General features: G+C 59.1%; 1 long non-coding RNA gene across 5 annotated transcripts; it reads left to right on the forward strand.

Annotated features, from left to right (window-relative positions):
• Positions 1-11,066: 11,066 nt before the first annotated feature.
• On the forward strand, positions 11,067-26,453 carry LOC101433840 (uncharacterized). Of its 5 annotated transcripts, XR_002796327.2 has the most exons (6): positions 12,107-13,403; positions 17,336-17,486; positions 20,434-20,683; positions 20,844-20,952; positions 21,167-21,223; positions 21,488-26,453. It is a non-coding gene; the product is annotated as an uncharacterized lncRNA (long non-coding RNA). The 5 variants fall into 5 exon arrangements; XR_011647104.1 differs by lacking the exon at positions 12,107-13,403 and adding an exon at positions 11,067-11,186 and having other exon boundaries at positions 21,167-26,453; XR_011647105.1 differs by having other exon boundaries at positions 11,198-13,580; positions 21,167-26,453.
• Positions 26,454-69,903: the final 43,450 nt, after the last annotated feature.

The following is a 69,903-nucleotide window of genomic DNA, read 5'->3' on the forward strand; positions in this document are numbered from 1 at the left end:
CTGGGGTCACCACTGTAGAGGGCTGGGGTCATCGCCATGGAGGGCTGGGGTGTCCACTGTGGAGGGCTGGGGTCGACACTGTGGAGGGCTGGGGTGTCCACTGTGGAGGGCTGGGGTGTCCACTGTGGAGGGCTGGGGTTGCCACTGTGGAGGGCTGGGGTGTCCACTGTGGAGGGCTGGGGTCTCCACTGTGGAGGGCTCACCACTGTAGAGGGCTGGGGTCTCCACTGTGGAGGGCTGGGAGCCCATGGTGGAGGGCTGGGGTCACCACTGTGGAGGGCTGGGGTCATCACTGTGGAGGGCTCACCACTGTAGAGGGCTGGGCTCTCCACCGTGGAGGGCTGGGGTCATCGCCATGGAGGGCTGGGGTCATCACTGTGGAGGGCTGGGGTCACCACTGTAGAGGGCTGGGCTCACCACTGTAGAGGGCTGTAGAGGGCTGGGCTCACCACTGTAGAGGGCTGGGGTCTCCACCGTGGAGGGCTGGGGTCATCGCTGTGGAGGGCTCACCACTGTAGAGGGCTGGGGTCGCCACTGCGGAGGGCTGGGGTCATCGCCATGGAGGGCTGGGGTGTCCACTGCGGAGGGCTGGGGTCGCCGCTGTGGAGGGCTCACCACTGTAGAGGGCTGGGCTCACCACTGTAGAGGGCTGGGGTCTCCACCGTGGAGGGCTGGGGTCATTGCTGTGGGGGGCTCACCACTGTAGAGGGCTGGGCTCTCCATCGTGGAGGGCTGGGGTCACCGCTGTGGAGGGCTCACCACTGTAGAGGGCTGGGCTCACCACTGTAGAGGGCTGGGCTCTCCACCGTGGAGGGCTGGGGTCGCCGCTGTGGAGGGCTCACCACTGTAGAGGGCTGGGCTCACCACTGTAGAGGGCTGGGCTCTCCACCGTGGAGGGCTGGGGTCATCTCCATGGAGGGCTGGGGTCTCCACCGTGGAGGGCTGGGGTCATCGCTGTGGAGGGCTGGGGTCACCACTGTGGAGGGCTGGGGTCATCGCTGTGGAGAGCTCACCACTGTAGAGGGCTGGGGTCACCACTGTGGAGGGCTGGGGTCACCACTGTGGAGGGCTGGGGTCATCGCCGTGGAGGGCTGGGCTCACCACTGTAGAGGGCTGGGGTCTCCACCGTGGAGGGCTGGGGTCATTGCCGTGGAGGGCTGGGGTCACCACTGCTGACGGCGACAGGCCTGGTAACTGGCCCGTCCGCGGCTCAGGAGAGCGCCTGCCGCTGGTCTGCTCTGACCGTGACCTGGTGCTGTCGCTGCAGGTGGGGTCCACACCGCCCTCCCCTCCACCCCAGCGTGGCTGGACTGCAGATGAGGAAATGAAAACCTTAACAACAAAACCTAAGAACAAAACCAACAAGATCTAAAGAGCACTGCGTCCTCCACGCAGCTCCCAGGGCGCACAGCGGAGCGAGAGTCCAGGTGGCTCCTGACAGGGTCCTCTCCTGTCCCCCCTGAAACACCACGTCAGCACACGGCCGTTTTATCTCCTCTCCTGGCGTTCCTGATGGCGAGTGTGCCTGGTGTCCTGGTGTCCTGCTGTCCTGCTGTCCTGCTGTCCTGGGTGTCCCTGGTGTCCTGCTGTCCTGGTGTCCTGGGTGTCCCTGGTGTCCTGCTGTCCTGGTGTCCTGGGTGTCCTGGTGTCCTGGTGTCCTGGGTGTCCTGGTGTCCCTGGTGTCCCTGCTGTCCTGGTGTCCTGGGTGTCCTGCTGTCCTGGTGTCCTGGGTGTCCCTGCTGTCCTGGTGTCCTGGGTGTCCTGGTGTCCCTGCTGTCCTGGTGTCCTGGTGTCCTGGGTGTCCCTGCTGTCCTGGTGTCCTGGTGTCCCGGTGTCCCGGGTGTCCCTGCTGTCCTGGTGTCCTGGTGTCCTGGTGTCCTAGGTGTCCTGCTGTCCCTGGTGTCCTGCTGTCCTGGTGTCCTGGGTGTCCCTGGTGTCCTGGTGTCCTGGGTGTCTCTGGTGTCCTGCTGTCCTGGTGTCCTGGGTGTCCTGGTGTCCTGGTGTCCTGGGTGTCCCTGGTGTCCTGCTGTCCTGGTGTCCTGGGTGTCCTGGTGTCCTGGTATCCTGGGTGTCCTGCTGTCCTGGTGTCCTGCTGTCCTGGTGTCCTGGGTGTCCTGCTGTCCTGGTGTCCTGGGTGTCCTGGTGTCCTGGTATCCTGGGTGTCCCTGCTGTCCTGGTGTCCTGGGTGTCCTGGTGTCCCTGGTGTCCCTGCTGTCCTGGTGTCCTGGTGTCCCGGCGTCCTGGGTGTCCCTGCTGTCCTGGTGTCCTGGTGTCCCGGTGTCCCGGGTGTCCCTGCTGTCCTGCTGTCCTGGTGTCCTGGGTGTCCTGCTGTCCCTGGTGTCCTGCTGTCCTGGTGTCCTGGGTGTCCCTGGTGTCCTGGTGTCCTGGGTGTCTCTGGTGTCCTGCTGTCCTGGTGTCCTGGGTGTCCTGGTGTCCTGGTGTCCTGGTGTCCTGGGTGTCCCTGGTGTCCTGCTGTCCTGGTGTCCTGGGTGTCCTGCTGTCCTGGTGTCCTGGGTGTCCTGGTGTCCCTGGTGTCCCTGCTGCCTTGCTGTCCTGGTGTCCTGGTGTCCTGGGTGTCCCGGGTGTCCCTGCTGTCCTGGTGTCCTGGTGTCCTGGGTGTCCTGCTGTCCCTGGTGTCCTGCTGTCCTGGTGTCCTGGGTGTCCCTGCTGTCCTGCTGTCCTGGTGTCCTGGATGTCCTGCTGTCCTGGTGTCCTGGGTGTCCTGGTGTCCCTGGTGTCCCTGCTGTCCTGCTGTCCTGGTGTCCTGGTGTCCTGGGTGTCCCTGCTGTCCTGGTGTCCTGGTGTCCTGGGTGTCCTGCTGTCCCTGGTGTCCTGCTGTCCTGGTGTCCTGGGTGTCCCTGGTGTCCTGGTGTCCTGGGTGTCTCTGGTGTCCTGCTGTCCTGGTGTCCTGGGTGTCCTGGTGTCCCTGCTGTCCTGGTGTCCTGGTGTCCTGGGTGTCCCTGCTGTCCTGGTGTCCTGGTGTCCCGGTGTCCCGGGTGTCCCTGCTGTCCTGGTGTCCTGGTGTCCTGGTGTCCTGGGTGTCCTGCTGTCCCTGGTGTCCTGCTGTCCTGCTGTCCTGGGTGTCCCTGGTGTCCTGGTGTCCTGGGTGTCTCTGGTGTCCTGCTGTCCTGGTGTCCTGGGTGTCCTGGTGTCCTGGTGTCCTGGGTGTCCCTGGTGTCCTGCTGTCCTGGTGTCCTGGGTGTCCTGGTGTCCTGGTGTCCTGGGTGTCCTGCTGTCCTGGTGTCCTGGGTGTCCTGGTGTCCCTGGTGTCCCTGCTGTCCTGGTGTCCTGGTGTCCTGGTGTCCTGGTGTCCCTGGTGTCCCTGCTGTCCTGGTGTCCTGGTGTCCTGGGTGTCCCTGGTGTCCTGCTGTCCTGGTGTCCTGGGTGTCCTGGTGTCCTGGTGTCCTGGGTGTCCTGCTGTCCTGGTGTCCTGGGTGTCCTGCTGTCCTGCTGTCCTGGGTGTCCCTGGTGTCCTGCTGTCCTGGTGTCCTGGGTGTCCCTGGTGTCCTGCTGTCCTGGTGTCCTGGGTGTCCTGGTGTCCTGGTGTCCTGGTGTCCCTGCTGTCCTGGTGTCCTGGTGTCCTGGGTGTCCTGCTGTCCTGGTGTCCTGGGTGTCCCTGCTGTCCTGGTGTCCTGGGTGTCCTGGTGTCCCTGCTGTCCTGGTGTCCTGGTGTCCTGGTGTCCTAGGTGTCCTGCTGTCCCTGGTGTCCTGCTGTCCTGGTGTCCTGGGTGTCCCTGGTGTCCTGGTGTCCTGGGTGTCTCTGGTGTCCTGCTGTCCTGGTGTCCTGGGTGTCCTGGTGTCCTGGTGTCCTGGGTGTCCCTGGTGTCCTGCTGTCCTGGTGTCCTGGGTGTCCTGGTGTCCTGGTGTCCTAGGTGTCCTGCTGTCCCTGGTGTCCTGCTGTCCTGCTGTCCTGGGTGTCCTGGTGTCCTGGTGTCCTGGGTGTCCCTGGTGTCCTGCTGTCCTGGTGTCCTGGGTGTCCTGGTGTCCTGGTGTCCTGGTGTCCCTGCTGTCCTGGTGTCCCGGTGTCCCGGGTGTCCCTGCTGTCCTGGTGTCCTGGTGTCCTGGTGTCCTAGGTGTCCTGCTGTCCCTGGTGTCCTGCTGTCCTGGGTGTCTCTGGTGTCCTGCTGTCCTGGTGTCCTGGGTGTCCTGGTGTCCTGGGTGTCCTGCTGTCCCTGGTGTCCTGCTGTCCTGGTGTCCTGGGTGTCCCTGGTGTCCTGGGTGTCCCTGGTGTCCTGGTGTCCTGGGTGTCCCTGCTGTCCTGGTGTCCTGGGTGTCCTGGTGTCCCTGGTGTCCCTGCTGTTCTGGTGTCCTGGTGTCCCGGTGTCCCGGGTTTCCCTGCTGTCCTGGTGTCCTGGTGTCCTGGGTGTCCTGCTGTCCCTGGTGTCCTGCTGTCCTGGTGTCCTGGGTGTCCCTGGTGTCCTGGTGTCCTGGGTGTCTCTGGTGTCCTGCTGTCCTGGTGTCCTGGGTGTCCTGGTGTCCTGGTGTCCTGGTGTCCTGGGTGTCCCTGGTGTCCTGCTGTCCTGGTGTCCTGGTGTCCTGGGTGTTCTGCTGTCCTGGTGTCCCTGGTGTCCTGCTGTCCTGGTGTCCTGGTGTCCCGGGTATCCCTGGTGTCCTGCTGTCCTGGTGTCCTGCTGTCCTGGGTGTGCCTGAGCAGCCGAGGGGGCTGGGTGGGGGAGGGGTGCTGACCACGGGGGGAGAGGGTGATGCTGACAGTGGGAGGCCCGGCCAGGGTGGCCCCTCCTTGGCCGAGGGCTGTAGGTCGGGCACGGGTTCCAGGAGAAGCTGCGGGCCATGGGCCAGAGTCGGCGTAGATGAGGGAGGGAGCGCCATGGAGCGCCGTGCACCTGTGCGTACCTGTGGCGTGCGCACCTCCATATGCACAGGTGTTCCTAGAGAGACGAGGAACTGGACAGCTGTGGGCTCAGGTAGTGAGATGGTCCACCTGCTCAGCAGTCCGAGCTTCATTAAAAAACCGCTGAGCTGTGACTTTCGTAATAAGAGTGACCTCAGAGGGGTCAGTGGCAGCAAGGGCGCACCCGCGGGTGCTCTTCCTTATTCTGAAAACTGCGGGGCACCCTTCCTGCCAGGAGGGTGACCCCGGGGCCGGCCGGCCGTGAGCAGGTCAGCACTGCTTCTGGCCCGGCAGGGGGGACACCGCGGCCTGGGCCGAGCTGGGCGGCGCTCGGGGCTCCCCCTGCCTGGCGGGTCTGCAGGGGCCCGGGGCAGCCGGCGAGAGGACGGGGCGGGAGGCGGGCGGCCCGGCGGGCGGGCGGGCGCTGCGCCGTGCCCAGGACGCCGCCCCTGAGCCCTTCAGGATCTGCTCTGTGGGTTTGAGAGGTGGGGGGCTTTTAATAATAAAAAAAATTCAAATCACCTCCAGTGAAACAGGTCTAGAATCATAACGCACGGAAAGACCCGTGTAATCACCACCATCAGGACACGGAACTGCCCGCACGCCCCCCCCGGGCTGACCGCGTGCCACAGGCAGCCTCGGAAACATCCCGCGGTGAAATCATGCAGGATGCAGCCCTCGGCGCGGTGACGCCGGGACAGCCCCGGCCGTGGGAGTGGTGGTCGCTCCCTTCACTGCGGAGGCGTGCTTCGAGGTCATGCCTTCACCCGTTTTAACCCAGGTGCTGGTGTCACCAAGAAAGCTGTATGAACATTCACTTCTCCAGGATAAATAACCAGGCACCGCTGAATCTACAGCGATTCGTATTTCCTCTTGCAGTCGTCCTAATAGTTGTGTAATGGAATCCGTCAGGGTTTTACTTTGCATTTCCCTAAAGTGAATACTATTGAGTCTATTCTCTGTGCTGCTTTCCCTTCCTGGTATCTTTGGTGAAGTTTCTACTGGCTGCGTTTGCTCCTTTTTCAATGTCTTTTTCTTGCTGATGAGCTTTGAGAGTTCTTTCTGTGTTCTGGATACGTAGTCTTCGTCGGGTATGTGGTTTGCATGTATTTTCTCCCGCTGCGTAGCTTGTCTTTTCTTTCTTTTAACAGGGTTTTTTGCCCAGCAGCCCTTTTAAATTTTGGAGACGTTTGCTTCACTCTCATTTCTTCTCATTGAGGTGTAGCTGGCGTAAAGCAAAGTGCACGCTTCCTCTGGGTTTTTACGTGTGTACTCGCCCATCAAACCCCAAGACCAAGCCGTCCCCCGAAGCTGCCCCCCGGCAGAGCCACAGCTGCTCCTGCCCGGGAGGTTCCCCGTGGCCGCCCCAGGCCTGCAGCGTGCCCGGGAGCCCACCGTGTGCGGGAGCCCCCTCCTCGCTGGGCGGCCTCAGAGGCCGGTGAGCAGCGCTGCGCTGCCCCCTCCCGCGCCCGGGCCCACCCGGCCCCCACACGAGGGCGCAGAGCGCGGGTGGGAAACGGCGGCCGGGGCCTCGGCGCATCGGGGATGGGAAGGCGCAGCCCCGGAATCGCGGGGCGCTCGGCGCCTCCTGACAGCCGCTGGATGTCCTTTCCTATTTCTTTTCTTGTAAAGATTTATTTATTTATTTCTCTCCCCTCCCCCCTCCCCTACCCCCAGTCATCTGTTCTCTGTGTCCATTCGCTGCATGTTCTTCTTTGTCCGCTTCTGTTGTTGTCAGCAGCACAGGAATCTGTGTTTCTTTTTGTTGTGTCATCTTGTGTCAGCTCTCCGCGTGTGCGGCGCCACTCCTGGGCAGGCTGCACTACTTTCGCGCTGGGCGGCTCTCCTTACGGGGTGCACTCCTCGTGCATGGGGCTCCCCCCTACATGGGGGACACCCCTGTGTGGCACGGCACTCCTTGCGCGCATCAGCACTGCGCATGGGCCAGCTCCACACTGGTCAAGGAGGCCCGGGGCTTGAACCGCGGACCTCCCATGTGGTAGACGTGGAGAGAGCACAAGCGCAAGAGCACAGGAAAGAGGTCCAGAGGATACTTGAGACGCAGGCAGAGGGACGCCAAGGAAAACAGAACGAGAGGCCAGCGGAAACCCTCTGGGAGCGTCACTCAACCCCTCTCAGTTTATCACAGGCCTTGGCTAACATAGCTCCCGGCATCCAGCTGCCAGTCTTTGCCCCCAGTGTTTGCTGAGCACCTACTATGTGCCTGGGGCTGTGATGTTGGCTGTCCAAAGACCAGCTGGGAAATTCTCCCTCAATGCTAGGATCACTTCCCCTTTTAAGGCACTCAGCTGATTGGATAAAGCGTCACTCCCTGCTGATGGCAGTCTCCTGATGGATGTCATTATAACCAGCTATCTAGGATTTACCACTGCAGTAAAGTGAATGGTGACTGAAGTCCGTAAATGCCCTTGTGTTTCAGTTAGCCCAGGGCTTGCTGGACCAGGCAGCCGGGCAGTTACCTGGCTGGGTTGACTCACAAACAGTGGGCTTCCTGGAAGAGGTGAGTCAGAGTCCGGAAGGAGCTAGGAGCTGGCTGGGCGCGTGGGTGTGGGGGAGAAGAGGGCAACCTGAGCCACGCGGTGGCTAGCACTGGGCGAGAGGAGCAGGCCTCAAGACACGGCTGGACAAGACGCAGCCGCTTCCCGCGGGGCCGTTTGCCTCGCGTGCAGTGGGCCGGGCTCGGCTCGGCTGTGGAGCAGGGCAGTGTCGGGGCCGGCGTCGGCTGTGCGGACATTGGGGGCAGGACCTGCTCGTGAGGCCTCTCGGGACCGGGCAGAAAGGCCAGAGGCCGGCCGGTGGGTGCGCGGGCGCTGGACCAGAGCGGCCAGGGCCTCCGCCTGGCCCGCCTCCCCTCTGACTGCCCGCGGCCTGGCGGAGGAGAGCGCGCGCCGGCCGGGAGTCAGTGTCCAGGCCTGCCCGGCCGCCCCAGGCTGCGGGAAGGTGGCAGGGGCCGCACTGCTGGCACCGGTCCTCCGCGTTGGGCAACGGCTTCCGCCCTCCGCAGCGGCTGACGCCAGCCGCCGGGGCCGCTGCCAGCTCCCCGGGCCAGGAAGCCGGCTTCCGGTCGGGCCCCTGGGCGGTGGGCCTTGGCCGGCCCGGGCAGGGGCTGAAACCCGCCTCTTGGGAAGGGGCTTCGGGGCTGCGGGGGGCGGCAGGGGGACCTCGCCGGGGGCCCGGCCCTCCGTGACACCAGCCTGGGGGGTTTAGGGCCTGGTGGGTAATAGGCAGCAAATGGGGTGGGGGGAGAAAGGTTACAGAGCAAGCCGGAAAAGCTGCCCGTAAACAAACAGGAAGAGCGACTGGGCCGTTTGGAACGTTTCATCACCCCAGAAGGAAAGGCCTCCCCCCGCACTCGCTCCCCGGGCCCCGCGAGCACGCATCCCCTTCCTGCCCTGCAGCTTTCCTGCGGGAGGGCCCTGGGTGCCAGCTGCTTTCACTCAGCCTGACGCCTCCAAGGCGCGTCGCCGCTGCAGCACGCATCAGAGCTGCATTCCTTTCTGATGCGGAAAGCTTTCCAAATCCGCGTGCACGCATCATGTTTTATTTACGCATTCACCAGCTGATGGGCGTTCGTCGGTTTTCACCTTTTGGCTCTTTGGAAGAAGGCCGCCACGAGCGCTTGTGTACACGTTTTCTCCCGTGGACGCCGTTTCTCTTGGATGTGTAACTAGGGGCGGGACTTGAGGAAGGGCCAGACGGCTTTCCAAAGTGGCGGCAGCGTCTGGCAGCCCTCCGGCAGTGTGGGAGGGTTCCGAGTTCCCCAGCCTCCTTTCTTTCTTCCTTTTTTTTAAGGAGGCCGTGAGGATTGAACCCAGGACCTCGTGCATGGGAAGCAGGCGCTCAGCCACTGAGCCGCACCTGATCCCCATGACCGTTCTTATTCCAGTCATTCCAGCGTGTGCCGACAGGTTTCTCACTGTGGCTTAGATTTGCATTTCCCCAATGGCTGATGACGTTGGGCATCTCTTCACGTGACTATAGGCATTTTGTATACTGTCTTTGGAAAAATTCAGATCCTTTGCCCATTTTAAAAATTGGATTATTTGTCATTTGAGTTACAAGAGTTCTTCATGTATGCTAAACGTAAGTCCCTTATCAGCCGTACAATTTGGAAATGTTTTATTCCATTCTGTGGGTCATCTTTTCAGTTCCTTCATGGTGTCCTTTGAAACACAAAAGTTTAAAAATTTTTTTTAGCTTTTTAATTTTGAAATACTTTAAAACTTACACAACAGTCATAAAAACAATACAAACCACACGAGAACTACAGCATTCCCTACCCCCACCCCGGATCCACCAATTTTAACTTTTGCCACATGTGCCATATCATTCTGTTTGTCCATCCACCCATCCATTTGTCTGTCCATCTCTTTATCAATCCATTTTCTGAACATTTAATATTGCCATGCATATTTCCTAAGTATGAGGATATTCACTTATGTAACCACTTTAAGTGCAGTTATCAAGTTCAAGAAATTTAATATTGATATAAAGCTTACTGTCTACGTGTCATTTTTTTCCTGTGTCCCAACAATGTCTCGCTGAGCTTTGCTAGATTCCAGCCAGTGTCATGTATTGCATTGACTTGTCATTGCCTCTTTAATGGCTTGATTTTTTAAAATTGTGGAAACAGATACACAACATAACTTTTTTGTCTCCACCATTCCCGAACATACCGTTCATCGGGATCAGGGACATGCGCAGAGTTGGGGTGCCCTCACCGCCTGCTACAGCGAGAACCTTCCCGTCTCCCTAAACACAGCGACACTCACTGAGTGTTACTCCCCACTCTTCCTGCTTTGCCCAAATCTGTATTCTAATTTTTGTCTCTCTGAGCTTGCATATTCTCCCCTATTTTCTCTGGAGTGACTTTGGGGCTTAAATTCAACCAAAATCTGTAATGCTCTTGTTTGCACTGAAACCAGCTTAGCTTCAGTTGTGTACACACAGCTCTGTGCTACCCCCGGCCCCCATGTAGCTCTTGTCACAGTCACATGCTCGTACGTTGTGCCTCACCACCTTTGACTCATCACCACATTTTATGCACGTGCCTGCAGGTCCTGGAGCACTAAGAAGTGGAGGTATGGCGTCACCCTCACCGGAGCGCTTTGTTCCTTCACGCTCACTTTGCAGGTTGTCTGCTGTGCTTTCCTTTCAAGCTGCGAACTCCCTTTAGCATCTCCCCTGGGCAGTCTAGAGGCGACAACTCCCTCAGCTTTTGTTTCTCTGGGAATGTTGTAATCTCGCCCTCCCTTTTGAAAGACAGTTTCGCCAGATGTGGAATTCTTGTTTGGCAATTTCAACTCTCCGATGTGTCGTCCACTGCCTGCTTGCCACCCTGGTGTCTGATGAGAAGTGGACACGCTCTTCTTGAGGTTCTGTTGTGCACGACATGTTGCTTCTCTCTTGCAGCTGCCAGAACCCTCTCTTCATTTTGGCATTCAATGGTTTGCTTATAACATGCCACGGAGTGGGTGCATCTGGGTTTACCCTCTTTGGAGTCGGATGACTGTCTTTGACATGTATATTCACGTCTTTCATTAAATTTGGAAAGTTTTCGGCCTTTATTTCTTTGACTAGTGACTCTACGTCTTTCTCTCTCTTCTCCTTTGAGGACTCTATCGTGCCTGTACCGGTGGGCTTGGTGGAGCCCCCAGGGCCCCAGGCTCTGTTCGCTGGTCTTCCTTCTTCCTTCTCCCTGTCCTTCAGGCTGGAGTCTCTCTTGCCTCACCTCTGAACTCATGTTGCTCCTCTGTCAGCTCCAACCTGCTTCCAACCCCTCCTTTCTTATCTCACTGTGGTCTTCAGCACTGCTTTGCTCTTTCTCTAATTTCCATCTCTCGGTTGATACTTGTGTGTTTTCCTGGTTTCCTTTAGTTTTTGCCCACGTTGTCCTTCAGAAGTCATTTCTTTAAGTCTTTCCGGTAGGTTCCAGGTCTGCTCCTCCCCGTGGAGGGTTTCTAGTGCTTGGCTGTTCTCTTTTGCTTGGGCCATCGCTTCCTGTTTTTATATTTTTAACCTTTCCTTGACACCGGGACATTTGACATTTGGATCACCGGAATTCAGACTCTGAGGCATCTGTTCCTTAAACCTGTTATGACAAGTTTAGAGTTACGACAGAGCTTTCCTTGAATGCCAGGAGCCAACAAAGCAGAGAAACATAAACACCTCTCCCAGTCCTTGCAGACTGACCTGTGCAAATGCTCCCCTTCCCGGCTTTTCCACACAGTGAATTAGAGAAAAGCTTCGGGACAAAGGCCCGAGGCTGCCCGTCCTTCCCGCGGTCCTGGGCAGGCCCACGCCAGTTTACCAGGTTCGGAACACGCCTCTTCCCGGGGACACTTCCCTCTCGGGCCTGGGCGCTGCGCTCCATGTCCAGAAGGCGGCCCTCGTCCCTGCAGCCGCTCGGCCCCGGTGCTCTGTCGGAGAGCTCCTGGGCTGCCTTCTCCACCGTGCCTGGGGAGGACGCCCCTCGGGCCACCCAGACGACAGCGGCAGGTGCAGAGGTGGCTCAGCTCCCCCAGAGCCAGGACCAGGGACCCACGGGGGGGGGGGGGGCGGCTCCTGGCCGGACTGGTGGGGGGAGGGCAGCCCTTCAGCTGTCTTCTGAGCTTTGAGGAAGGCGCTTCTGCCAGGTTTTGCTGGTTGCTCAAAGCTTCTGTGGGGAGAGGGAGCCCTGAAGCGTCTCCTTCCGCCATCTTTTAAAATTTTGATGCAGCCCAATTTGTCTGTGCTTTTTTCTTTTGCTGATTATGCTTTTGGTGTCGTATCTAGGAAACTTGTCTTATCCAAGGTCACGAAGACTTCCACCTATGTTTTCTTGCAAGAGTTTATTAGGTTTAACTCTCATGTTTAGGTCCTTGATCCATTTTTGAGCTAATTTTTGTATACGGTGTGAGGTAGGGGTCCAGCTTCCTGCTTTGTGGTGTGACCTCCAATCGTCCCAGCATCATGCCTTGTGAGTACAAGGACTGTGCCTGGCACATGTAGATGGTCTACTAACAAAGACGGATGGATGAAAATATGAGCGCCTGAGACTCAGAAAGGTTAAAAACTTTTACAGCTGGGGCAGTTTGGATTATTTTATGAATCCCCAAAGGAGAAAGATTGTTCGTAAACTAGTCTATTCCTCCAGGTATGATAACCTTTGATTGCGTTAAACTCAGATGAGGGGCCTTTGATTAGATTGCTTGTTAAGATTGCTGTAGGGCTTTGTATTGGACTACAGCAGTGAGGTGAGACTCAGGTTGAGTCCCCACCCCCTTGATGGACACCTGGAAGCTTGGACAGACAGAAGGAAGAGGGAACTGTCATATTGGATCCTGCCGTGTAATAGAGAGAGCATGGAGTCCGAGAGGCTGGCCCATGGAGTGGCTCAAGAGGAGACCAGCTCTGCTGTATTCCTGATAGCTCCCAGCTGAACTTGGGAAGACAGCAGGATAGCTGAGACTGGTACAGGAGACCCTAAGAGTCGAGCCCTGTGCCAACTTGCAGCAGAAGTCAGGGAGAGAGTGGAGCAGCTGAGCCTGGGGGGAGCCCAGAGTGGAGGAGAGACGGGCACAGATCGCCCGCCGTCTGGCTTCAACACATGGCCGCTGACTTTGGCAAGAACGCTTCCTCTTACAGTGCCTCTTGTCGTGGCCTTGGAGCTGTGAGCTTTTACCCCACATAACCCCCCTTTACAAAAGCCAGCACATTTCTGGTACTTTGCATCGACACTCCTGGCAAACCAACACAGTAGATCAGTCAGCTGGAAAGTGGCTGGACCCGGTTCAGTACCAGGCCTTTTCAGTTTCTGATTAATAGTGCTCTACTTCCAAGTTTCTAACACCTTCTTCCGTTGGCACCATCTCTGCTACAAGAAACCAGATTTCTTCGAATTTTACTGGCTTTTCCACGTATCACCCATTTATTCCATTGCTTTTGAGCAGTGAACTTTCTCAAATCTAGTGAGCTTCGTGTCCTTTCTCCCTTGACTTCCCCACCCCAGCCACAGACACAAAGACTTCACTTCCTTCTGTGGAGGTTTTATAGATGGAAAGTTCTAGATATCTGACCACATTCTCCTGCTGCACAATTTTACCATAAATCTCATAGTAAATGAGTGTGGCCATTTATTACGGGGCCTGGTTCCATGTGGGAGGCAGTGTGGGTAAGAGCAAGCCGTCCATGCGTGTGTGACGTGTGCCCTTGCTCTGACCTTGACGTATTCCGGGTGTGTTTCGCCATCTCAGAGCAGGAAGAAGCCAGCTGGCCTAAACCCCAGTTGTGGAGAATTCTGATGGAGTGATTCCCTGCCTTGGGCTGAGAACACAGCAAGCCCTGGATGCCCCTCCCAGGGGACGGAAGGGGCCGAGGCTGAGTGACCCCCCGCGGGGCTGCATGTGGGCGCCCCCTGTCGGACCCTCTGGGGAATAATTATTGGAACTGCAGGATAATTCAGACAAGGGCGAATTCATCGAGCACTTGCTACAGGGATGTGTTAGGCATTATTTAGGTGCAGCATTTCCTCCTCAAACTGATCCTACAGGTAGGTTTTCTCAACTCCATTTTGTAACTACAGAAGCTGAAACTGGCCTGAAGTCATTCGGGATTTGAGCCCAGAGCCTCCCTGGCTCCCCAGAGCCGTGCTCTGTGCAGTGCCCTGAGCGGAGGGAGCCCGCTGGAGGAGTGGGGGTGAGCCCCTCTTCGTGCGGTCTCCTTCATTGTAAGTCCCGGGTCCTGAGTGCTGGAGCCAGCTCCGCAGGGGAGAGCAGGGTTGAGGCTCTGGAGTCTGGCGGTCTGGCTCGTTAAAATGCTTATCTGCTGGAAAATGAGGAACTGTGTGCTTGGGGCAGGAAGAGCAGGCTGTGGAATCTCAGCTATTCACAGTTAAAGCACAGAGCTTTCAAGCACCAGGCTTGGGGGGGATGTGGGGGGGTTAGTTCATCCTTAGAGCAGAGAGGGGAGCTCCAGCTCAAAAGGGGCCTGGACTGGGGTGAGGGCTGGGGATGTGGGCTGCTTGTGGAAGGGAAACAGCTCTGCATTTCACCTCGAGCTCAAGCGCTTGGGGTGGGAAGCAGTTAGAGCACCTTATCCCCCTGGACTGCCAGTGGGGACATCCTCGCTGGGGTGGGGTCCTCCCTGGCTGGGGACAGCCTCGGTGGGGTGGGGACATCCTCGGTGGGGTGGGGTCCTCCATGGCTGGAGTGGGGACATCCTCGGTGGGGTGGGGTCCTCCCTGGGTGGGGACAGCCTCGCTGGGGTGGGGTCCTCCCTGGCTGGGGTAGGGTCCTCCCTGGCTGGGGACAGCCTCGCTGGGGTGGGGTCCTCCCCTGGCTGGGGTGGGGTCCTCCCTGGCTGGGGACAGCCTCCCTGGGGTGGGGTCCTCCCTGGCTGGGGTGGGGTCCTCCCTGGGTGGGGACAGCCTCGGTGGGGTGGGGTCCTCCCTGGCTGGGGTGGGGTCCTCCCTGGGTGGGGACAGCCTCGGTGGGGTGGGGTCCTCCCTGGCTGGGGACAGCCTCGGTGGGGTGGGGTCCTCCCTGGCTGGGGACAGCCTCGGTGGGGTGGGGTCCTCCCTGGCTGGGGACAGCCTCGGTGGGGTGGGGTCCTCCCTGGCTGGGGTGGGGTCCTTCCTGGCTGGGGACAGCCTCGGTGGGGTGGGGTCCTCCCTGGCTGGGGACAGCCTCGGTGGGGTGGGGTCCTCCCTGGGTGGGGACAGCCTCGCTGGGGTGGGGTCCTCCCTGGCTGGGGTGGGGTTCCTCCCTGGCTGGGGACAGCCTCGCTGGGGTGGGGTCCTCCCTGGGTGGGGACAGCCTCGGGTGGGGTGGGGTCCTCCCTTGGTGGGGACAGCCTCGCTGGGGTGGGGTCCTCCCTGGCTGGGGTGGGGTCCTCCCTGGGTGGGGACAACCTCGGTGGGGTGGGGTCCTCCCTGGGTGGGGACAGCCTCCCTGGGGTGGGGTCCTCCCTGGCTGGGGTGGGGTCCTCCCTGGCTGGGGACAGCCTCGCTGGGGTGGGGTCCTCCCTGGGTGGGGACAGCCTCGGTGGGGTGGGGTCCTCCCTGGCTGGGGACAGCCTCGGTGGGGGACATCCTCGGTGGGGTGGGGTCCCTCCATGGCTGGAGTGGGGACATCCTCGGTGGGGTGGGGTCCTCCCTGGGTGGGGTGGGGTCCTCCCTGGCTGGGGACAGCCTCCCTGGGGTGGGGTCCTCCCTGGCTGGGGTGGGGTCCTCCCTGGCTGGGGACAGCCTCCCTGGGGTGGGGTCCTCCCTGGCTGGGGTGGGGTCCTCCCTGGGTGGGGACAGCCTCGGTGGGGTGGGGTCCTCCCTGGCTGGGGACAGCCTCGCTGGGTTGGGGTCCTCCCTGGCTGGGGTGGGGACATCCTCGGTGGGATGGGGTCCTCCCTGGGTGGGGACAGCCTCGGTGGGTGGGGTCCTCCCGGGCTGGGGTGGGGTCCTCCCTGGGTGGGGACAGCCCTCGGTGGGGTGGGGTCCTCCCTGGCTGGGGACAGCCTCGGTGGGGTGGGGTCCTCCCTGGCTGGGGACAGCCTCGGTGGGGTGGGGTCCTCCCTGGCTGGGGACAGCCTCGGTGGGGTGGGGTCCTCCCTGGCTGGACAGCCTCAGTGGGGTGGGGTCCTCCCTGGCTGGGGTGGGGTCCTCCCTGGCTGGGGACAGCCTCCCTGGGGTGGGGTCCTCCCTGGCTGGGGTGGGGTCCTCCCTGGCTGGGGACAGCCTCGCTGGGGTGGGGTCCTCCCTGGCTGGGGACAGCCTCGGTGGGGTGGGGTCCTCCCTTGGTGGGGACAGCCTCGCTGGGGTGGGATCCTCCCTGGCTGGGGTGGGGTCCTCCCTGGGTGGGGACAGCCTCGGTGGGGTGGGGTCCTCCCTGGCTGGGGTGGGGTCCTCCCTGGCTGGGGTGGGGTCCTCCCTGGCTGGGTCCTCCTCTGGCTTCCAGATCAGCCGGGGGCTTTGGGGCAGTGAAGGGCAGAGGGACTCCTGGGGGCCCTGAGCCTGAAGCTGGGGAAGCCTGGGATTCCTCGAGGTTCTTGGCTATATGCCGCATAAAATCATTTAAAAAGTAAAAATAACTTATTGGGAAATGGGGGACAAGAACTGAGCTTGCTGAGAAATGGGAGAAGGAAGGAAGTAGGAACTGAGACTTTGTGGGGGCTGCTCTAGGCAGAGAGGGGCGTGGGCCTGTGTGGTCGCCTTTTAAGCTATTATTTTTCCTCCCCTGCTAATGGCAAGGGGAGGGCCCGGTGCGCCTGGTTACCCCCAGGGGTGGGGACAACGGGGAGGCCTGCCTGGAATATCTGGGGCCTCCCCTCAGCCCCGAAGGAGTCCCAGCGGGGACGTCAAGGTCAAGGGCTGCCGGAGGTGCGTCTGTCCATCATGCTGTCTGTCAGCCCTGCTGTCTGGGGGCCATCGGTTGTGCTGTCTTTGGCCCTGTGGTCTGTCAGTCGTGCTGTCCATCATGTTGTGGGTTAGCTGTGCTGTCAGCCCCGTTGTCTGTCACTCATGCTGTCTGTCCTCGGTGTTGTCTGTCAGCCGTATCGTCTGTGGGCCATGTTTCCTGTGGGCCGTGCTGTCTGTCAGCCCTGCTGTCTGACGCCATGTTGTTCGTCAGCCGTTTTGTCTGTCAGCCATGCTGTCTGCTGGTCATGCTGTCTGTCAGCCATGTTGTCTGTCAGCCCCGTTGTCTCGCCATGTTGTCCGTCAGCTGTGTTGTCTGTTGGCCATGCTGTCCGTCGGCCATGCTGTTTGTCGGCCATGTTGTCTGACGCCATGTTGTTCATCAGCCGTGTTGTCTGTCTGCCATGCTGTCGGTCATGCTGTGTGTTGGCCATGCTGTCTGTCGGCCATGCGGTCTGTCGGCCATGCTGTCTGTTGGCCATGCTGTCTGTCAGCCGTGTTGTCTGCCACTCGTGCTGTCTGTCAGCCATGCTGTCTGTTAGCTGTGTTGTCCATCAGCCATCATGTCCGTCAGCTGTGTTGTCTGTTACCCGTGCTGTCCGTCTGCCATGCTGTCTGTCAGTCTACAGCCTCCAGCCCCTCCTGCCTGTCCAGCTGCCTGGCGGAGCGCCGCGTCCCGGTGCGAGGACCACCCCGCCCAGGCCTGGGTGCCAGGTGCCCCCCGTGGGTTCAGCTGGAAGCTCAGGCCCCGGCCGACCGCGGCGCCCAGGTGTGCGCGCTGGGCGTGCCCAGGAAGGCTGAGGCTGCTTTTCCTCAGGTCAGAGGCAGGCACAGCCTCGTGTGGGGCAGGCGTCCACCTGCGGGCAGAGCTCCCCGGGTCCGGGCCTGCACCACGGGAGGCACCCAGAGGCCACCCTCTGCTGAGCGGCGCTTCACCGGCAGAGACGCCTGTCCTCAGCCGCGGAGGCTTCGCCTCCACCCCCAGCTCCCGGGAGCCTGCCCCACTCGCGCTTGCGGGGGCCTCTTCCCTCCCTCCCTTCCTTCCTTCCTCACTCCCTTCTCCCTTCCTTCCACAGGTGTTGGGTACCAGGTGACCTGGAAGTAGAGCGAACAGCCCGTCCTGCTCCATGGAGGTCACAGAACACGCGCGAGCTGGGCCCTGGGCCTCAGCAGAGCTGCAGCACCTCCTCTCCAGCTCATGGGCTCCCCAGGACAACCAACGAGGAGGTGAGGATGGACAGCGACCATCAAGCGTTAGAGAAAAATGGCGCTTAGGGGACGCAGAGACTGAGGAGGCAGCCGGGAAACTGCCTTCCCTGCGAGGGGACTGAACAGACTTGAGCGCACGGAGGAAGGGTGCGTGTGACCTTACCCAGTACAGCAGTGGGCAGGAAGCGTTAGTCCACGGGAGAGGGTGAGAGTCCAGAGCACAATCTTGGGCCAACCTGGGGCTGTAAAGTGAATTCTCGTGCATGGCCTGGGGGTAGTGGCCTGGGGGTGGGGTATTCTTGGAATGCGGGAGGGGTGGGCGGGCCTGGACGGGCAGGGTGAGGGTCCTTATCTGCTCCATTCCTGCTGTGAAATGGCTCCTCGTTCATTCCTGGGGGCAACAGGCTGCCTCCAAGCAGGAGGCAGCTTGCCCAATCCACGGGAACGGGCCACACCTGTGACCTGCTGGTCCCTGCAGGCTCCTAAGGGGGAAACTCTAACTGCACGGAGCAGAGCGAGCCTGCACCTGCAAGCAGGGGCCTGCACCTGCCCCAGGGGATCCAAGCCCCTCAGTTAGAGGGGAGCGGGCGCCTCCAGCCCAGAAGCCTCAGGACGGGGGCAGGGACTCCGATGCGTGGACTCGTTACTCCACCACAGGCTTGCTGTGACTCTAGCTTGGGAGAGCTTCCATCCTCAGCGTGGAGGCAGTGGCCGCGGAGGTTCTCAGGGAGGGGGAGGGACATGTCCTCTGTGGTACGGGGGCTTTATGGGATATGTAATGCGGGGTGCTTTCAGGTCTCGGGAATTGTCCTGAATGACATTGCAGTGACAGATACAGGCCATTACATATCTTGTCATAAATGACAAGACCGTGCGGGAGAGAGTTTAAACTATAATGTAAACTATAATGGACACTTAGTGGCAATGCTCCAAAATGTGTTCGTAATTGTAATAGATGCGCCACACAAACGAAGGGGGCTGTTAGTGCGGGGGAAGTGGGGGAGGGGCGGGGCGCAGGTTTTATGTAACATTTATGTAACCTAAGTATATATACATTTTAAAAGTATATATATATTAAAAAAACACTGGGAAGATAAATTTGAACAAGCCGTTCTATGGCAGAAAAGTGCAGGGTTTGGAAGGAGTTTCCTAATTTGTGGGGGGTGACACGGAGTGCCGCTGAAGAAGGTGGCCTTTGAACTGTACCCTGGGGGTTAGCCGGGGTCAGAGAGCAGCTGGGGGGGCAGGGAGGAGTCTGACTTGATTACAGGGGAGGGGAGGGGGAGGGGGAGGGGGTGAGGGGGAGTCTGCCTGGCTTTAGCTTATCTTGGAAAACAGGTTGTAAAACCGCTGCTGCTCTGGTTTGACTGATGATGGAGAGGACTGGGAGAGGCAAGAAGGAGCCAGTTAGTTCACAAAACAAGCCTGGCATTGACCCCTTCCTTCCCCCGGGTGTGAACTCTGAGTCGGCCACTTTGTAGAACTGAGAACCAAAGCCAGTTACCTACCTTTCCTGTGCCTATCTATTTTCTTTTCTTTTTTTTTTTTTTTAAGATTTATTTATTTATTTAATTCCCCCCCTCCCCCGGTAGTCTGTTCTTGGTGTCTATTTGCTGCGTCTTGTTTCTTTGTCCGCTTCTGTTGTCCTCAGCGGCACAGGAAGTGTGAGCAGCGCCATTCCTGGGCAGGCTGCACTCTCTTTCGCGCTGGGCGGCTCTCCTCACGGGGTGCACTCCTTGCGCGTGGGGCTCCCCTACGCGGGGGACACCCCTGTGTGGCATGGCACTCCTTGCGCGCATCAGCACTGCGCATGGGCCAGCTCCACACGGGTCAAGGAGGCCCCGGGTTTGAACCGCGGACCTCCCATGTGGTAGACAGACACCCTAACCACTGGGCCAAGTCCGTTTCCCTATACCTATCTATTTTCTATGAATTCTATCTATTTCTTGGCATCACGAGGACAAAAGACAATGCAGATAAATTGTCTGGAATATTATGGTCAATACTTGGTAGCTACTGTTATTATTTGTGCACAACAAGCTTATATCCAGAAAGGAGTTTGATTGTTTAAAGAAAACTCATAAATATGATCAGTCTGAATGTTGTTAAACAAGAGGAAAACATGAAGGAGGGGGAGGAGAAGGCGTGTGCGATAATGTCCACGTGGAAAGAGGAGGAAACGGAGGGTGAGTGAGAAGGCTTTGCTCCTGGGACGCGGGCTCCGTGCCTGCCTGCTGGCTGCGCCGCCTGAGGAAGCCTTGCTCCCGGGAGCTCCGGCTCGTCAGAAGGCCTTGCTCCTGGGACGCGGGCTCCGGGCCTGCCTGCTGGCTGCGCAGGCTGAGGAAGCCTTGCTCCCGGGAGCTCCGGCTCGTCAGAAGGCCTTGCTCCTGGGACGCGGGCTCTGGGCCTGCCTGCTGGCTGCGCGGCCTGAGGAAGCCTTGCTCCCGGGAGCTCCGGCTCGTTCACCCCGGATCCGTGTGCTGCGTTTCAGACGCGGGATTCTAAGCTGGGAGGGAGCTGTGCTTGCAGGCGGAAGGCAGACCCTTGGCTGGCCTTTCCAAAAGCCCCGAGGACTTTGGAAGCCCCAAACGGCATGGTGCAGTTTTCAGTTAGACTTCTGGGGGGGGCCTGGTGCTTCCTGTTTGTATTCTCTTACCACCAGCTAACCGCTCTTTCGACTTTCACTTAAGTTCTTTATCTCACTCTGTGAGAAATTTTTGAGCGGGTTGGAAACGTTTCCTGAAATGGTTTCTCAAATCTCTTTTCAAATAACTGAGTTTATCTTGACTTAGTACAGCTGAGCTACTAAGTTCCAAATGCCATTTTTAGTTTTCCCCACCCTTCAATGCCTAAAAACCATCGCTTTTGCTGAACTCCTCACATTTTTGTTACTTTCTATTGTGGTGTTAGTGATTGGCTTTCTTTGGGGGCAGTTTTCACAAAGACACACATTTTATTCTCACAGGCTACTGCCTCTGGGACCACCAGCTGAGAAGCACACAGCCGCCTTGGGGGCCGCCTCGGAGGGCCTGGGAAGCTGGGGTCCCCCTGATTGCTTCACCAGACCCTGCTTGATAGCCCAATTCGCGCCTGTGTCTCAGCAAAACTGCCAGTTCCCACCACAGGGGTCTTCTCAGACAACAAACAACCAGGGATGGAAATCTGCAGATGCTGTTGGCTTGCTGAATGAATCTCCATATCAAGGCAACGAGCACGTAAGAAAACCCTGATTCTTCATTGGGTCACTGGAAGAATTTTACATTAGCTGTAGCTACCGAGTTAAGCTCCATTGTTAGGCTTAGATTTTTTTTTGAGGGGGTGGGCAGGGTGCAAATTAATGGGAACACAATTAAAACGATGCTCTCTTAACTACAGTTTGCATCTTTGGCTCCGATTTCTGCCATTATCACGCTGTCATTGAATCTTCAAGTCATGATCCTTGCTAGGAAATGAGGGGGAAACGCAATTGCCCTGCAATCATCAGGTACCTTGTGGCTTTTTGCAAATAAACGCTCCCCATTGCAGTCTCACGCATTTACTGTGAGGCGGCTGGTCTCTGTTTAGAGATGTGGGTCGTGCGGTGCTGGTTGAACTTCTTGGAAGCGACCGGGGTCATGAACGGCCAGATGAGCAGGGGTGACTGGCCGTGGATCTCGGGGCAGCCGCTCTGACCTCAGCCGCTTGCACCTTCCGCACAGACATCTTCAGATGTGTAAAGAGCGGGCGAAGGGCCCTCTGCTGGGTGTCCCCTCGAGGTGAGGGCCTCAGACCTCCCGTGGGCGCCGGGCCTCTGGCGTTTTCGCTGTGCACGGCAAGGACCTTCGGTCACTCCGCGCCTTTACCTGTGGTTTGAAACGGGAAGCGGGCCAGGGCGCTCCTGAGAGGAGGGAGAGGGAGTGGAGGAGGGCGCTGGGCTCAGCAGACATCAAATCTGTGTCATTGCTCTGCCCAGCCGCCTGGGCTCTGGGTGTCCTGTCCAGCCGTACTGCCTGACTTGCCCATCTCTTGTCCTTCCTTAGGCCCTGCTTACCTTAAGTTCTCTGTCCCTGGAAATAGGAACGCCCTCTCCAAGTCACACCAGCGGCCGGAGAGCGCCGAGCGTCGAGGGACTCGGGGGCCACTTAAGGCACTGTCTCTTTTTGAGAAGGGAGTGCTGAGACTAAGAAAGAGGACGTGACTCGAGGGCCGGGAGTGAAGCAGGGGTGACGGCCAGTTCCTGGGCCCTATGCTCTGAGAGCGCTGGGGCCCTGGGCCAGGCTGACCTTCAAAAGGGAGCCGCGCTGCCTGTACCGCGGTGACGCAGTCCGCAGGGGCGGAGCGCCTCCGTTGCCTCCTTTCCAAACCAAGGCCCCATGGCGGTGGGGGCCGGCGGCGGGTGGCTCCCCGAGCAGAAGGTGCCCCGCTGGGCCCGCTCCCGTGGGCGGGAGCTTGGCCCGGCACAGCTCGTCCTCCTGAGCTTTCCAGCCAGCCGGGCTGCTGGGAGGGAACTCGGCCCCTGGGGAAGGGCCGGGAGAGGTGGCCTTCTGCCCAGAGCCTGCAGCTGCAGGGAGGTGGTCTCAGCGCTGCGCTTTGGGGTCTCCGTAACCGCTGCCGTCTGGGCTCGGGGCGGCGGAAACCGCTTGGATTCCGGGAGCCTCGGAATCTGCAGTTTGGAGCAGTGATTGCGTCGAGGCCACGTGTCGTGTCGGTCGGTGGTTTCTCATGTCTCTTAACGCGGGTCCCCTCGTCCCTCCTTTTCTCCCCCTTCCAGCGCGTTTGCCGGAGAAACCCCGCTGGTCCTGTTCAGCGTCCGGGGCTGCGTCTTGCTGGTACCTCTGCGGTGTGAGGCGCACGTGTCTCCGTCCGCGCTGTCCTGTGAATTGGTACTTCCTCCCGCACGTCTGAGCAGACGGGTTCAGTGTCTGCCCTTGCAGAGCTCCCCGGGAAGCCGTGTCCTCCCAGGAGGAGGCCGTGGTGGCAGCCGCTGTCTCTCCTTGGGGATGCCCCCAGGCACGGAGGATCGCTGACGAATCCGTTATTTCATTAGGGCTGCAAGAGGGCGCCCTGAGAATTCTCACGTGCCTTCTTCATTTCCTTCTTAAAAGAAACAGCCGCGTCAACCCACGCTCGGGTGCGCCTCTGATGGAGAGCCAGTGAGCGCTTGATTTCTTCCCTTTCTTACCAGTTTTCAAATTGCTGAGTTGGATACTAGAGCCTCCAACAGCGCCGCTTTTTGAAGTGTCACTATTTCAGTGTGTTTGACGTGCCTCAGTTCACTACGGTCACTCTCCTGTTAGTGCCCAGGGCGCCCCACCCTTGGCCAGCGCGCCCCCTTCCCGCCGGCGGGAGGCTTGGATGGCTTCCCGAGGCTGATGCGCAAGATGCCCCAACTCCTTCCCCAGACCGGGAACCACACCTTGCCCCAGAGAATCCCGGTTTCTCCTGGTGGAAATGGCAATTAGAACTACCGTCGAAGGCTAGGAAGGCTCACTGCTGCTGCATGGGTCCTTGTTTCCAGGGCTTCTTGTGGAAAGGAAGAAACACACGCATTTAAAGATAAAACCATCCTTCCTTCAATTTTTTTTTTTTTAAGATTTATTTGTTTGTTTATTCCTCCTTCCTCTCCCCTCCCCCGCCCGGCTCTTCTTGCTGTCTGTGTCTGTTCACTCTGTGGTCTTCTCTGTCTAGGTCTCTTTTTTTGTCCTCTCTTCTCATTTTTTTTTCTCCTCTAGGATTCGGTCCTGGGGACCTCTGATGTGGAGAGAGGTTCCCTGTCAACTGCCCCACCTCAGTTCCTGGTCTCTGCTGCGCTTCACCTTGACTCTCCCCTTGTCTCTCTCCTGCTGCACGACTCACTTGCGCGAGCACTGGCTCGCCACGCAGGCACTCAGCTCACGATGCACGCGCTTATGTGGGCACTCAGCTCACGATGCACGCACTCGCGTGGGCACTCAGCTCACGATGCACGCACTCGCGTGGGCACTCAGCTCGCCATGTGGGCACTTGCGCGGGCACTGGCTCACCATGCAGGCACTCAGCTCACGATGCACGTGCTTACACCGGCACTCGGCTCGCCACGTGGGCACCGGCTCACCGTCAGGCACGCTTTCTCTTCTTTTTCACCAGAGGCCCCAGGGACTGAACCCGGGTCCTCCCACATGGTAGGCGGAGGCCCTACCACTTAGCCACATCCGCTTCCCTCAGGGTTTTACATAACGTCATATATCTTACATCTCTTCTCCTTTTTCCAACCAGATATGTCATTTCCCCAACACACCAGCATTTGCTTTATCTCTCGATTCTCACAGTCTCTGAATAACAGCATCAATACTATTGCCGTGAGTACGATTAAGAAAACCACCTTTTCAGCTCTTTTTTCCTTATAGTACATCTCATGGAGGGGTACACAGTCAGTCACTGTGGTTTAAAGTTACTTGCCATAGTTCTCTGTGTGATTACACCACTAATGCACTGTGAAGTTAGATTGTTTTGTTTTATTTTGCTTCTGATTGTAGGGAATGCATTTTTTTTCTTTAAGATTTTTAAAAATTTACTTTTCCCCCCTCCCTTCATTGTCTGCTCTCTGTGTCATTCGCTGTGTGTTCTTCTGTGTCTGTTGTCTTCTCACTAGGTGGCTTCGGGAATCGATCCTGGGACCTTCCAGAGTGGGAGATGTGATCATTCTCTTGTGCCACCTTGTCTCCCTGGTCTTCTGTGTCTCTTATTCTCTCTCCTCTGTGTCTCTTTTTGTTGCATCATCTTGCTGCACCAGCTCTCCACATGGGCCAGCTCTCCTCATGGTCCAGCTCGCCACATGGGCCAGCTTGCCACGTGGGCCAGCTCTCCTCATGGTCCAGCTCGCCACATGGGCCAGCTCGCCACATGGGCCAGCTCTCCGTGTGGGTCAGCTCGCCACACGGGCCAGCTTGCTCTCACCAGGAGGGCCTGGGCTGTGAACCCTGGACCTCCTATATGGCAGATGGGAGCCCGACTGCTCGAGCTACATCCGATTCCCTGGGAATGCTTTTTAAAGCTACTTTTGTTTCTAGTTACGTAAAATATTTACATGGTTCCCAAGTCAAATCTACAAAACAAAGTATACAAAACAGAGACGCCAGGTTCTACTCTGTTTCCTTTACCATTTCCTCCTTCCCCATTTTAAAAAGTGTTTTGGCTCATTTTTTTTTTTTTTTAAAGATTTATTTATTTATTTATTTCCCCCCTCTCCCCTGGTTGTCTGTTCTTGGTGTCTATTTGCTGCGTCTTGTTTCTTTGTCCGCTTCTGTTGTCGTCAGCGGCACAGGAAGTGTGGGTGGCGCCATTCCTGGGCAGGCTGCTCTTTCTTTCACGCTGGGCGGCTCTCCTTACGGGCGCACTCCTTGCGCGTGGGGCTCCCCCATGCGGGGGACACCCTTGCGTGGCACGGCACTCCTTGCGTGCATCAGCACTGCGCATGGTTGGCTCATTCTTAGAGATTAGCGTACTATGTAATAATCCTCACTTTTCTCTTCAAAATTCTTTTTTAGTGAGGTATCATTTGCAAACAGTTCTACCTCACTGGTTTCACTTAAGAACATGTGCTGGTGGTCACTCTGTGGTAGTAGATGGAGATGTCCTTTATTCTTTTTTTCCTTCTTTCAATTATCCTTTATTCTTTTTACTCCACAGCGCTTCATGTTTCATTCAACCAGCTTCCACTGATGGATGTGGGGTGGTTCCTAGTTCTTTTGTTATTACACAGGGCTGAAACAAAGAGCCTTGTACAAACACCTTTTTATGTTTTTGCCAGTGGGTCTTTGGGATAGATTGCTGGAAGTGGTATTGCTGGGCCAAAGAGGAAATGGGTGTGGAGCTTTGCGGGACATTGCCCCACAGGTTCCCTCCAGAAGTTCGCCTTACTTGCATTCCTACCAGCAGCGTATTAGAATGCCTGTTTCGCTACAGCTTTGCCAACAAGCTTTTGGATTTTTGCAAATCTGGTAGGTGAAAATGCTCCCTTAGCATAGTTTTGATTTGTATTTTTTCTTATTAGAAGCATGGTTGAGCATATTTTTATGTTTTTTTCCCCTTCAACTGTTGATTTATGAATCTCACCCAATTTTTTTTTCTTGCCCAGTTTCTAAATTGATTTGTTGATCCTTTTCCCTCTACTTTTATTTATTTTTAATTTTTTTAAAAGATTTTTTATTTTTTTATTATTATTATTTTTTGCCCGGTTTTTTAATTTTATTTATTTTATTTTTTTTTATTTTTTTTAATTTTTTTTAAGATTTTTTATTTATTTCTCTCCCCTTCCCCCCCTCCCCAGTTGTCTGCTCTCTGTGTCCATTTGCTGCGTGTTCTTCTGTGTCCACTTGTATTCTTGTCAGTGGCATCGGGAATCTGTGTCTCTTTTTGTTGTGTCGTCTTGCTGCATCAGCCCTCCGTGTGTGCGGCGCCATTCCTGGGCAGGCTGCACTTTTTTCACACAGGGCGGCTCTCCTTACGGTGCGCACTTGTTGTGCATGGGGCTCCCCTATGCGGGGGACACCCCTGCGTGGCAGGGCACTCCTTGTGCGCATCAGCACTGCACATAGGCCAGCTCCACACAGGTCAGGAGGCCTGGGGTTTGAACCCTGGACCTCCCACGTGGTAGGCGGACGCTCTATCCGTTGAGCCAAATCCGCTTCCCTCCCTCTACTTTTAGAAGCTCTTTATATATTTACATATTAGAGATGTTAAACATTTATCTATCATGTGTTTGTCATTTGCCTTTGGTAATGCTTTTCCTTACAAAAGTTTTTGCTTTTGAATTTTTATGTAGTGAAACCTATCAGTCTTTCCCCTCAGTTGCACTAGAGTCTTATCTTAGCTACCAATGTCTTCTCTATTCCCAGGTTCTTAAGGAACTCACCCATTTTCTCCCTAGCACTTGCACAGTTTCAGTTTTTTTACTTTCCATGTGGAACGTGTCCTTTGGTATGCTATGATTAATTTTATATTTTATAAAAAACGTATCTTCCTATAGTCTCAACTTTGACATTACTAGCTCCTCTCCAAGCACCTCCCTTCAGCTTGTCTCTGGACATTCTACTTTCTTGGCTTGGCCAAACCTGGACGTGGGTCACAATAAACCCTGCCGACCCCTGCGGCTGGTTCCGTTTTGCGGCCTGCTCTCCTGCGCTGGACTCGGCCCTGCGCGTGGTGTTCCAGCCTCGAGGCGGCGTGCACGGAAGGCCTGCCCAGGGGCTCCAGCCCAGCAGGTGCTGCGGACGCGGGCGTGACCCAGCGAGCTCGAGGGCAGGCGGTGGAGGACGGCTCCTGGGGGGAGGCGGAGGGGCTCCGGGGCCTGGGCAGCACGGTCCTAGTTGACGATTCCTGCCCCTCGGGCTCTTGGTGACTTTGTTTCCACGTATTAAGTGGAAGCTTCCTACCTGGAGAGGCTGGGAGCTGGGGAGACGGTGGCAGCAAAGGGCAGAGTGAGGCCAGATGGGGGCGTCGCGCCCACACCGTGCCCCGGGACCCCACACCATGCCCTGGATCCCCCACTGTACCCCGGGACCCCACACCGTACCCCGGGACCCCACACTGTGCCCCGGGACCCCACACCATGCCCTGGATCCCCCACTGTACCCCGGGACCCCACACCGTACCCCGGGACCCCACACTGTGCCCCGGGACCCCACACTGTGCCCTGGGACCCCATACCATAGCTGGGACCCCCACTGTACCCCGGGACCCCACACTGTGCCCCGGGACCCCACACCGTACCCCGGGACCCCACACCGTACCCCGGGACCCCCCACCGTACCCCAGGACCCCACATCATACCCCGGGACCCCACACAGTGCCCTGGGACCCCCCACCGTGCCCCAGGACCCCACATCATGCCCTGAGACCCCACACCATACCCTGGGACCCCACACCATGCCCTAGGACCCCCACACTGTGCCCCGGGACCCCACACTGCCCCAGGACCCCCCACCATACCCCAGTACCCCACACCATGCCCCGGGACCCCACATTGTGCCCCGGGACCCCCACCATTGGTCCCAGCCCCGTTTAGGAGCCGCTTCCTACACCGGTCCGGGCTCGCGGTTGTGGGGTGTGAGCGCGGCACTAAGTTGACTGCTGGCACCCAGAGTGCCACGCCTGCGCCTCAGGCAGGAAGACGTGGGAGAAGGGCCAACGGGCCGTGCCAGCAAGTCCAGAAAATAGCTCCTGAGGTCCCGTTTACTGACTTAGCTGCTTCTACCTGCTCGGGAGGTCGAGGGAAAACCTTCAAAGGCCATGAACCGGGAAGCGGATTTGGCTCAACCGACAGAGCGTCCGCCTACCACATTGGAGGTCCACGGTTCAAACCCCGGGCCTCCTGACCCGTGTGGAGCTCGCCCATGCGCGGTGCTGATGCGCGCAAGGAGTGCCCTGCCACGCAGGGGTGTCCCCGCGTAGGGGAGCCCCATGCACAAGGAGTGCGCCCCGTAAGGAGAGCCGCCTACGTGAGAAAAGCGCAGCCTGCCCAGGAATGGCACCACACACACACACACACAGAGCTGATGCAGCAAGATGACGCAACAAAAAGAAACACAGATTCCCGGTGCTGCTGACAAGAATACAAGGGGACGCAGAAAAGCACACAGTGAATGGACACAGCAGACAACTTGGGGGGGGTGGGGAAGTGGAGAGAAATTAAAAAAACAACAAAGACCGTAAACCAGAGCAGCCACAGATTCCTAGAGAAGGCAGAACACAAACAACAACACAACGCCGTCCGTGTAGGGGCCTCGTAAGGCACTTTGCTGGGCACAGCAGCGTCTGTCCTGGGCCCCTCCAGCGACACATCAGCAGCCCCACGGCGCCCCGCCCTGCCCGGGAACTGTGCGCAGCAGGACCGCTGTCCGCTGGCTCCCTAATGAGTGGTTACCGTGGTGGAGCTGATCCTCGAGGTTCACAGCCAGATGCTAACCGAGATAGCGGTGGGTTCTGTTAGGCGGAGGGCGGGGCTCAGGGGCGCCGGGCGTGCAGGGTGCCCGCGGCCGCGCCCTCCCGAAGGCCTGGAGGCCATGCACACCGGAAGCTCCTGGTCCTCCTCCACTTTACTTGCTGTTAGGCAGGTTCTCTAGAAACAGAATCAACGCGCGATCTCTCCATAGTGCGCAGTTCTCTAAGAGTCTCTCACGCGGCCGTGGGGATGCGCAAGTCCAGGTTCCCAGGCAGGTGCAACCAGGGGCTGCAGTGAACGTCCAGTGAAGGCCCCTGACGAGTTGTGGGAGACGCTGGCTGTCCAAAGACGAGTGTGAAATGCTCCTGAATGCTGGAATCACTGCCCCTGTTAAGGCATTCGGCTGATGGGGCTGAGCGTCGCTCCCTGCTGATGGCGATCTCCCTGATGGCTGTAATTATAGCAGCTATCTAGGATTTACCATGCAGTAAAGCCAGTGGTGACTGAAGTCCGTAAACACCCTTGTGCTACAGTCAGCCCAGGGCTCGCTTGAACAGACAGCGGGGCACAGTTAGCTGTGCTGACACGTCAGCCTAACGTCACACGTGCTCCTGCGCAGCATCGGCCCCCTGGGACGTCACTGGGACTCGGAAGAGGGCGTGGGTGGTCCCCGGCTGCCGCCGGGCCACTCACGGAGCCAGGCAAGGAGTGGGAAGAGGGCTTATTCACCGCTGGAGACCAGAGACGCACAACCTCACATCAGCCTCCCCGGCCGCAGAGACTCCAGCACTTCATCCCGTCAGGATGCTGAGGGGCGACGGGTGGAGCTGGACACAGGCTCCTTCACCAGGAGACACCGGGGGGCTGAACGTGGGGGGCGGGTGCCAAGCCAGGGGAGTCGCAATCCTTATCAGAGCTCGGGGTCCTGGGGCAGGAAAGGGCAGAGCCAAGGCCACGCGGCTTTCCACGTGGATGTCAAACCAGGGTGGAGCGTCACAGACGAGGCTAAGGTGTATAAACATAACAGGGCGAGACCTGTTAGAACCACCATCGTGAGAGTGGGTCTGGGATAAATCCAGCCGGTTTCAGCAATTTCAGGTATTAGCCTTTTTATTAAAAAAAAAAAGGATTTATTTTATTTATTTCTCCCCACCCCCTCGTGGTTCGCACTTGCTGTGTCTCTTCATCTTCCTTGTTTCTTTAGGAGGCACCGGGAACCTCCAATGTGGGATGGAGGCGCCTAATCGCTTGAGCCACCCGTGCTCCCTCTTTGTTGTACGTCCCGTGTTTTCCTTGTGTCTCTCGTTGTGTCATCTCGTCGTGTCACCGTGTCGTATCGGCTCGCTGCACCAGCCCGTCCCATCAGCTCACTGCCTTGCTCGTCTTCTTTAGGAGGCCCTGGGAAGTGAATCAGGGCCCTCCCATGTGGTAGGCAGGAGCCCGATCGCTTGAGCCACGTTCGCTTCCCCAGTGTTAACCTTTTGCTATTTAAAAAATATCTATCTGTATAATTCTTAACCCTCAGTTACAAAGTTCAGTACAATGTCTCAATATTTAAGCTATGCTGGGTTTTTCTAGCACTACAATTCCTCAATCCATACTTAAGTGGGTTTCCAAGATGTAACTGCTTATAATTCCAGAAAGACTGAGTGGTAAGAGCCCCCTCAACTTGCCAACGCTTCTATTTTTAGGTATTCTTTTTTATTTTTATTTAAAATTTTATTTCTCTCCCCTTCCCCCCAGCCACTCTCTGCTCTGTGTCCATTTGCTGTGTGTTCTTCTGTGTCTGCTTGCATTCTTTGTTAGCAGCACTGGGAATCTGTGTTTCTTTTTGTTGCGTCATCTTGCGCATCAGCTCTCCATGTGTGCGGCGCCATTCCTGGGCAGGCTGCACTTTTTTCGTGTGGGCAGCTCTCCTTATGGGGCACACTCCTTGTGTGTGGGGCTCCCCTACATGGGGGACACCCCTGCGTGGCAGGGCACTCCTTGCGCATATCAGCACTGTGCATGGGCCAGCTCCACACGGGTCAGGAGGCCCGGGGTTTGAACCCTGGACCTCCCATGTGGTAGGCGGGTGCTCTATCTGTTGAGCCAAATCTGCTTCCTTGGGTATCTGTTTCCTACTGAAACATTCAGTGGCTTAAGCTCTACAAATAGGCCCCCCACTCCGTGTGTGTGTGCATGAGTGTGCAAGTGTGAGTGTGCAAGTGGTCCTAGGCCCACATGTCACAAAGGAGAGGGGGAACACACTGCTGCTGTCAGAAGAAATGAAGCAGGGACACGTGACCACAGGGATGGGCCTTGAGGACATTGTGCTGAGGGAAACAAGCCAGACGCAAAGGGCAATGTGCAGAGTCTCAGTAGCAGGACTAAGTACAAAGAACAAACTCGTGGAGTTCAGACCTAGGGATGGCGACTGGGAGGGGCTGGGGAGGGTGATTATGCTCAATGTATGTGCACTTTTAAAAAACATTTCATTATTTATTTCTCTCCCCTTCCCCACCCCCCTCCTGGTTGTCTGCTCTCTGTGTCCATTTGCTGTGTGTTCTTCTGTGCCCACTTTTATTCTTGTCAGCAGCATGGGAATCTGTTTCTTTTTGTTGCGCCATCTTGCTGTGTCAGCTCTCCGTGTGTGCGGCACCATTTCTGGGCAGGCTGCACTTTCTTTCGAGCTGGGCGGCTCTCCTTACGGGGCGCACTTCTTGCGCGTGGGGCTCCCCTACACGGGGACACCCCTGTGTGGCAGGGCACGCCTTGTGTACATCAGCACTGTGCATGGGCCAGCTCCACACGGGTCAAGGAGGCCCGGGGCTTGAACCGTGGACCTCCCATGTGGTAGACGGATGCCCTAACCACTGGGCAAAATCCGCTTCCCAAATGTGTGTGAACTTTTAATTAGCTTGACTGTAAAATGTGGCCATGCAGAGAGTTGGTGGTAACACATCACAGTGAGTGCAACTAAGACGGCGGGTCTGTAAATAGGATTGTGGCTGTAACTGTCAATTGAAAGAAAGGTGGAGAATTATCCAGGGGCTGACTAACACAGTGAACCCGGAGGTGGGTGCGCCTTGCGGCCGACAGCACAAACACAGAAGGTTCTGTGAACTAGAACAAAGCGCATCACTGTTACAAGGTTGCGAGGGTATGGTGATGCATGGGAAGCACAATTAATGCAACTTACGGAGTACAGTTAACAGCATATTGTAACATTCTTGCATCAATGTCAAAGAACTTACTATGTAACACTAAGGGCTGACAATGGGATTTTTTCTTTCGGACTAAAGAAAGCATTCGAAGGTTTACTGGGGTGACTGCACAGCTCTGATGGAACGGAGGCCTTGAGGGGCCACTTTGGACAGAGTGTACGAGGCCGGCAGGGTCCACGAACAGCAAGCCACGCAGTGGACGACGGACCGTGGTGACCGCGCAGATAAGGCGTAGGCTTGTTCTCTTATCAGCTACCACCGACGTACAACCCTAACGACGTACAACCCTAACGACGTACAACCCTAACGACCTACAACCCTGACGACGTACAACCCTGACGACGTACAACCCTGACGACCTACAACCCTGACGACGTACAACCCTGACGACCTACAACCCTGACGACCTACAACCCTGACGACGTACAACCCTGACGACCTACAACCCTGACGACGTACAACCCTGACGACGTACAACCCTGACGACCTACAACCCTGACGACCTACAACCCTGACGACGTACAACCCTGACGACGTACAACCCTGACGACCTACAACCCTGACGACCTACAACCCTGACGACGTACAACCCTGACGACCTACAACCCTGACGACCTACAACCCTGACGACGTACAACCCTGACGACCTACAACCCTGACGACGTACAACCCTGACGACGTACAACCCTGACGACCTACAACCCTGACGACCTACAACCCTGACGACGTACAACCCTAATGATGTACAACCCTGACGCACTGTGTAAACAACAGGGGGGTGTGGAGAAACCCACCAGGGTGTGCCACGGGCCTCGGCGTGGGGAGAGCCGTCACGTCCTTCCACCATCCGTGACAAGCGTCCCACGACGTACGGTGTCGGTGGGGCGAGGTGTGGATTTCCACACGCTCGGCACAGCGGCTTCTTGGCTCCAGCTCCTCTATGAAAACGACAGATGGAAGAGGAAAGGGGGCAGGGAGGCGTGCCCGGCGCCTTCTGCTGGCGTCCGAGGCTGAAGTCCTGTCCCCAGGGGCTTTGTGGGCCCGGCCGGGCGCCCGGCCTGGCGCCCGGCCTCCTGCCCAGGGAGGGGCCGCCTTCCCGGGTGGCTGGGAAGAGCCCATAGGCCGGGCGTGGAGCCTGGGGCTGCCGTGCCCAGAGAAGGGCTTCCCTGGGTAAGTCGCGCCAGGTGGGGGGGTTCTTTAAAAACTCCCTAGAGGCCCTGCCTGGGGGGCTGCAGCGGGCCAGGGGACGGCCCTCCACTCTCCTGGAGCCAGAGGCCCAGGCCCCCCAGCGCCCGTCGTCCTTCCTCCACCGGTGGATCCAGGTCCTTGAACCAAAGTGGAGGCCGAGGACGAGGCCGCCGGGTTCAGACCCACCGCGTCTGGGGAGAGCCGTGCAGCCAGGCTGGGGCCGGGACAGAGCCAGGCGCAGGGACGCCCGGGCCCGAGACGCGCTGGGGACGCCCGCCTGGGGACGCCCGGGCCCCGAGACGCGCTGGGGACGCCCGCCTGGGCACAGGGACGCCGGGGCCCGAGACGCGCTGGGGACGCCCACCTGGGGACGCCCGCATGGGCGCAGGGACGCCGGGGCCCGAGACGTGCTGGGGACACCCGCCTGGGCACAGGGACGCTGGGGCCCGAGACGCGCTGGGGACGCCCACCTGGGGACGCCTGGGCCCGAGACGCGCTGGGGACGCCTGCGTGGGCGCAGGGACACCGGGGCCCGAGACGTGCTGGGGACGCCCGCCTGGGGACGCCTGGGCCTGAGATGCGCTGGGGACGCCCGCGTGGGCGCAGGGACGCCGGGGCCCGAGACACGCTGGGGACACCCGCCTGGGCACAGGAATGCTGGGGCCTGAGACGTGCTGGGGACGCCGGGGCCCGACGCGCTGGGGTCACCCGCCTGGGGACAGGGACGCTGGGCCCGAGACGCACTGGGGACACCACCTGGGCACAGGGACACCGGGGCCCGAGACGCGCTGGGGACGCCCTCCTGGGCACAGGGACGCCGGGACCCGAGACACGTTGGGGACGCCTGCCTGGGCGCAGGGACGCCGGGGCCCGAGATGCGCTGGGGACGCCCGCCTGGGCACAGGGACACCGGGGCCCCGAGACGTGCTGGGGTCACCCGCCTGGGGACGCCAGGGCCCCAAGACGCGCTGGGGTCACCCGCCTGGGGACAGCGGGGCCCCGAGATGCGCTGGGGTCACCCGCCTGGGCACAGGAACGCCGGGGCCCGAGACGTGCTGGGGACACCCGCCTGGGGACGCCGGGGCCCGACGCGCTGGGGTCACCCGCCTGGGGACAGGGACGCTGGGCCCGAGACGCGCTGGGGACACCACCTGGGCACAGGGACACCGGGGCCCGAGACGTGCTGGGGACGCCCTCCTGGGCACAGGGACGCCGGGGCCTGAGACACGTTGGGGACGCCCGCCTGGGCACAGGGACGCCGGGGCCCGAGACGTGCTGGGGACACCCGCCTGGGGACGCCGGGGCCCGACGCGCTGGGGTCACCCGCCTGGGGACAGGGACGCTGGGCCCGAGACGCGCTGGGGACACCACCTGGGCACAGGGACACCGGGGCCCGAGACGCGCTGGGGACGCCCGCCTGGGCGCAGGGACGCCGGGGCCTGAGACGCGCTGGGGACACCTGCCTGGGGACGCCCAGGCCCAAGATGCGCTGGGGACACCTGCCTGGGGACGCCCGCCTGGGCACAGGGACGCCGGGGCCCGAGATGCGCTGGGGATGCCCGCCTGGGCGCAGGGACGCCGGGGCCTGAGACGCGCTGGGGACACCCGCCTGGGGACGCCCAGGCCCAAGATGCGCTGGGGACACCTGCCTGGGGACGCCCGCCTGGGCACAGGGACGCCGGGGCCCGAGATGCGCTGGGGATGCCCGCCTGGGCGCAGGGACGCCGGGGCCTGAGACGCGCTGGGGACGCCCGCCTGGGGACGCCCAGGCCCAAGATGCGCTGGGGACACCTGCCTGGGGTCACCCGCGTGGGCGCAGGGATGCCGGGGCCCGAGACGTGCTGGGGTCACCCACCTGGGGACGCCGGGGCCCGAGACGCGCTGGGGTCACCTGTTGTAGAGAAATCGCGTGTGCGCGGTATCGAAGGCCAGGACACGAGAGTACCGAGAAGGAAGTTGGTTTATTTTGACCGGCCGGGCTCGTCAGACTCTCGTCCTAATAAAAACCGAGCCCCGAATAGAATTTTGGGTTCCCTTTTATACAGAAAAGATATAAGGGTAGGGAGTTAAATGGTGCTTTTGTGAAAGAAAATGACTTTCCTTGTTAGTTAAGTGTTTGAGTACCAGATAAGTTTTTTATAGTACCCCCATATTTTAGGTGAGCTTGAATTAGCATATCCCTCACATCTCTGGTGAGCTTGGATTAGCATATCGCTCACATCTCAGGTGAGCTTTAGCATATCGCTCACATCTCAGGTGAGCTTTAGCATATCGCTCACATCTCAAGTGAGCTTTAGCATATCGCTCACATCTCAGGTGAGCTTTAGCATATCGCTCACATCTCAGGTGAGCTTGAATTAGCATATCGCTCACATCTCAGGTGAGCTTTAGCATATGGCTCACATCTCAGGTGAGCTTTAGCATATGGCTCACATCTCAGGTGAGCTTGAATTAGCATATCGCTCACATCTCCGGTGAGCTTGAATTAGCATATCGCTCACATCTCAGGTGAGCTTGAATTAGCATATGGCTCACATCTCAGGTGAGCTTGAATTAGCATATCGCTCACATCTCCGGTGAGCTTGAATTAGCATATCTTTCACATCTCGTCTGGAGGCAACCCTAAACACACTTGTCTTACATCCTTTTTGAACATTCAGAGACTACAGGGCCTATATTACTTATTTGGCCATCTTGGGGACTAGGTACTCTTGGAAACAATTTTGAATTTATGCATAGGCTATATCAACCCGCCTGGGCACAGGGACGCCGGGGCCCGAGACGCGCTGGGGACGCCCACCTGGGCACAGGCACGCCAGGGCCCGAGATGCGCTGGGGACACCCGCCTGGGGACGCCGGGGCCCGAGACACACTGGGGATGCCCGCCTGGGGACGCCCGCCTGGGGACGCCGGGGCCCCGAGACGCGCTGGGGACACCTGCCTGGGGACGCCGGGGCCCCGAGACGCGCTGGGGACGCCCGCCTGGGGACGCCTGGGCCCCGAGACGCGCTGGGGACGCCCGCCTGGGGACACCGGGGCCCGAGATGCGCTGGGGACGCCCGCCTGGGGACGCCGGGGCCCCGAGACACACTGGGGATGCCCGCCTGGGGACGCCCGCCTGGGGACGCCGGGGCCCCGAGACGCGCTGGGGACACCTGCCTGGGGACGCCGGGGCCCCGAGACGCGCTGGGGACGCCCGCCTGGGGACGCCTGGGCCCCGAGACGCGCTGGGGACGCCCGCCTGGGGACGTCTGGGCCCGAGACGCGCTGGGGACGCCCGCCTGGGGACGCCTGGGCCCGAGACGAGCTGGGGGCGCCCGCCTGGGGACGCCGGGGCCCGAGACGCGCTGGGGACGCCCGCCTGGGGACGCCTGGGCCCGAGACGCGCTGGGGACGCCCGCCTGGGGACGCCTGGGCCCCGAGACGCGCTGGGGACGCCCGCCTGGGGACGCCTGGGCCCGAGACGCGCTGGGGACGCCCGCCTGGGGACGCCTGGGCCCGAGATGAGCTGGGGGCGCCCGCCTGGGGACGCCGGGGCCCGAGACGCGCTGGGGACACCCGCCTGGGGACGCCGGGGCCCCGAGACGCGCTGGGGACGCCCGCCTGGGGACGCCCGGGCCTGAGACGCACTGGGGACGCCCGCCTGGGGACGCAGGGGGCCCCGAGACGCGCTGGGGACACCTGCCTGGGGACGCCCGGGCCCAAGACACGCTGGGGTCATCCGTGTGGGCGCAGGGATGCCGGGGCCTGAGACGCGCTGGGGACGCCCGTGTGGGCACTGGGACGCCCGGGCCCAAGACACGCTGGGGACACCCGCCTGGGGACGCCGGGGCCCGAGACACACTGGGGATGCCCGCCTGGGGACGCCCGCCTGGGGACGCCGGGGCCCCGAGACGCGCTGGGGACACCTGCCTGGGGACGCCGGGGCCCCGAGACGCGCTGGGGACGCCCGCCTGGGGACGCCTGGGCCCCGAGACGCGCTGGGGACGCCCGCCTGGGGACACCGGGGCCCGAGATGCGCTGGGGACGCCCGCCTGGGGACGCCGGGGCCCCGAGACACACTGGGGATGCCCGCCTGGGGACGCCCGCCTGGGGACGCCGGGGCCCCGAGACGCGCTGGGGACACCTGCCTGGGGACGCCGGGGCCCCGAGACGCGCTGGGGACGCCCGCCTGGGGACGCCTGGGCCCCGAGACGCGCTGGGGACGCCCGCCTGGGGACGCCTGGGCCCGAGACGCGCTGGGGACGCCCGCCTGGGGACGCCTGGGCCCGAGATGAGCTGGGGGCGCCCGCCTGGGGACGCCGGGGCCCGAGACGCGCTGGGGACGCCCGCCTGGGGACGCCTGGGCCCGAGACGCGCTGGGGACGCCCGCCTGGGGACGCCTGGGCCCCGAGACGCGCTGGGGACGCCCGCCTGGGGACGCCTGGGCCCGAGACGCGCTGGGGACGCCCGCCTGGGGACGCCTGGGCCCGAGATGAGCTGGGGGCGCCCGCCTGGGGACGCCGGGGCCCGAGACGCGCTGGGGACACCCGCCTGGGGACGCCGGGGCCCCGAGACGCGCTGGGGACGCCCGCCTGGGGACGCCCGGGCCTGAGACGCGCTGGGGACGCCCGTGTGGGCACTGGGACGCCCGGGCCCAAGACGCGCTGGGGACACCCGCCTGGGGACGCCCGGGCCCGAGACGCACTGGGGACACCTGCCTGGGGACGCCGGGGCCCGAGACGCACTGGGGACGCCTGCCTGGGGACGCTGGGGCCCGAGACGCGCTGGGGACGCCCGCCTGGGGACGCCTGGGCCCGAGATGAGCTGGGGGCGCCCGCCTGGGGACGCCCGGGCCCGAGATGTGCTGGGGACGCCCGCCTGGGGACGCCCGGGCCCGAGATGCGCTGGGGACGCCCGCCTGGGGACGCCCGGGCCCGAGACGCGCTGGGGACACCCGCCTGGGGACGCTGCCTGGGCCCGAGATGCGCTGGGGGCGCCCGCCTGGGGACGCCCGGACCCGAGATGCGCTGGGGACGCCCGGGCCCGAGATGCGCTGGGGACGCCCGCCTGGGGACGCCCGGGCCCAAGACGTGCTGGGGACACCCGCCTGGGGACGCCCGGGCCCGAGACGCGCTGGGGACGCCCGCCTGGGGACGCCCGGGCCCAAGACGTGCTGGGGACACCCGCCTGGGGACCCCTGGGCCCGAGATGCGCTGGGGGCGCCCGCCTGGGGACGCCCGGACCCGAGATGCGCTGGGGACGCCGGGGCCCGAGATGTGCTGGGGACGCCCGCCTGGGGACGCCTGGGCCCGAGATGCGCTGGGGGCGCCCGCCTGGGGACGCCCGGGCCCGAGACGTGCTGGGGACGCCCGCCTGGGGACGCCCGGGCCCGAGATGCGCTGGGGACACCCGCCTGGGGACGCTGCCTGGGGACGCCCGGGCCCGAGATGCGCTGGGGACGCCCGCCTGGGGACGCTGCCTGGGGACGCCCGGGCCCGAGATGCGCTGGGGACACCCGCCTGGGGACGCCCGGGCCCGAGATGCGCTGGGGATGCCCGCCTGGGGACGCCCGGGCCCGAGATGTGCTGGGGGCGCCCGCGTGGGCGCAGGGACGCCCACAAACTGCCATCCTGGCTCCCGGTCTCCTAGAAACCGCGCGCAGCCTCACTTAAACCCGTTTGGGGAGCGATGCCCTCCGCCACGGGCGCCAGCCTGGGGCGGGCGTGCTGGACCATAGGTGCAGGCACTCCCTCCCGCGCGGGTCCTGGAGCGTGGGAAGCGGCGACCCCCGCAACAACGGGGCGGGATGGCGGGAAAGCCACGCAGGCCGTCCCCTGTCATCTCACCCAGAGGCCCGCTGTGTGAGAAAACTGCCAGTGGGAGTTCTCGGGCGCGACGCGGGGGCCTTGTGCCCCGAGTGCCCTGAAGCCACACTGGGGGCCACTCTGTGCCGAGCGGCGTGGACTCAGGCGGCCGGGCCAGGGCACTGCCCCTGTGGCCTCCCGGAGTCGCCCTGGCGTCGGGGTAGCTTGATGTCCGGCAGACACAGCTGTTGCCGTTCAGAATCCACGGAGCTCTTTAACGAGAGTTATCAAAACACGCAGCTCCCAGACTCCCTTGCAGCTCAGGGTGGCCGACGACCATTTGGTCAATGAGCTCCGAGCAGACAAGTGCTTGGGGAGGTTTTGAGGAAGCAACTGCTTTCCTGATTAAAGAAACAAAAAGACAGATCAGTCAAAACAGCCCCTTTGTTAGCTCTTTCCTTCTTTCTGACTGGAACGTGGATACGATGCCTAGAGGTGCAGCAGCCATCTTGCGTCCATGAGGCAGAAGCTCAGAAGTGACGGCATCAAGCAGGCGCCTGCATCCTGGACGGCCGTTCTGCGCCTCTGCCCAGTTCTGGACACGTGACCGTGCAGGTTGGAGTCCAGCCCGCCCGTTCGGTTCTCACTACCCGCAGCTGGACTCGTCCTGCAGGTCAAGGCCGCCTTCTGCGACACGGCCCTGTCGGCACCTGCTGCCCGCCGGGGGCCCGGGACGCCTGCACCTCTGACCGCTGGTGCAGACCTGGGGCTCCGACCACTCCCTCGCCTTGATGGTCTCTAGACCGACCAAGAGCTCACTGAATGCGCTGTGCGTGAGATCGCAGTCCTGTTAGAGCAAAGAGTACAGTAAGACGCGAAAAGAAGATGGCAGGGCGAGGCCGGGCGTTCTCGGGGTCAAGCTCCCGCGTCCCCTGCACGAGGAGGCGGAGAGGCCGTCGCGCAGCGCCACGTCCTGCCTGGCCTCGGAAGCCCGTGGGAGCTTCGGGTGCCCTGAGTCTACAGGGTGTAGGGCAGGCAGGGCCGGAGGAGTGAGGGTCCCGGGGGCTGGAGGGGGCCCGCAGCCCTCCCCATCCCAAGCGCCGGCCCCACCCGGGCGCAGTGTGGCCCCCATCCCGCCCGAGCCTGTGACCCCAGGACGGGGAATTCCAAAGCTCCAGGGGTTGCTTTCTGAGGAACTGGGGAGAAAGAGCAGCCAAGTTTTTCATTATACTGTAACGAGAAAAATAAACGCGATTTGGTCAAGCCATTGTACTGCGTTTATTTGCTGAGCCGCCGAGCTCCGCACCCCAGCCTGCCCGCGCCCGCCCGTGCCCGCCCGACCCCAGCCCGCCCGCGCCCGCCCGCGCCCGCCGAGTTTTGTTTGGAGCTGGGGCAAGTGGCCTCTGAGCTGTTCCTGCGTGACAGCACGGCTTCCTCGGGTCCCTTCCCAGAAACCAGAGCCGCAAACACACCCAGACACGCCGTGGGGCACGCCCCAAAAACACACCCAGGCACGCCGTGGGGCGCATCCCAAAACACCCCAAGAACACACCCAGACACGCCATGGGGCGCACCCCAAAAACACACCCAGGCACGCCGTGGGGCGCATCCCAAAACACCCCAAGAACACACCCAGACACGCTGTGGGGCGCACCCCAAAAACACACCCAGGCACGCCGTGGGGCGCATCCCAAAACACCCCAAGAACACACCCAGACACGCCGTGGGGCACGCCCCAAAAACACACCCAGGCACGCCGTGGGGCGCATCCCAAAACACCCCAAGAACACACCCAGACACGCCGTGGGGTGCACCCCAAAAACATACCCAGGCACGCTGTGGGGCACACCCCAAAAAACACACCCAGACACGCCAGCACACCCCCAAAACACACCCAGACACGCCATGGGGCACACCCCAAAAACACACCCAGACACACCGTGGGGCACACCCCCAAAACACACCCAGACACGCCGTGGGGCACACCCCAAAAACACACCCAGGCACGCCGTGGGGCGCATCCCCAAACACCCCAAGAACACACCCAGACACGCCGTGGGGTGCACCCCAAAAACATACCCAGGCACGCTGTGGGGCACACCCCAAAAAACACACCCAGACATGCCAGCACACCCCAAAAACACACCCAGACACACCGTGGGGCACACCCCAAAAACACACCCATACACGCCGTGGGGCACACCCCAAAATACACACACAGGCACACCAGCACACCCCGAAAAACATACCCAGACACGCTGTGGGGCACACCCCAAAAACACACCCAGGCACGCCGTGGGGCGCACCCCAAAAAACACACCCAGACATGCCAGCACACCCCAAAATACATACCCAGACACGCCATGGGGCACACCCCGAAATACACACCCAGACAGGCCAGCATACCCCAAAAAACACCCAGACATGCCGTGGGGCACACCCCAAAAAACACACAGGCACACCAGCACACCCCGAAAAACACACCCAGGCACACCATGGGGTACACGCAGTAGACATACCCAGACATGCCGTGGGGCACACCCCAAAAAACACACCCAGGCACGCCGGCCTGCCAGGCCCTCCGGCTCGAGGGGCTGGGCACTGGGTCCTCGAGCCCCGGTTCCCTCTAAGGTAAAATGGGGTTTTGACTTCTCAGCGGCCTGACGGCTGGAGCGCAGTTGGCTCTTCAGGGCTTTTCAGGGCTTCCCCAAAGCGGATGGGGAAGATTTGCCGCCATTCACAGGCCCGGCCTTGCCTCCAGCACCTTCTCTTCTTTCATTTAAGAATAAGAGCCGTGGGGAATATGGGGCCTCATATTTTTTGAATGTAACATTTAAAAGAAAATAAAGAAGAAGAAAAAATTAAAAAAGGAACATTAAAAAAGAAAGGAGTTCTGTTTTATTGGACTTACCACACTCAGCTAAGATGGAGTTGAAGAAGGACAACCTCCACACCATGGAGCCTAGAGTGCCTACAACTAAAAGCAGGAGGATTGCATCCAGCATCCATGTGGAATCTGAGCCTCCTCTTGACATAGATGTGCAATGGACACAACCAAGCCAATGTCCACATAGAAGAGGTGGCATTGGATTGGGAAAAGTGGACATGGTGGACGATGGGTATGGGGAAAGGCAGGAAGAGATGAGAGGTGGAGGCGTCTTTGGGACATGGAGCTGCCCTGGATGGTGCCTCAGGGGCAATCACCGGACATTGTAAATCCTCACAGGGCCCACTGGATGGAATGGGGGAGAGTATGGGCCATGATGTGGACCATTGACTATGAGGTGCAGAGGTGCCCAAAGATGTACTTACCAAATCCAATGGATGTGTCATGATGATGGGAACGAGTGTTGTTGGGGGGGAGAGGGGGGGGTGGGGGGGCGGGGTTGAATGGGACCTCACATATATATTTTTAATGTAATATTATTACAAAGTCAATAAAATAAAAAAAAAAAAAGAAAGGAGTAAGAACTGGGGAGCCTGTGCTCGGTGGTCACAGCTGGGGCGCAGGGGAAGCACCCCGCAAGCAGCAGTAGGGACGGCATCTCCCAGCCCGGCGGGGAGGGGCCACGCAGCAGCCCCCGCGCCCACCTGCCCGTGACCTGGGAGAGGGGCCAAAGAGGTCGCTCCGAGGCGGGGCCTGCGGAGGGCCAGCGGGCGCCTCCTACCACCTCCTTCACGTCTTTCGTCTTTCCCCTCCCAGGGCATTTCTGCACTTTCGGTGTTTGGCCTCTGCTAGAAGAGAACGTCCTTGCTGTTATTCTTTGTCCTGTAATCTCTGACCACGTCTTACTATTTGCCCCTCTCTTTTGTCCCCTGCTTGCCAGGCATCATTTCTCGCTTATCGCTGTCTGGTGCTCTTGCCCTGAAATCTGATCTGCCCTTCGGGGCTGGCTCAGGTGCCTGCAGGACGCGCCTTCCTGGAACAGCAGCTGTGGCTTCCCAGCCGCGGCGACAGCCTGGCGTGAGCCCCGGGGGCTTATTCCTTCCCGCCCAGCCTTCCTTAAGGCAGTGACCCCCACCCCAGTGCGTCCTGGCCCCTGCTGTGCTTGGCGCTGCCCTTGGCACGTTGTGCTTGCCTGATCGTCTTCACTGAGTTTAACCAGAAACGCCAATTCGGGACGAGAAGACGGGTAGACACGGAGCGGGACAGATTTAAATAAAGTGGAGAGGGACCTGGACTTGGCCCAGTGGTGAGGGCGTCCGTCCACCACGTGGGAGGTCCGCGGTTCAAACCCCGGGCCTCCTTGACCCGTGTGGAGCTGGCCCACGCGCAGTGCTGATGTGCACAAGGAGTGCTGTGCCACGCAGGGGTGTCCCCCGCGTAGGGGAGCCCCACGCGCAAGGAGTGCCCCTGTAGGGAGAGCCGCCCAGCACGAAGGAAAGTGCAGCCTGCCCAGGAATGGCGCCGCCCACACCGAGAGCTGACATGACAAGATGATGCAACAAAAAGAAACACAGATTCCTGGTGCCGCTGATAAGGATAGAAGCGATCACAGAAGAACACACAGCAAATGGACAGAGAGCAGACAACTGGGGGGAGAGGAGGGGAGAGAAATAAATAAAAAATAAATCTTTAAATAAGTAAAGTGGAGACGATTTTCCTTGAGAAATGCCGCAAGGCGTAGAAAGGTGTGGCTGAAATGACAGCCGCGCAGAGCCCTCTTCCTCAGGGAAACGCTGACGTAGAGTAGATCCCCTGCCTCTCACCGCGTGGCGCACGAGGCTCTGAGCGATGCTTTCCCGGCCCGAGTCGGGGTCCGCCCGCTGGGCAGTCCTCAGCCTCACACCTGCGCCGCTGCTTAGAGGTCAGGGCGCGGCCCCCGCACGGGCGTCCTGGAAGCCGCTGCCTCGGCACGGCCCCGCGGGCGCCCAGGGGGGCCCCTGCCGCGCAGGCCCGCTGGCCCCTCGCCCGTCCTGGAGAAGAGCCTCCCTGGGTTTCTAGGCTGGCGAGCGCGGGATCCTCCCAGGCCACAGCCTCGACGTCCGCTGTCAGCTGAGAAGAGAAGCAGGCCCGGAGGGCGAGGGCCCGCGCAGACACGGGAGTCACAGCCCTGTCGGCGGGCGCCCTGAGCCCCCTTCTGCAGGGTGAGCGGAGCACGGGGCCCCACGGGGCCAGGAGAGGCTAGGACGGCGCCGGGAAGCAGCGCGGCTGTGCTGGAGAGGGGACGTCCAGGAGGGCCGGGGGCGGGACACAGGCGGGGGCTCGGGGGCCGGGGCACCAGGGAAGGGCGTGCCTCTTACCCAGACGCGTGTCAGCGCACAGCGAGCTGGTGACCGGGGGCGTCGGGCACCCACATGCCTGGAGCACCCCCGGGCATGTGATGGACAGTGCCGGAGCAAGGCTTTTCACTAGTTGCGAAGTGACAGAAAGCAGACACAAAGTGCTGCAGTTTTATTTTTTAGGCACTGGGCCAGATATCGAACCCGCGACCTGTTTTGTGGGAAGCTGGTGCTCAACCACTGAGCCACCTCGGCTTCCTGGAGTTGAATTTTTCATTTGTTTTGCCTGTTGTTGTGGGTTTTTTAAAAAAAATTTTATCCCCCCCTCCCCTGAGGCTCGTTTGCTGTCTGCTCTCTGTGTCCATTTGCTGTGTGTTCTGTGTGTCTGTATTTATTTTTATTTATTTCTACCTCCTCCCCTTTTGCGGCTTCCTTGTTGTTTGCTCTCTGTGTTCATTCGCTGCACGCTCTTCTGTGTTTTTCACTTGTCTCCCTTTTTGTTGCGTCACCTTGCTGAGTTGGCTCTCCATGGCCTCTGCAGGACATGGGCTCTCTGCAGCAGGAGGGCGAGCCTGCCTTCACAAGGAGATCCCGGGACGTGAGCCCAGGGCCTTCCGTATGGTAGGCGGGAGCCCAGCTGATGGAGCCACAGCCGCCTCCCTGCTGTGGTTTTTTAAGGAGGCACCGGGGACCGAACCCGGGCCCTCCCGTGTGGGAAGCAGGCGCTCAACCACTTGAGCCACATCCACTCCCCAAAGTACTGCACATTGTTTGACTCCACTTATAAATCATAAATATAAATACATTTATAGAGACGGAATTAGATTAGTCGATATATATGATGGGAAGGATAAAGGGACCGAGAGGTTGACTGCTAAGGGGCCCGGACGTTTTCTTTTTGGAGGAATGAAAATACTCTAAAATTGATTGCACTGATGAGTGCACATTTCTGTGATTATACCAAACCCCACTGAACGTACAGTGTAGATGGATTGTACGGTTTGTGAATATACCTCAATAAAATTACTGAGAAAAGGAGGAAGAGGTAGGAGAGGAAGTTCTGATGGAAATTGAGGGAGAAGAGCTTTCTGAACTAGCGAGAGCCGCCCGACGGACGCAGCGGAGTTTCCGTAGGGTGCCCGTTGGATTGGAGTGGGGCACGGGACTGGGGTGGGTCCAGCAAAACCGGACGTGGGAGGTGGATTTTAGTGGCGCCAGAGAAGCGAGAGGAGTAGAGAGGGTGGGAGACGCAGCTCTGCGCCGGCGCGGTGGGCGGGCGGGCTCTGCCCTGCGCTCTCGGGAGCGGGGGGCCGGCCGCTCCGGGCACACCTGCGCAGGTGCTACCGAGGCCTGGCTGCTTCACCCCGACGGGGTGCTGACAGGAGACTCCTCAGGTGAAATCTTCCCGCCCCGCCCTGCCCCGCTCCCCTGCTTTCACAGGTGTGGATTCCTCATCACCATCTTGCACCCCGAACTCTACCTCGGGGGCCGTTGCTCCCTGAGGGAGTTGCGGCAGGGAGGGGTGGAAACAGTCACTGAGGAGCTTGGTTGAGAAGGGAAACTGAGGCGAGGGGTGTTGGGATTTTGTTTCTAGGGGAAGAGCCAGTGGAGAGGGGGCGCTCAAGGACCCTGGACAGAGCGGCTTCTGCACAGAGAGGTCTGGGGCCCAGGGAGGGTGGGCGTTAGGCTGGTGGAGTGGGGGGAGGGGCGTGCCGATGGGATGGATCTGGGCTGTTTTGGGGGGTGGTCGAGGAAGCAGGGTGTGTCCTGCCCTGTGACCTCAACTCACAACAGGCCCCCCGACGTGGCGCCACTCCTCAAGGTGACCAGCCTGCTCCCTGGCGGCAGGTTGACGACACTGGACCGCTTCCACCATGGAAGGGGCAGCGATTCGTTTTAACTGGAACAGACAATGCTCTGGATATGGGTTTGCATTTCCTGCACGTTACACTTCTTCCAAAACTACCACCCGTGGGCTTACCGAGTGTCTTATCTACCACCACGGCGTTCCACACAGCATTGCCTCTGCTCAAGGAACCCACTTCACAGCAAGTGATGTGCGGGAATGGGCACAGGCCCCTGGAGTTCATGTCTTACCATGCTCCCCATCACCCTGGAGCAGCTGGATTGATAGAACGGTGGAACGGCCTTTTGAAGACTCAATTACGGCATCAGCTAGGTGGCAGTACCTTGCAGGGCTGGGCAGTGTTCTCCAGGAGGCTGTGGGTGCTCTAAATCAGCACCCACTCTACGGTGCTGTTTCTCCCATAGCCAGGATCCACGGGTCCCAGAATCAAGGGGTGAAATGGGAGTGGCCCACTCACTGTTACCCCTAGTGACCCACTAGGAACAGTTTTGTTTCCTGTCCCTGCAACCCCAAGCTCTGCCGGTCTACAGGTTTTAGTCCCAAAAGGAGGAGTGCTGTCAACAGGGAACACAACAATGATTCCACTGAACTGAAAGTTAAGAGTGCCACCTGGCCACTTTGGGCTCCTCTTACCTCTGAATCAACAGGGAAAGAAGGGAATTACTGCATGGGCTGCGGTGATTGATTCTGACTATCAGGGGGAAATAGGACAGCATTTACATAATGGGGGTAAAGAAGAATTTGATTTGAACACAGGAGATCCTCTAGGGCATCTCCTAGTCCTGCCATGCCCTATGATTAAAGTCAATGGGAAACTGCAACAACCCAATCCAAGCAGGACTAACAATGGCCCAGAATCTTCAGGAATGGAAGTTAGGTCACCCCGCCAGGGAAAGAACCAAGGCCAGCTAAAGTGCTTGCTGAGGGTAGTGGAGACGTGGGATGGGTAGTGGAGGAAGGCAGGGATAAATATGAACTTGGACCCCATGACCAGTTGCAGAAACAAGGACTGTAATGGTCAGGAATCTTTCTTCCTTGTTTCATTATGATTACGACTGCATATGTTCACAAAAAGAATTGCTTTGTCTTCTTCCCCAACCTTTTCCCTTATCATATGACAGTTTCATGTCATAATATTTGAGGATGTCAAGTTTAAGAGTGAATATTACCCAAGAACTTGTACCCTATTCTGTAGGGAATTAATGTCTTTCCATTTGTACAGAGGGACGTTGAACATTGTTAGGTGGAAATATATATGTATGTATGCACATGTCTGTTATAGTTTTTACTTAGAGACTAAGTATGCTTTAAGGTGATGTGTGTGGTTGCCAGGTTAACAAGGGGTGGACTGTGATGTTAGGCTAATGAGTCAACCCGCCAGGTAATTGTGCTGGGCAAGCAAGCACTGGGCGAACTGTAATACAAGGGCGTTTATGGACTTTAGTCACCATTGACTTTTTTGCAGTGGTAAATCATAGATAGCTGGCTATAATTACAGCAATCAGTGACGCCTAATCCAATCAGTTGAGTGCCTTAAAAGCAGAAGTGATTCCAGCATTCAGGAGCATTTCACACTCGTCTTTGGGTGGCCAGCATCTCCCGGAACTCATCAAGGACCTTCACTGGCCTTTCACTGGAGCCCCTGGTTGCACCTGCCCGTGGACCTGGACTTGTGCATCCCCACGGTCGTGCGAGAGACCCTGATAAAATCTCTGTTGATTCTGCTTCCCTGGTTGAGAACCCTGACTATCGCAGCTTGGTACCGGGAGTGGTGGTTCTTGAGGAACAGTCCTAAACGTGGGTGCCTGAGTGGCTCTGGGAGTTCTGCAATCGTCTCTCTACTCCAGTCGGAGTCAAGGCTACTAATGGCCCTCTGCAATAATGAAGAGGCCGCTGGCAGTCCATGGCACGAGTTGGCAATGGAGATAGGAAATAGCATCTCTGGAGTCCCCTACCTCCTCGCCGGTAAGAGGCAAGGATCTGGGTGAGCGTTTTCAACACCTCGACACAGTTTTGTGGAGCCGGAAGGTACAGTGACCTCGGCTGTCTCCTCCTGGGCACTCTGGGTTCTGTGAGCAGGAGCACGAGGCGAAGACTCCACAGAGGTGAAAGAAGGCACCCCTGAGCTCAGGGAGGGAAGAAGCTCTTCCCGATAGCGTTGAGTGTTTGGGGGGACGGAGGCAGGTTTAGCACAGCTGTAGGCAGAAGGAAGCCTTGGGCGAGCCGGCAAAACGAGCACGTGAGGAGAAAACCACTCGTCCGACTAGAATCTGGTCTGTCAAGACAGGTTTGGGTACCGATTCTGGAATCCAAAGGGTGTGCTACGCCGTCAAACTGCTATCCCGAAATTTGCTAAATATCCCTCTCTATAATGCACGGGCATCGTAAAAATGTGAAAGGGCACAGGGTTGAACGGACCACTCCGTTTGTAATTGTCTTCAGGCATCTTGGGATTCGGTCGTTTCATTGGTTGCAATTTCTCCTCGTTGTACCATCATCTAGTCCCTATTTTTCCATTTTTCCCTGGAAGGATATAATTTAAGATGTCACGAAATGCCCTAGAAAAGGCAAACCCTCGGTCTTTGATGACGCCTCATTCTTTCAGTCTAGTAGGAAATGGAAAGACGATCTGGCAGGACCTGCCCTGCGGAACCCTGGTGGCCCCCGGAGGCCACACCCTTCTTCCAAGTCTCACAAAACCTCCTGCGTTTCATTTGAGGGTTTTTGCCCGAGGTCGCGGTCAAGGCCACTGCTCTGCACTTGTCTACGTTCACCGTTTCCCCATGTTTGGAAGTCGGCGCGACATCACCTTCGGACGCCTCTGACTCTCCAAGCTGCCTCGGAGTTGGCTGGTGGTGACGTGTGATCTGGCATCAGACGGGGAGGTCTGCGCGGGGCAGGGCTCCTCGTTCTTGCTCACGGGGTGGCTCTGCCTCGCTCTCTTTCCCGACACGCTTCTCGCCCCTGGCCCCGAGCCGGCCGCCTCTGCCCCTGCCAGTGTCCTCTTTGCCCTTCCTCTCGGGCACCTCCATCCCCCAAGTGCGGGCGTCCTTTCCTTCCCCTGGCGGTTTCTGCCTCCCGGAACCCCTCACGCAGTGAGCGACCCACGTGACGTGACCGGGAAGCCGGGCAGGGCCAGGAAACGCTTCTGCGACAGCTTCCCGCGCCCGCCCGCCCGTTGCAGTGGTTCTGATGGACTCGTCCGCCAGGTGGCGGAGCCGAGGGCATGAAAAGCCCATGCAGGAAGCTGCCGCAGAGGCCGACCGCGCGCGTGAAAATGCCTGCGGAAAGGCTCGCTCCCGCCCGCCCTGGGCGCCGCGCCGCTTCTCCCCCCAAACCAAGTCCGTGCGCGCGTGAAGAGACGCAGGGGCCTGCGGTTTGCGGGCCCTCGAGGTGCAGACAAATCTCTTCCCAAATCTTACAATCCCAAAGCTGGGCCTTCCCATCCTAGCTAATCCTGGGTTTTCCCTCCCTGGCTGCGTATAGAAGCCGCCGGGGCTGGGAGCTGGACGTGTGCTTGGACGAACACCGGAGGATGTCCCTGACATGGAATCCTTAGAGAAAGCAAACCACGGAGTCAGAAACGCGAACCCAGGCTGCCAGGCCCGGCCGGGGTAGAGGACGGGCCTCGACGCCTCCTTGGTGCGGCTTGCGTCTGGGGTGACGGGAGGTTTTGACGGGTGGTGGTGACGGCAGCACGACCTCGAGAAGGCAGCTCCCAGCCCTGAGTTACGTACCTGACTGTGATTCAAGGGAAAGTCTGTGTATATGTGACCAGAACAAAACCAGCCACAGCCACGGGCTCGATCAGGGGGCCCTGCAGCAGCCGACGGGCTCTAGCCAACAGTCCAGGGCCTGTAACAATACTCCTTAACTGTGACAAAAGCACCGCACTAATGCAGGGCGTTAAAGGGAGGCTGCCTGGGAACTCTATTTTATGCGTGGCTTTTCTGTAAATGTCCACCTTCTCTAAAAGCAAAACAAAACTTGGCACTGCTTCTAACGTGGGCGGCCTTTGCAGTGAGCTCCCCACTGCTGAGCGGAGGGAGAGAGGGTGAGAAACTGCCCACGTGAGCTTTGGGTGTACCACATGCACCACGTAGTGAAGAGGAGGGCGGGGGGCCATCAGCGCGGGCAGATCCTTGGGTACGGCTGGCCCTTTCGACCCCCTGCGTTAGATGTGGCACCTGCGGGCGACAGGGTCAGAGGCAAGCCGTGCCCGAGAACCTGCTGTGGTACTGGTGGCTGAGGAGACATGAGCAGAGCTTGGGGGCAGCAGGAAGGAAATGGGAAAGGCCAAACCTGCGCTGCTGGTTCTCTGTGCTGTACACTGCTGGTTCTGAGCGCTGTATGTTCCACCACTCAGCTTTTGTTTTTGTTTTTTTCTCAAGGTCGTCTGCTCGTTGTTTGTCTTTAGGAGGCTCTGGGAATGGAGCTCAGGACCTCACATGGGAGGCGTGTGCTCAACTGCTTGAGCCACATCCACCCCCCTCCCCGCCTACACTTTCGATGCTGGGGTTTTAAAGACTATTGTTTAGATCTGTCTTACTGAGGGATCCACTGTGAAGCATGAGCCCAAACAGCGACCTTGACCTCCATGATAACAAGCCTCACACAGAGGGAAGCCCTGAGAGTTTGCTGAAGAAAGAAAAGTAGCATAGCAAAAATCTATGCTCGCCGGTGGTTGCTGGGATCCTGGCTGGCGTAAAGGCAGAGCTCTCAGCCGCAGCAAAAGAGGCACGGTGAAAGGAAGGTGGCCTGGGGAGGGTCAAGACTGGTGTCAGGAAAGGTGACCGAGAGGCCAGTGGCACTGCCTCAGTGGGGGGAGATGGACGCTGGGATGAAGCAGTGGTGGGGAGGAGGTGGGGCAGGTGGGGCAGGTGGGGGGAGATGGGGCAGGTGGGGCCAGGTGGGGGGAGGTGGGGCAGGTGGGGCAGGTGGGGGGAGGTGGGGCAGGTGGGGCAGGTGGGGGGAGATGGGGCAGGTGGGGGCAAGTTTTGGCAGGTGGTGCCAGGTAGGGGCAGGTGGGGCAGGTGGGGCAGGTGGGGGGAGGTGGGGCAGGTGGGGGCAGGTGGGGCAGGTGGGGCAGATGAGGCAGGTTTGAGGTAGGACAGGTGTACAGGTGAGGGAGAGGACGACTGACTGGGGAGAGCAGCAGCTCCAGCTTCCTTGGCAGAATGGTTTTATAGGGAATCCCAGAGGAAATGGAAACTGTCTACGGTCAGACTCCCGCTGGCGGAGGAGGTCAGAGCAGAAACCAGTCCTTCACCCCACCACCCTCCTCCAGGGCGCCCTGAGAACGGCCCGGGCCGGGCTGCGCCCCCCGGGCGGCCGGCGCCTTCCTGCGACCTCTCCAGCGCAGTCCGCCTGGACAGGCGGTTTCTCTGTTCCGGTCCAGGCGGTTTCTCTGTTCCGGGCTGCGCGTCGCCCGTCCCCGCCCACAGGTTTGGATGAGAACTCTGCACGGGCCACCCTGCTCAGCGCGGCCGTGGCTGGCGCGCTGGCAGCAGCCCGCGGAGCTCGCTGGCGCTCAGGAGGGCCTTGCCCGTGGGAAGCAAGGGCCAGCGGACAGCGACCTGGCCGCGACCCGCCAGCAAGCGGGGTTCTGGGAAATTAACCTCTGCGAGCTCGTTTTAGTAAAAACAAAGATTTTACAAACAGAAAGCACACGAAACCTTTTAAAAACGTAGGTTTATGAAGATTTTGATCTCCTGTACCCTTTTTATAAAGTCCTAAATTCCTTTTTTTTTTTTAAGATTTATTTATTTCTCTCCCCTTCCCCCCCCCCACCCCGGTTGTCTGTTCTCTGTGTCCATTTGCTGCGTCTTCTTTGTCTGCTTCTGTTGTTGTCAGCAGCACGGGAATCTGTGTCTCTTTTTGCTGCGTCATCTTGTTGTGTCAGCTCTCTGTGTGTGGGGCACCATTCCTGGGCAGGCTGCACTTTCTTTCACGCTGGGTGGCTCTCCTTACGGGGCACACTCCTTGCGTGTGGGGCTCCCCTATGCGGGGGACACCCCTTTGTGGCAAGGGGCACTCCTTGTGCGCATCAGCACTGCGCATGGGCCAGCTCCACACGGGTCAAGGAGGCCCAGGGTTTGAACCGCGGACCTCCCATGTGGTAGATGGACGCCCTAACCACTGGGCCAAGGCCGCCGCCAAGCCCTAAATTCCTGATCACAGAGTTTTCCCCCAAGGGGAGACACAGGAGCCTGACCCCATGGTTCAGGGAGGACACTGGTTTCAGTTGGCCATTCTTCTCCAATTTGAGAGGCAAAAGGTACCATTTTATGCTCATTTTCTTCACTGTTAGTGGCACTGGACTTTTCTCACGGCAGGGACTGGTCATGGTCCCCCCCTCGGCGTAAAACTGAAGCCGCGGTGGGCGCCGCCCCGGCCGCGCAGGGGGAGGCCGGGCCACCACTCGCCTCACCTCGTGGAGGCGACAGAGGCGCCGAGACCTCAGCGGGGCCCGGCCGCCAGCTGCGGGAGCGGCCTCTCCTGTTTGTCCTGCGTTATTATTTTTTCTAAGTGTAAATATTTAAAAAGTCCTTTGTGGTTGAATCTATCCGCCTACTCCTTTTGTTGGTTCATTCTCCTTTCAGCAGCAAAGAACATCCCCCCTTTTCAGAGTGAAAAAATAACATTTGGGTTTTTTGTACATTAGATGAGGTGAGGATTTACATATATACGTATTTTCTCAAATAATCCGTCATTTCTTCCAATTTATTAAATAATAGATTTGTTCAATTGTTTTATGATGGTCTCATCATGTTCCCCCCCCCAATTTTCCTTATTTTCTCATAATTTTAAAAATACTTCTTTATTCAATCTGATTTTTAAAAACAAACTTTATTTTCAGAGTAGTTTCAGGGTTATAGAAAAATTTGTGTTTGCACAGAAAAGACAGAGTTCCCAAATATCTCCCCACGCAGTTTCCTCTCCTCACCTTCCATTGGTGACAGTAATTCTGTGGGTTTGAACAAGTGCATCACGTCACGTATTCACCACGATGCCTAAAAATGCCCTCCGCTGCGCTGCTTCTGCCGGGCTTTATTTCATAACCTCTTTTTTTAAATAAGAAGTTGTGGGTTTACAGAACACTCATGCATGAAACACAGGATTCCCACACGCCTCATTATCAACAGCCTGCCTTGGTCTGGTACATGTGTCACGGCCGATGAAATCCCGTTTTTACGATTGTGCTGCTGGCCAGAGTTCATTGCTTCACTCTTAAATGACCATTACGTCGCCAGTTATCTCTGGGAAGATGCTGAACTCCTTTCGGTTATTCTAGTTTTTCCACTTCACTGGCCTGAACCTGTCCCTGCTGTGTTGATCCGCCGGGGCCGTCCATGGGAGGAGGAGCGAACTTTGGTTTTCGAGCAGGTCCTCGGCCGGGGGGTGAGCGCAGCAGCAGGCGGCTGTGAGGATGGGCGAAGATGGGGCTGGGGCCAGGGACGAGGACGAGCATGGGGCTGGGGCCAGGGACGAGCGAGGACGAGCACGGGGCTGGGGCCAGCCCTGGAGGAGCTGGCAGCCCCCGACGCGGACACGGTGCTGGGACCTCAGGCCCGGCTCGATCCAGCCCGGGATGAACGGGACAGAGCGGTGGGCCTTGACGCAGCCCAGAGGGGCGATGGGGGTGCGCCGGACGATGTGCTCCAGACGGCCAGGAACACCAAATGTGCAGCCGGCCTGCGCCACGCCGTCCACGCTCCAAACTGCCCGAGGATCCCCGCAGCTCCCAGGTCTTTCCCGCAGCGTGGCGGTGAGGCCGCGCCTTCTGCTGCCCGGGACGCACTGGCGCTGAGGCACGATGCCCCGTCCCGCATGGGTGCCCTCCCCGCCTTGCTCAGGGCAACTGCCCCGGCCGCCCCCAGAGCTCGGCCAGGCCCAGGGGCGGAGGGGCAGGCTGGCAGCCTCCCCTCGCGCCTGTGCAGTGCGTCCCGGAAGAACCTTCTGGAACAGTGTCAGCGCAGGCTGGAGCATGCACGAGCCCCGCGGGGCCCTTCCTGCCCTCGGATGGCAGGACCGTCCTCAGCCTCTGCCGCCGGGGGCAGTGCCCCGAAGCCAGGGCGCATTCCGTGCGCCCATCGGGAGAGCCGCGCAGGTCGACCTGGTTTTGGTGACTCCTGATGAACCCTGCGTGTTCCCGCCATGCCCCGTCGCCCGCCGCGGCTCTACCATGCTGTAGGGGCGTCGAGCAGCCCTGCAGCGTGGGGGCCCAGGCCGCAGGGTGCAGGGCGACGGGCTCGGGAGGTGGGGGCGGGTGGGTGCCCCAAGGCCACCAGGGCGGGGCCGTGGGCAGCGATGGCCGCAGCCGTGCCGGCTGTGCCTGCTCAGGGACGATGAGGGCTGAGCAGGGGCTGTGGGCCCGCAGGGGCAGGGCAGGGGCAGGGCGGGAAGGGCGGACGTCCAGCGAGGCCTCCACGGACATCGCGCCTGCCTGGCTCAGGACGCGGGGCGATGGCGTTCGCTGCCGCCGCGTCAGGTGGGGGATTTCAGAGCATGGCGACCTGGTGCAGGCTGGGAAAAGAAGCATGCTGCCCACGCCGTAGGTGAGACATGGAGAAGGAGGCCAAGCGGAGAAGGGCGCGGCGAACTCTGTGGCTCCGTGGCACGTGGCCGACAACTCGAGGTGGACCAGTTGGCTGTGCACACGTGACACCTTGCAGGAGGTGAGAGGCCGTCCTGACCCAGCAGGGCGGGCAGCTGAGGCCTGGTTGGAGGGAGGACACGGCCGAAATGCAAAGGTCACTGGGGTCGAGGTGTGGGCGACTCAGCAAGCTGGAGCCAAGGCCCACGTCAGCTGAGAGCATTAGCACTGGCTTTGCTGGCTGTGGGCTGAGCGGCGGCCTGAGCGGCGGCCTGAGCGGCGGCCTGAGCGGTGGACCAAGAGGTGGACTGAGCTGTGTCCTGAGCAGTGGACTGAGCGGTGGACTGAGCGGTGGACCGAGTGATGGACCAAGAGGTGGACTGAGCTGTGTCCTGAGCTGTAGACCGAGCAGTGGACTGAGCGGTGGACCGAGCAGTGGACTGAGCTGTGGCCTGAGCTGTGGACCAAGCGGTGGCCTGAGCGGTGGACCTTGGCAGTGGTCTGAGCAGTGAACCTTGGCAGTGGACCTTGGCAGTGGACTGAGAGGTGACCTGAGTGGTGGCCTGAGCTGTGGACTGAGCAGTGGCCTGAGCTGTGGACCTTGGCAGTGGACTGAGCAGTGGCCTGAGCTGTGACTGTCTAGGGGCACAGGACGCAGTGGCTGCAGGGAGAAGGTCAGCCTTTCCCTACACCTAGAGGCTCTTTTGGTCAGGAAAAAGGTGGGCAGGGAGAAACCCTCAGAGGCCGGACATTTGCCGGAGAGAGATTGCTGCAGACAAAAGAGACGGGCTGGCGGTCACCAACAGCAGACAGGGTGGGGCTAGGAACGAGGTGAGAAGGCTCCGGAAACAGAGAGACCGCGTGTATTTTTAGCCCCTGGGTTGGCGCGTACAATTTCAGCTCCACTGTGAAGCCCCGGCTGGTGGCTGAGCCGCGGATGGACGGGGGCTCCGTCCTGGGGAAGGGGTGGCCGCAGGGCTGAGCGCATGTGCCTGGCTGCTTGCCGTGGTTCCCGTGCTGGCGTCCACGGGCCGCGCAGGGAGGCAGGGTGAGCTCGGCGCTGGAGCGCCCTTCCCGGGGGCTGGGGTGGGCCTAGGCCGGTGGCCCTCCGGTCTGCAGCCTGGCTGGGGCGGCCCGGTCCTGGTGGTCGGCTGGGACCCTGCTGGCCTCAAGGGCAGAGCTCTGGCCCTTGCTGCCCCCCCTCGCTCCTCCCAGGACGCCCAAACCCCCTCCGCGTCCCAGTGTCCGCCTCCTCGGCGGCCTTTGTGCTCCCTGGCCTCCCCGGAGGCCCCACGCCAGGGGCGGGGACCCGGGGGCATGCGCAGAGGTTCTGTGAGGGGTGACAGCGAGGGGAATGGAACCGGCCTGGAACCTCAGGAGGGGCCGCACGCAGGGGGCCCAGCTCGGCGGGGACCCCCGGGCTGAGGGACCCTCCCGCCATGTCCAGGGGGACCAGACCGCCCAAAGCAGGGCTCCTGAGAGCCGCCGACGGCGCACAGCGCAGCTCCCGGCTCCAGCCCGCGCTCGGGGGTGGCGGCCTGAGGGGCCGGTGTGCTTGCAGTCTGTGTCCTCCTCTGTCTGTCAGTGCCAGGGTAATCGTTTTCATCGGTTTGCTGGCTGCTTCACCCCCAGGTCCCACCCACAGGCAGGCAGGGGCGGGAGGAGGGTCCCAGTAAGCAGCCTTCACTGCTGCCTGCTGCGCTCGAGACCCCCCCCTCGTGGGCGCGAGGACAGCCGCAGCCAGGCGTTTAGAGCAGGGACGTGAGCGCGAGAAGCAACTGACGCCAGGAATGGCCCTTGGCTGAGGGGGACGGCCAAGGAGGGGGGCAGCCGGGGGGGGGGGGGGTGCCTGAGAGGTGGGGGGGGCGGGGCGCCGGGGGGTGATGGCCGAGGGGCAGGGGGGACGGTTGAAGGGGGGAACGGCTGATGAGGGTCAGCTGAGGGGGGGAAGGCTGGGGGGAACGCTGAGGGGGCGGGGGTGATGGGTGAGGGGGGGACGGTGAAGGGGGGATGGCTGAGTGGGGGGGACAGCGGTGGGGGATGGTTGAGGGGGGAGACGGCTGAGGGGGCGAGCGGGAAGGCCAAGGGGGTTGATGGAGGAGGGGGGGGGATGCTGAGGGGTGGGGGATGGCTGAGGGGCAGGGGGTGGGCCAAAGTGGGGGAGATGGCCGAGAGGGGGATGGCTGAGGGGGGACAACGCTGGGGGCGGACACTGAGGGGGGAGAGGGGATGGGCGGGGGGGAGGGGAGGCGGGGGGGCAGGTGGGACGCCTGAGTGGGGGGGGACGGCAGAGCGGGGGACAGCTGAGGGGGCGGGGGGGGGGCGGAGGGGCCGAGAGGACGGCCGAGGGGGAAGGGGCAGCGGCCTGTTGTCTGGGGTCCTGGGGGGTCCGGGGCCAAGCCGGGGCGGGGCGGGGAGGCTCCGAGGGGTCCCGGGCGCCGCTGGAGCCGGGAGCGAGCGTGCTTGCGTCCGGCCGGCGGCCTCAGGGGCCGCGTGTCCCGCACCGAGCTCCGCCGCTCCCCGCCGCTTCCCGCCGCTCCCCGCCGTTTCCCCGCCGCCCCCCCGCCCGCCCCCCGCCGCTCCCCCGCCGCTCCCCCGCCGCCCCCCGCCTCTCCCGCTCCCGGCCGCTTCCCTCCCCGACGAAGCGCTCAGGCCAACGGGCTCAGGCGAGGCGGGGACGCGGGGGGCGACCCCTGCGGGCGGGGCGGGGCGCGGCGCGGAGGGGGGGGGGGCTCCGCTGGACCTTCCGTTTTTATGAAATGTGGGAAAAGATTTGAGTGTGAAGCAGGGAGCCTGCAGGCCGGAGGCACGTGGACTGGCCTGTCACTACCGGCCGGGGCGGGCAGGGGGCTTTTGCCATGGGGGCCCGCCGCCCCTTCCTGGCCTCCGCTTCCCTGCGGCTTCCTGAACTGAGCTCAGGATTTTTCTGAAAACCCCGAGTGGACTGACGGGGCGTGTGCTCAGCAGCCTCAGCAGGCCTGCGCGCGAAGGGCGCAGCGCGGGGCCAGCCAGGAGGCGCAGACCCAGTCCAGTCCTCCTCAGCCCCATGGCCCCGCGTGTCACAGGTGCTGCGCGGAGCCGCTCGCGCGCCTGCGACCACCTGGGGCACGGGCCACTTCCGTCCACCTGGGAGGAGGAGGACGCGGGCCTTGCATGTGGAAGGCCCCGTGGCACCGCCCAGGCAGGGCTGTGGGAGTGCCGCTGCGCCAGGTCCCCCTCCGCGCTCCTGGAACACCTGGGCGCACCGAGCCCCCCGGGACCCAGCCGTCCCCAGGGCAACAGAAACGGGAGCCGAGCCCCCGGGCAGCCCGGGTGCAGTGGCCGAGGTGCCAGGCTGACGACAAACCCTGAAACCTCAGGCGCCGGCGGTTGTTCCAGCCACGAGGCTTGGCGGACGGTCCTGCAGCAGAAGGTAAAGGAGCAGCTAGCTGGTCTTTACCTGTTGGGAGCCTCCGTGCCCGGAACGTGGCTCCTCGGCTCTGAAAATCCATCCCCTGCAGCGCACTTTGCGGGCCGAGCTGCAGCAGGGGCCAGCTCTTATTCCACTAGAGCCGACCGAAGCCCCCCATGCCAGGCCCGGCGGGATGCTTCACCGTGGAATTACACTGTTTTGTCCTTGTTGCTGCAGGCACACCCTTGCTGGGAAGTGGTCCCGAGCTCCCCGGGCTGGGAGCGGTGCAGGGGCAGGGGTCTGGTTGAGGTCGAGCACCCAGGTGAGGGCAGGAGCATGCTGGGGCTCCCTTCCAGGGGCTGGCCCCCGGCCCCCGCCCCTGCCCGGGACAAGCCCAGCTGGCGAGGGTGGCACGGTCACCCGGCCAGGGGTCGGGACATGTTCCCCGGAGCTCTGCCTGTGGGCGTGGGTGCCGTGAGGGCGTCACGGGCTGCACTTGCCACCCGTGTTTCCTAATCCCACCCTGCTGGTGGGTGGGGGCCCAGAGCAGATGACTTTGATTGAGAGAAAAGAAGGGATGTGGCAATTTCTGGCCCGTTTGGTAAGGAGAAGTGAAACCACAGCATGCTTCTCAAGTCGCCAGGACGCTTCCTGCTCTCCCCCTGCCTTGTGGCCTGCGTGTCCCCTGAATTCGTGGTATCTCCTTGTTAGGCCAACCCTGCAGCCTCCTGGGGCCTGGAGTTCCTACCAAAGGAAGGGAAGGCGATTGCTCGGAAATGAACCCAACACTTAATCTCTCTTAGAGAGCAGTTATAGCTTTAAGAAGCATGCTGCTTAAAATACAACTATTTGTATGCAAGTCCTTCCTTTCTTGCTCACGAAATGTCTGCTCTCCCTATTTCTTTGATTTTAGTAAATTGGCTAGAGATGGATTTTTAATCTAATCTTTTAGATATCATATTTACATAGTTAATAAATGAAAAGGGTATCATGGGAAGCGGACTTGGCCCAGTGGTTAGGGGCGTCCGTCTACCACGTGGGAGGTCCGCAGTTCAAACCTGGGCCCTCCTTGACCCGTGTGGAGCTGGCCCATGCACAGTGCTGATGCACAGAAGGAGTGTCATGCCACGCAGGGGTGTCCCCCGCGTAGGGGAGCCCCACACCACCAAGGAGTGCGCCCCATAAGGAGAGCCACCCAGCGCGAAAGAAAGTCCAGCCAGGAATGGTGCCGCAACACACGGACACCTGATGCAGCAAGATGACACAACAAGAAGAAACACAGATTCCAGTGCCACTGACAACTACAGAAGCCAACAAAGAAGACGCAGCAGATAGATACAGAGAACCAGGCGGGGGGGGGGGGGGGTTTAAATAAATAAATAAATCTTTAAAAAAAAAGGAAGAGAAGGCTATCAGCAGGAATGTGGGGGAATGTGGGAAGCACCCCTGCTCCGTCCTCATCCAGGTTCCCTCGCCTTGCCCCGTATGCTACCATTTTGTGTCATGTTTATCCTCCCAGTGCTTCTTTATGTGAACAAGAACACTTCTGTTTCCCTTTCTTATACAAACAGCATGTCATATACCCTTTGCTCCTTGATTTTTAAACTTTAAGGAAATTTTCCAGGATCCTTCCAGATCAGCACATACACCTCTTCCTTGTGCCTTCTTCTTCTTTTTGACGGCTGTATAGTATTCCCCTGGTAGACATACCAGAGCTGTGTTCAACAGCCCCTCTGGCAGGACAGTTCTGATCATCGTTACTGCAGATGAGGCCGTGATGGGTAACCTTCTCCCTAGGCAGGTTTGTGTGCGAGTGGATCTATAGGGTGGATTCTCTGCTGGGATTTCTGGGTCAAGGGGCAACACATCTTTGATTTGGGTTGACATGGAGGGACCTGCTCCACAGGATCGTGCCATCGATGTATGGGGGGAGTGTCTCCCTTCCACCTCTCGCATACTGGTGTCAAACTTTTGGAATTTTGTCAACCCGGGAAAGATTTACTTAAGTTTAACATGGGAGCATGCAGGCTACTCCTTGGTATTAGTCAGCCAAAGGGGTGCTGATGCAAAATACCAGGAATTGGTTGGTTTTATGAAGGGTATTTATGTGGGCTAGGAGCTTACAGATACCAGGCCATAAAGCGTAAGTTACTTCCCTCTCCAAAGTCTATGTTCACGTGTTGGAGCAGGATGGCTGCCGACGTCTGCCAGGGTTCAGGCTTCCTGGGTTCCTCTCTTCCTGGGCTCCAGCTCAGGCTTCAGCATCAAATTCCAACATCAGAAGCCCTCAACTCTGTCCTTTGCCTTTTACCTGTGAGTCTCTGCCCACCAAGGGGTGGGGACTCAACACCCTAATGATGTGGCCCAATCAAAGCCCGAATCAGAACTCAACCATGCCCAGGTACAGACCACATTACAAACGTAATCCAGTATCTATTTTTGGACTTCATAACCATATCAAACTGCTATACTCCACCCTCTGAATTCCAAAAAGACATTATAACATTCAAAAAACCTTAAATCAGTAACAATGCAAGTACTAAATCATTTCATAATCAATTTAAAGAAATACGGTTTGTCTCAAGGCAAAGTCCCACCTGGATATAGACCTCTGAAATTATGAAACAATTTATCTGCTTCCAGCACACAAATGGACAGAAAAAAGACAAACCTTTTCATTATAATAAGGAGAAACTGGGAGGGAAACATGAGTCACGGTTTCTCTGCAGTTCAGTAGAGCTGCAGGGCATCCTCCGCTCGATTTCAGAGTCTGAGAGTCATTCTTAAGGAGAGGGCTTCTTCTCCTTGGTGTCTCATGGGGACCCACCCTTCCCACCGCCTGGCCCAATGGCTGTTTTCTTGGTTCCACCCTCTTCAAGCATCTGGGTGTCAACCAAGCTCCAGACCTCTCCCTCCAAGAGTGTTGGGGTGATTGCCATGCCTTACCCAAACTCTGGGTTAGAGTCTTAACCGCCCTTGCACAGTGACGTGAAGACAACATTCCCCCTAACCTTTGGCATACAGGCTCAGCACACTCAGAGCAAGGAGTTGACCACCTGGCCTTGTCTAATCCATGGGGGACAGTCCACCCCTCTCCGACCTGTGGGGTGCTGACCTTAGCTGCCCTAATCCTTGGGGAATGTGCTCCACCCTCTCTGTACCCTGGGGCAGCAAAACTCTCCCAGAACATCATCCACTCTTTTCAGCTGCTGGGGCAAACTCACCTCTGCACACCTGGGTGGGGCTCCTCTCGGCCCAAGGTGACGTCCTCATTCCAGATCTCAGCCTCCATGGTTTCCTCTTGAAGCTGTTTCTCCTTCACTCCCTCCTTTCCATGTCCTTTTTATTCCAGGCTGACAGTGGTTTTGTTATACAGCTCTCTCAAAAAGTCTGTTGGTTTAGCATGCAGGAAGCAGGGGTCCAAGCCATCAGACAATAAGACTTCCCACAGATCTTTCCAACATAATTCCATCTTAAGTCCTGATTTACCAGTTCTAAGTTTAGTTAAGTTCTCCAGTGGGGCACTTTCATCTGGAAGCTTGATTTCCAGAGGCTCGGACTTTCCAGAATTTGTTTCTGTTTTCTTTGTACCCATCAGTTCAGTCCTTAGCTTATCCCTCTCGTCTAGCATTTTGCTATAAGCTGCTAGCAGAAGCCAAGCCGCATTCTCTGCATTTACTTTGGAAATTTCTGCAGCTAAATGCCCAGGCTCACCATTTTCAAATTCTGCCTTCCATAAAACACCAGGAGTTAATCTTGCTAAGTTCTCTGCAACACTAAAACACGGATAGCCTTTCCTCCAGTTTCCAATAATAGTTTCATCATTTACTTCTAAGACATCATAAAAAGTCTCTTTAGCATCCATATTGCTATCAACAGTCTCTTCAAAGCACTGTAGGTCTTTTCTCCCAAGCATCTGACAATTCCTCCAAAGAATACCCCTTACCCATTGTAGCAGTTTGATAGGGTTATGAATTCCAAAAATGATATTGAATTATGTTTCTAATCTGGTCTGTACCACCCCCCCACCAAGGGGTGGGGGAGTTTGATGCTGAAGTCTTAAGCTGGAGCCCCAGGAAGTCAGCTCACAGAGGAAAGAGAAGCCAGCCCCAGGAAGAGAGGGCCTGAGCCAGGAGAAGAACACAGAGGAATAGCGATGGCTCCTTAGACACGGCAGAAACCCCAGGGAGAGAGACAGAGCCATTAACCTGGTAGTCTACAGCTGACCTTGTGGAGAGAGCCAAAGCCTAGAAAGCCTCATAGTCTACAGCTGGCCTTGTGGAGAAAACAGAGGCGCTGAGCCCAGAGGAACCCAGGAAGCCTGAACCCTGGCAGACGTCGGCACCCATCTTGCTCCAACACGTGGAAACAGACTTTGGTGAGGGAAGTGCCTTATGCTTCATGGCCTGGTATCTGTAAGCTTCTACCCCAAATAAATACCCTTTATAAAAACCAGCAGATTTCTGGTATTTTGCATCAGCACCCCTTTGGCTGATTGATACACCCATTTATAAAACCATTCCAGCATTTCGGTAATTGCAAAAGCACTTCCCCACGCCTCGGTACCAAATTCTATGTTAGTCAGCCAAACCCTATCCAACTGCTACGTCCTCCTTCCTGCATCTCCTTTGGATGAACCTCCGTCTTCTCCTTCATGTCAGGTATTTTAAATTGGCTCCCACTTTTGATCACAGAGTTGGCCATCTTTATTTCCTCTGTGATCATCGCGGTTATGAACGGGTTCTGCCAGGGCTGGTGGGCGAGTAACTGCAGTCCAGTCTTGGTTACTGCGTAGAGCCAACAGCTGCAGGTGGGGCTTGCGTGCAGGTGGGGCTTGCGTGCAGGTGGGGGCTTACGTGCAGGTGGGGCTTACATGCAGGTGGGGTTTACGTGCAGGCGGGGGCTTACGTGCAGGCGGGGGCTTACGTGCAGGCGGGGGCTTACAGGCAGGCGGGGGCTTACGTGCAGGCGGGGGCTTGCGTGCAGGTGGGGGCTTACAGGCAGGCGGGGGCTTACAGGCAGGCGGGGGCTTACGTGCAGGTGGGGCTTGTGTGCAGGTGGGGCTTACAGGCAGGCGGGGGCTTACGTGCAGGTGGGGCTTGCGTGCAGGTGGGGCTTACAGGCAGGCGGGGGCTTACGTGCAGGTGGGGCTTACGTGCAGTGGGGCTTGCGTGCAGGTGGGGGCTTACAGGCGGGCGCTTACGTGCAGGTGGGGCTTACGTGCAGGTGGGGCTTGCGTGCAGGTGGGGGCTTACGTGCAGGTGGGGCTTACGTGCAGGTGGGGTTTACGTGCAGGCGGGGGCTTATGTGCAGGCGGGGGCTTACGTGCAGGCGGGGGCTTACAGGCAGGCGGGGGCTTACGTGCAGGCGGGGGCTTACGTGCAGGCGGGGGCTTACAGGCAGGCGGGGGCTTACAGGCAGGCGGGGGCTTACGTGCAGACGGGGGCTTACGTGCAGGCGGGGGCTTACAGGCAGGTGGGGCTTACGTGCAGGTGGGGGCTTACGTGCAGGTGGGGGCTTACAGGCAGGTGGGGCTTATATGCAGGTGGGGGCTTGCGTGCAGGTGGGGCTTACAGGCAGGTGGGGCTTACGTACAGGTGGGGGCTTACGTGCAGGCGGGGGCTTACAGGCAGGCGGGGGCTTACGTGCAGGCGGGGGCTTGCGTGCAGACGGGGGCTTACGTGCAGGCGGGGGCTTACAGGCAGGTGGGGCTTACGTGCAGGTGGGGGCTTACGTGCAGGTGGGGGCTTACAGGCAGGTGGGGGCTTGCGTGCAGGTGGGGCTTACAGGCAGGTGGGGCTTACGTACAGGTGGGGGCTTACGTGCAGGCGGGGGCTTACAGGCAGGTGGGGCTTATATGCAAGTAGGGGCTTACATGTAGGTAGGTGGCTTATATAGTTTAGATGGGATTGGCCTCGGATTTTAAAATTTGTTATTCTTAATATCAACAATGTTTAATTTTCTATACCTTGTATAAATATTCTTTTGTATTTATTCAATATTTAATAAAACAAATGAAAAATACAAAAGCCCGAGCCTTCCTGAATAGATGCTGAAACATGAAAATGAAAAAGGAGGGCCTGCTCTTGGGCTGTGTGGGATGCACGTGGCCCCTCTTGTCCTGGACGGGACAGTGGGGGCCGCTGCGCCTCGAGCTTTGCACACTCCTCTAGCCGGCCACGAGGTTTGTTCGATAGATACGCATGGTTTTGTTGAATGTATAGAGGTGGACATGAGGACATTCTCCACCATCCCAGCCCACCACTGGCGCTGTAGAACTGGGCCTTGGTGGGAAAGCTGCACGAAACGGAAAAGTGAAAAATGAATTGCTTAAACCAGGTAAATACTGATTTTGCTCTTTACCAAGGAGGTGTGAGGCTGAGGGTCCAGGGGGTCCGTGGGCTTCCTGGAAACGGCTCCTGCCCTGGGGCCCCCACCCGTGGGCCTGCTCTGGGAGAGGCCGGGAGCCTGAGGCGGAGGAGAAGCCCGGGAGGCTGAAGAGGAGCAGGGAGCTCGCTCTCCTGATTTCTTTTTAAGAAGGAGCCCAGATTGAACCTGGGACCTGGTCCGTGGGAGGCAGGCGCCCATCCGCGCCCCTACATTCTTTTTTTTAAGGTTTTATTTTACTTGCTTTATTTACCGCCCCTCCCCAGGTGGCTCTCTCTTCTGTCTGCTCCTCATTTGCTCGTCTTCTCCAGGAGGCACCGGGAACTGAACCCGGGACCTCTCACGAGGGAGGCGAGGTCCAAGGGCCTGAGCCAATCTGCCCCCTGCCCGCTGTGCGTTAGCTCACTGTGGGGTGGAGTCTGGCTCGCTGGCAGGAGGGGGTGTCATCTCATCATCGTCTTTAGGAGCCTCTGGGACTGAACCCGGGACCTTCCATGCACAGCAGGCACCCAGGGGCTTGAGCCACATCCACTTCCCCCTACATTCTTTAACAGTTGAAACCCGGGAATCCACAGGACACCAGAAGGGGGCCGTGAGGGGCAGTGGGTGAAGCAGGTGGACAAGGCACAGCCAGGAAGGGCCCTCCTGGGCCTTCACCTGTGGGGCCTGCGGGCCTCGTGGCAGGGCTGTGGCCCCAGGGGCTCCTGATGATGGGGGGGGCCCAGGGGCTCCTGGTGATGGGGGGTGGGCCCAGGGGCTCCTGATGTTGGGGGGGGCCCGCCCAGGGGCTCCTGATGATGGGGAGGTGGCCCCAGGGGCTCCTGATGATGGGGGGAGCCCAGGGGCTCCTGATGATGGGGGGGGGTGGGCCCAGGGGCTCCTGATGATGGGGGGGTGGGCCCAGGGGCTCCTGATGATGGGGGGGGGGGTGGGCCCAGGGACTCCTGATGATGGGGGGGGGCCAGGGGCTCCTGATGATGGGGGGGGCCAGGGGCTCCTGATGATTGGCGGGGTGGGCCCAGGGGCTCCTGATGATTGGGGGGATGGCCCCAGGGGCTCCTGATGATGGGGGGGCCGCCCAGGGGCTCCTGATGATTGGGGGGGGCCCAGGGGCTCCTGATGTTGGGGGGGGGGCCAGGGGCTCCTGATGATGGGGAGGGCCCAGGGGCTCCTGATGATGGGGGGGGTGGGCCCAGGGGCTCCTGATGATGGGGGGGTGGGCCCAGGGACTCCTGATGATGGGGGGGGGGCCAGGGGCTCCTGATGATGGGGGTGGGCCAGGGGCTCCTGATGATGGGGGGGGCCCGCCCAGGGGCTCCTGATGATTGGGGGGGCCCAGGGGCTCCTGATGTTGGGGGGGGCCAGGGGCTCCTGATGATTGGGGGGGCCCAGGGGCTCCTGATGTTGGGGGGGGCCAGGGGCTCCTGATGATGGGGAGGGCCCAGGGCTCCTGATGATGGGGGGGCCCAGGGGTTCTTTATGATTGGGTAGGGGTGGGCCAGGGGCTCTGATGATGGGGGGGGGCCCAGGGGTTCTTTATGATTGGGTAGGGGTGGGCCAGGGGCTCCTGATGATGGGGGGTGGTGGGCCCAGGGGCTCCGATGATTGGGGGGGCCCAGGGGCTCCTGATGATTTAGGGGGATGATGGGCCCAGGGGCTCCTGATGATGGGGGGGGCCAGGGGCTCCTGATGATGGGGGGGCCCAGGGGCTCCTGATGATGGGGGGGGGGCCAGGGGCTCCTGATGATGGGGGGTGGTGGGCCCAGGGGCTCCGATGATTGGGGGGGGGGGCCAGGGGTCTTTCCGCATCTCAGGGATGAGTGGGGGCCAGGCAGGGACCAGGATGGCTGAGGCCACATGGGACGCCAGGCAACAGAGACACGGGAGGGTGGAGCCGGCTGAGGCCAGATGCCACCCCGGGGGTACCTGGGGAGGAGGGGCTGCTCGGGGAGATTGCACAGGGGACCCCTGGAGTGGGGCCCCAGGACACAGACACGTTCCTTCATGTGGCGCAGGTCGGCAGCGGGTGGCGGCAGGAGGACATGGACCAGACGTGGCTCCTCTCCACGAAGGCCCACAGAGCTCGCGAGGCGCCCTCCAGCAGCGGGCGGTGGCGCCCGCTTCACTCCAGACAAACTAACCTCGGAAACGTGGTTGAGAAATGCACCGTTTCACCACCTTGTCTGGCTCTAGCAACACCATTTCTTTAACGTAGGACAGGGGCTCTTCGCCTTTTTGATCCATGGACCCCTTTGCCAGTCAGGTGAAAACCACGGGCCCCTTACTAAGTCCACGCTACACAGAGCATTGTTTAATAAATAGATCACACCCGCACCAACTCGTCCCCACAAGAACAGAGGTTTTCGAATTTCATTTCAAGCTCATGGACCCCTGGTTAAGAACCCTTGATCTAGAAAATGGAAGACAGCAGTCCCCTAAGCCACTGTGAGAACCAGCTGAAGGAACACTGAGGCAGGAGGAGACGTCTGGGGCTCTGGCTATGGCTGGTCAGTTCTGAAGAGCCTGGAGAAGCCAGGAGGTCCCAGGGCTGCAAGGATCCTGCGGCTGGTGAGCTGGGAAGGCTCGGCCTGGCTCTCGAGGAGGAAAGGTGAGGATCAGCGTCTCAGCACAAAATAAAATAAATTCAGAGGACTTAAGCCACGTCCATTGGATCTTGTGGCAGTGATCAGAACCGTGGAGAGGTCATCCCACTGGTTCTGCGGGATCCAGTCACCGCCTTGTTCGTGGTAAAGCAAACATCAACGTGGCAAACCTTTCTAATGACAAGTCAAGGCTAATGAATTCCACATACCCACAGGCACACACCTACACAACTGAGGAAGTTCTGGGGTTAAAACCAGAAGCAGGAGGATATCCAAAAGGCATAGAGGCTAAACTCATGCACCTCTGTTGTGTTTGCCAAAATCTGGATAATCTAGTAACATCAAAGGACCAAAGGCCAGAGCAGAGAATTATACACAAGAAACTGTCAAAAGAATACACATCAAAAGGTACTGGAATTTCTCTTGCTTCCGTGGATAAATTTGTCTTTCCAGCCAACTCAACCTTTATGAAATCACCCAACTGGAGACATCACATCATGGCACTGACCAAGACGTGACACGACACAGGTGGACAATTATAACATCCTAAAATGGGAGAGAGGGAAGTGGATTTGGCTCAAAGGATAGAGCATCCGTCTACCACATGGGAGGTCCAGGGTTCAAACCCAGGGCCTCCTGACCCGTGTGGAGCTGGCCCACATGCAATGCTGATGCGCGCAAGGAGTGCCCTGCCACACAGGGGTGTCCCCTGTGTAGGGGAGCCCCATGCACAAGGAGTGCACCCCGTAAGGAGAGCCGCCCAGCATGAAAGAAGTGCAGCCTGCCCAGGAGTGCTGCTGTACACCCGGAGAGCTGACGCAGCAAGATGATGCAACAAAAAGAAACCCAGATTCCTGGTGCCAGTGACAAGAATGGAAGCGGACACAGAAGAACACACAGCAAATGGACACAATAGACAACTGAGGGGAGGGGCAAGAGATAAATAAAAAATAAATCTTTTTTTAAAAAGCGGGAGAGAGAAGGGAGAGGTTGCCCTGTCTCCAGAAGGCCGTCCCAAGAGGCGTAAGGGATCCACCCTCAGGAGTTTAGCAAGCAGCTCATGAAAAAGGAAGCTCAGAGCAGCCTCTCACTACTGTGGACTCACGGGCTCCAAGCTTCAGGTTACCGCAGGAATTGAAAAACGGATGTAATAAAGCCGGGGACGCTGGAGGAATCTGTGTTCCAGAAGAGAAGTGTGAGGAGCATACCAGGAAGCAAACATGAAAAATCGATCACAGTTTACTTATTCTTTGCAACCCAGGAAGCGTAAAGGAAATAGGCTCATCCCTTCCTCCCTAACTCCGGCCCAGTTCTCATTTTCCCACATTCAAATCCTTCCACATTTGCGTTCATCTGGAACTGACTTGGAGCACAGAGTGAGAAATAACTCTTACCGCTGTTTTCCAAATGGTTAGCAGACTATCAGGTGAACGGCTCTGTCTCTCTCCCTGGGGCTCCAGCTTCAGCATCAAACCCCAACATCAAAACTCCCACATTAAAAGCCCCCAACTCTGTCCTTTGCCGTGGCTTTTAACGCCCTACTGGACGAGAGGTTTACCTGCTTACTTGATCAAGCAAATCTCTGAATCCAATATACTAATGTGCCCAGAGGAAAAGATCAGTTTACAAACATAAGCCAGTATTTCTTTTTGGAATTCACCAATAATATCAAACTGCCACACAGGTCATCTCTGATAAATGGAAATCTATTGCTTTCATGTATTATTTTGCAATTGTCCACATTTCTAAATATACTTAATAGTTTCGTTGATATTCCTATTTTTTCTAGGAAGACGTTCAAATCTGCAAGTAATGACGCTTTGAGCTCTTCCTTTCCAATATATACTTGGGCTCTTCAGTTTTAAATGATCTTCTTGCATTGGATATGACTGTCTAGAAAATATAAATAATAGCTAATGATAGTGGGAAATTTCCCTTGTTATACTTTCCTGGTTGCTAAAACAAATATCACACAATGGGTTGACTTAAACCACAGGAATTTATTGGCTCGTGAGTTTGAGGCTGGGAGAAGTCCAAAATCGAGGCGTCACCAAGGGGATGCTTTCTCCCAGCAGACTGGCGCTCTGGGGCTGGCTGCCAGCGCTCCTTGGCCCTGGGCTTTCCTGTTACACGGCAGAGCACACGGCGGGTCCTCCCCTCCCCTGCCCTCCCCTCCTCTCCTCTTCTCTTTCCTGGGGACTTCCAGCTTCTGGCCACTCTGGGGCTTCTCTCCGTGGCCTCCGCTGTGAGGCTTCTAGTTATAGGATTAAGACCTGTCCTGACGAAGGGAGCCATGCCTTACTTGACGTAACTTCATCTGAAGGTCCTGTTATACAGGAGTGGATTATGTTTTTATGTTACAGGAGTGGACATGTTTTTCTTGGGTGCACAAGTCAAGGAGTTGTAGGTTTACAGAAAATCCATGCAGAAAGCAGAGTCTCCATATATCCTCCCACCCCCAACAGCCTCCCTATTAAGATTTTGCTTTTAGTACCTTTGTTCCAGTTGATGAAACAATGTTGTTATAGTTACAATGTTTTTTAAAAAAGATTTATTTATTTATTTCCCCCCTTCTCCTCCTCCTGCCCTGCTGTTTTTGCTGTCTGTGTTGTCTTCTCTTCTCATTTTATCTCCTCTAGGATTCACTGGGATTTGATCCTGGGGACCTCTGATATGGAGAGAAGTTCCCTGTCAATTGCGCCACCTTAGTTCCTGGTCTCTGCTGCACTTCACCTTGTCTCTCCCTTTGTCTCTCTTTTGTTGCATCATCATCTTGCTGCGTGACTCCTTGCGTGGGCACTGGCTCACCATGCGGGCACTTGTGCGGGCACTGGCTCACTACATGGGCACCCGTGCAGGCCCTGGCTCGCCACGCTGGCACACTTTCTCTTCCTTTTCACTAGGAGGCCCCAGGCATCAAACCCAGGTCCTCCCATATGGTAGGCGGAAGCTCTATCCCTTGAGCCACATCTGCTTCTCAATAGTTATACTGTGAACTATAGTCCATAGTTTACATTAGGTTCACTCTGTGTTGTGTAGTTCTCTGGTTTTACAATTTTTTAAAAATAATTACTTTCAAATATTCATTAGATTGGCAATACTGTGCTACCATCTCCACCTCCCATTAAAAATTTTCCATCACCCGAAACAGAAGCTCTGTGTACCAGTTAAGCAGTAACTCTCCATTCTGCCCCCTAAACCCCCAACTGCTGACAACCTGTATTCTAGTTTTGACTCCATGAAACTGCATAGTCTAAGTTTTCATATAAGTGAGATCACGCAATAGCT

This window comes from Dasypus novemcinctus, chromosome 22 (genome assembly GCF_030445035.2).
Source record: "Dasypus novemcinctus isolate mDasNov1 chromosome 22, mDasNov1.1.hap2, whole genome shotgun sequence".
Taxonomy (NCBI): domain Eukaryota; kingdom Metazoa; phylum Chordata; class Mammalia; order Cingulata; family Dasypodidae; genus Dasypus; species Dasypus novemcinctus.